Source organism: Euprymna scolopes, chromosome 42 (genome assembly GCF_053919585.1).
Source record: "Euprymna scolopes isolate OS-2025 chromosome 42, ASM5391958v1, whole genome shotgun sequence".
NCBI classification, from domain to species: domain Eukaryota; kingdom Metazoa; phylum Mollusca; class Cephalopoda; order Sepiida; family Sepiolidae; genus Euprymna; species Euprymna scolopes.
Genome location: NC_136523.1, coordinates 33,910,949 through 33,983,037, shown reverse-complemented (window position 1 = coordinate 33,983,037; position 72,089 = coordinate 33,910,949). Strand labels below are relative to the sequence as shown.

General features: G+C 31.0%; 1 protein-coding gene across 1 annotated transcript; it reads left to right on the top strand.

The window, feature by feature from the left end:
• Positions 1-16,138: 16,138 nt before the first annotated feature.
• Positions 16,139-56,085, top strand: LOC145267009 (WD40 repeat-containing protein SMU1). The gene is made up of 13 exons (XM_080122909.1): positions 16,139-16,184; positions 19,047-19,113; positions 22,121-22,264; positions 25,916-26,068; positions 29,976-30,126; positions 35,993-36,081; positions 38,284-38,424; positions 38,942-39,037; positions 39,748-39,875; positions 43,892-43,993; positions 46,501-46,693; positions 50,414-50,566; positions 55,752-56,085. Exons 1-13 carry the CDS (start codon positions 16,159-16,161, stop codon positions 55,848-55,850), a joined length of 1,542 nt encoding a protein of 513 aa, XP_079979035.1. The 5' UTR covers positions 16,139-16,158; the 3' UTR covers positions 55,851-56,085.
• The last annotated feature ends 16,004 nt before the right edge of the window (positions 56,086-72,089 follow it).

Genomic DNA, 72,089 nt, shown 5'->3' with positions numbered 1-72,089 from the left:
TCTGGCGATTTTCCTGATAGCGTTGGTAATGTTTTCCTTTAGTTGGTCTAGATTGTGAGGATTATTTGCATAAACATTTTTTGTTTTAAAATCCCCCAAAGATAAAAATCACACGATGACAAGTTCGGGGAACGTGGTGGCCATAACCCTTTGCTTATTGTTCTCTCTTAAACATGTCATGAACTCATGTCAGTGGTCTGATAGACGTGTGGCATGTATCGCCATCTTGTTGGAAAAAAGAATTGCATTTTGCCTTGTCATGTCAGTTGGTCTTTATGAAAAAGATTAGAGAGATCGGGCTACTTTTAAGTGGGCCACTTAATCTGAAAAAATTGATTAGCGAAAGATTAGATAATTCGGGCTACTTTTAAGTGGGACCCTGTATATATATATATATATATATATATATATATATATATATATATATATATATATATATATATGAGCAAACAGTTAATAAAATATGTAAAATAAACACTTTGAAATGAGTTAAAAACATATTTAATCTGAAAAGGAAACGCTAGATAAATGGATAGTCCTTAATCCGTGGAGTTTTGAAGAAATACTTTCCTTCTCATCAGAGGGTAGGAATTAGCAAAATGCAGGATCGGATTTCATCAAATACTTCTGCATGCAAAATCCGATCCTGCATTTTGCTAATTCCTACCCTCTGATGAGAAGGAAAGTATTTCTTCGAAACTCCGCGGATTAAGGACTATCCATTTATCTAGTGTTTCCTTTTCAGATTAAATATGTTTTTAACTCATTTCAAAGTGTTTTTTTTACATATTTTATTAACTGTTTGCTCATATTATAAGCTCTATCTCCTATTTGGTTTTATCGAGCTTTTACATCTGGCCGAGATAATTTTATAGATATTAATTCTTTAATATTTATCATATACTTTAATTTTACCATCTTGGATCATTTTGGTAAATTTAATTGTAATTTTTATTTTATTTTTTATTTTATATATATATATATATATATATATATATATATATATATATATATATATATATATATATATATATATATATATATAAAGGTTATGAGGGGCTTTTGAAGCATGAAAAACGATGTTACTTTTTGTATTTAATATTTTTATTGTTATTTTTTTATATTTCAAGCGGACCTCCGCTCTTGGTCACAAAAAAGTATCAAGATGAAAAAGAAAAAGAAAACCGTTGAAAGAACTGGAGATTTGTAGTGTGGACAGCGTTCATTCCTAGCAATCATGTTCGAAAAAGTTTACGTGAATCATTTTAACCGTTTGTGGAAGAAGATTGTGTTTTTTAAATATATTTTTTTAATGTTGCGAAGTAAAAGCGTTTAATTGAAATGGCAAAAATGAGACGCAATTGATTTCAATATGTATAATGAAATAGAAATGAAATTGTTAAACGGTAAAAATAATGTAATTATTAGTTATGAATAATAATAATAATAATAATAATAATAATAATAATAATAATAATAATAATAATAATAATAATAATAATAAAACTACTGAAGAGGGCAGAGTTAGAGACAATGTCGGCTTTTTTAATGGTGAGTAAATTCCGTCTCTCCCTCAATAAAGATGGGACGAACATAGATAAAAAATAAATAAATAAGTGAATAATAATAATAATAATAATAATAATAATAATAATAATAATAATAATAATAATAATATTAAAATCAATAAAATTAATATTAGTTAATAATTAAATGAGAATACAAATAGTCTCGGTCCTGATATATATATATATATATATATATATATATATATATATATATATATATATATATATATATATATATATATATATATATATATATATAATATCAGGACTGAGACTATTTTTATTCTCATTTAATGAACCCTTTTTCGGGGTCAACGGCCAACTAGCACCATGTGCGTTTGTGTGTATGTGTGTGTTGGGGTGGAGAGGACTCCTGTAAGCTGTGGTGAAGGCAACCTTTCTAGGAGAAACAAATCTTTGATTTAAAAAACCATAAAGCAGGAGACCAGTACCCGCATTAAGTTGGTCTGCAGTTTAACTTGTTGCTGGCTATCTTGCTCTTGCTTGTTGCTCGATCTCAACATTTTGAACCGAGAGAGAGACTTAGCTGTCGTACAAAGCTAAGACTCTGTAACATCATCTGTGTATAGATACTCCCTCAGGCATTTGTCTATAAAAGTGGTCCTGTGGCGATGGAAAAGTTGTGACGTGTGGAGGTTTGAAATGCTGGAAGCGTGTAATAATTGATCTCAATGACCGTCTTCAGTGTCATGCCTGCTTGAGCGTGTGAATTCATCGGTAGGACTAAAAAAAAAGTCATTTTTTGGCTCATGGACTTTAAGTGTCTGAGGGAGTGGCACTCGTCTGACAAGACGTTGCAATCATCATCATCATATATATATATATAAGTTTCGTGGTTAAATTTTAAATTGTGAAAAAACAACATATAGAGACATGTATTCGATTTAAGAATTTATTGCATTAGTATAACGATGCGTATGTATATAAGTCTGTATTTATGTAAGCATGGTATGGATCAGTCTTTGTGCGTAAGTGTATACTATCTATATGTATATGTGTATGTCTATATGTGTATATGTACGTATGTATACGTGTCTGTGGGTATATATGTGCTGATATTTGTACTTATGTTTAGGTTTGACAGGTGGATATACAAGTAATCATTATATAAATAGTTAAAATTAACCACGCTTGGGCGACCACATACCCAGCCCCACATTTAAATCAACTCTCCCCTTTATAAAAACATAAAAAATATATAATTAATCACAGTATATAAAGCACTCACTCAAACATCAATTCCAACTCAACGAACAACAAAACAAACTCATCCATAGATCGCCTCCAAACAGAAACATATGTATTTTAAATAAAATTTAAACAAATATAATTAAACTAGATCAAGCTACGATAACAAATGCATTTAACTGACTTATCTCAACTAACCAAGTCACCTTTAAAATATACACTCAAAATTAAAAGAACCCAACCTTAAACTCACTTAATTAAGTAACCCTCCAAACATTCCATATTTTCACAGCATGACTCGTCTCTATCTCCACCTCATCAGTTCACCCATCCCCACAGCAAAAACAGCACACCCACCCCCTATCACGCAACCCCCCATTGAAAATCACAAGAATGTCCATTTCCCACTTGAACTTAAAATCAAGAGGTCAACCCTTTTAATGAATACTAAAACACAATTACCCCCTCCCCGCCGAAAAAATTCCATTAAGAACCTGTATGCTCGCCCAACTTTAACCCCCCTCTCTCTTTACCCTCTCTACTTCACCCCACTCTCCTCTTTCCCTCATCTAAAAGGCTTCCCTCACCCACTATAAACAAGAACTATCTTTCTACAGAGACTCACACCTCAAGCAAGCCATTCCAACGCACCGTTCCGAATATCATCTCCAGGATTATTTTGCTATCTTTGCTATTTTGATAACTACACTATTGATTCCGAGGTCCATTGCATACTTAACTGAATGCTCAATTTCTATTATTCACGGGGGGGGGGTAATTACAATGGAATGGTATATCCACCCAATTTCGAATATACTTTGTCAACACCGAGAAAGCATTTGGACTACAGAAACCAACACACAATCAACGCAACAACGAATAAGGCTGCCCGGTATACTTTTTGAAAAATCAATAAGGAGCAGTACGCTTTCGCTATATGGGAATATCACTTTCTCCCATGGGCCTATTTTCTGGCCACCTGGATTTATAATCCCGAACGACATTGGACTCTTTCCGATAATGGATTACCCAGATTGTATCAACTTCTCTTTTCGTATAATTTTCTCCATATAATTATCCACAACCACTGAAAAAACTATTTTCAATAATTATGCTGAAAAGCAAAATAGCGTCCATTCGCAGCTGAACATTTTGCTAACTGCTTTTCATTTCCTCTGATTATATGACCCATTGTTGAAAATCCATGAATTAAGGAAATTAAAATAACCCTTTCTATATATTCCTTTGTCAAGCAATAAATTCTTAAATCGAATATATGTCTCTATATGTTGTTTTTTTCAGAATTTAAAATTTAACCACGAAACTTATATATTGCTCTATTCTTAAATGTTGAGCTTTTCCTTTTTGGTTAGGATCTCCTTGAAAGTATTACTATAAGTAATATCTATCAGGATTTTCATCTGAATTCTATCAGTGTCTTATCTCGCTTATATATATATATATATATATATATATATATATATATATATATATATATATATATATATTTCTGTAGAAATATATTTTCCAATAATATATATCAATCCTTATTTAAGAAGCTCAATGTAATTACAGAGCAATATAGAGAATAAATGACAAAAAAGTTATATTCCAACATTTATGATGTTGACCATCTTATAATTTATTCCTTTAATTCAGTTGACATATACAATTCTTGACAGTATGTGTTTCATAGGGCAAAAGCAATCACTTAATTATTATATCAATCAGTGAATCTATTATGCCCTTAACTCATCAGAAGAAATAGCAACAATTAATCTGACAAAAGGAATTGAAGTTTGATTTGACATGATTAAAATCTGGAAGGGAAGCCAAGTACACCAAGGATGGAGTACTGCTACCACATCTGTGTAGGAGCTGCTAAAAACAGCCTATCCTGCCGTGACAGAGTAAAAAATAGACTTTGTGGCTTAGTGGGGGATGCCCTTTTCTCTTCCCTGCAACCTCTCTCCCACAGAAGAGATGTTGCAAGCTTATTTTTGTTTTATCGTTATTTCCATGGCAAGTGCTCGCCTGAGCTCCAATCTCTAGTCCCCCCTTGCCAATCTTTCACGGAAAACACCTGTCTAGCTGAAACCACTGTCAATAATCTTCCCCACTCCTTATCTGTGCCTAAATCAAAACGTAGATTCCATGAACAAAGCTTCTTTCTTAGAACTGCACGCCTGTGGAACTCTCTGCCGCTTGCCCGTTTCTCTCCCGACTTCAACTTGGATGTCTTCAAGTCCAACATAAACAAATTCCTGACACTTTAGCAAATCTGCAATACTAACGAATAACACAACACTACCTCATTGATCACTGTACACGCAATAACCCTTATCCCTGAGTGGCTTCTGGGCCTTGATAAGTGGTGACCTAGATGTAAAAAAAAAAAAGCTGCAAATACCTTTTTATTTTATTTATTTATTTATTTTTTTCATTTTTGTTTCCATTACGCCATATTGAATTTTTTTAAATAAAAATAATAAGGCAGGCTTAAGCCTGTACTGCTTAGAGGAAAATGACGTGAAAGAAGTGTGCGCCGTGGCCACCATGACATATGACATCGGTGCCTCGGTGCCATTCAAATTAAGCTTAGTCATTGCAGGTGTATGATGATTTCGCAGAAATGTCGACGAAAAAGTGACTACCTCCTTGTAAAAAACGGCCCAGTTGACTGTGAAACAATAAATGTTTTTGGCCAATTTTTGGATATTTGTCGGCCAAGAGACTGAGTTTTCAATATATACCAATTTTTTCAGTGTTGGTCACGTTTGTCAAAAGTTTTAGCAAGACACACAAACATGCACACACGCTAATACATATTTGAGATTTATGTTATAGACTAGCGGGAGTACTCGGCGTTGCCCGGGTGTTTAGAGGTGTATGTGTTTGGGGGGTGGGGTGGGTGGGGAGGAATCAAAACAAAAGAATAAGCGAAGTAATTACCCTGTTTAAATATTACATAAAAGAACAATGTTAAAACTTTTTTAAAAAATTGGAAAAAAAAAACCCCAAAAACGGACGTGATGCAAACAAACGATGTAAGAATTTCTTAAAATCGGAAAAAAAAAAAAAAAAAAATGCGAACGTGATGGAAAAACAAAAACAAAACAAAAAAAACGAACGTGATGCCAAAATGAACGATGTTAAAACTTCTTAAAAAAATCTGAAAAATAAAAGCAAAAAAAAACCAGCAAACGTGATGGAAAAATAAAAGCAAAAAAAAAAAAAAAAAAAAACGGACGAAAAAAATGGCATAAATAACAATATTAAAACTTTAAAAATCGAAAAAAAAATATATTTACCTGATACCTCGGATCGAACCTGCAATCTAAAGGTAACAATGCTACTACTTTAACCATTGTGCCATGACAGCTCGAGCAAATCGGGGGGGGGTCACCTTTTATATTTAAACTAATTCAAGGACCGGCATCTTTTGCGCATGCGTATTTGCCTTAGATTGCCATGAAGGAACGACTTTTTGCTACCCTCCTTGTAGAAAAGTGTCCCATTGAGGGTGAAGGAATTAATGTTTTTAGCCAATTTTTCAATATTTGTCATCCGAAGGTTCGAGCGTCAAAATGATAGCCATCTGGTGAAAATCTGTTGCCTGTGTCGAAAGTTTTTGCTACACACACACACACACACACACACACACACACACACACACACACACACACACACACACACACACACACACATATTTGCCTTTTATATATATAGAAGGATTTAAGTATTCGTCCAGTGATACCATATGATGTGATTTTCCTGAGAAGACCATCGTGCCATACCCTGTCAAAAGCCTTAGATATATCAAGAGCTATTGCTCTACCCTTCCCTGCTTTGTTCAGTGTATGTTATATACGTACAGAGACTAGAGCTAGAATATCTGCTGTAGAACGGGCTTGCCTAAATCCGTATTGTTGGTCGGTCAGAAGTTTAGCAACTGGAAGGTGATGGACTAGAGTTTGTTTAATGATGGACTCAAATATTTTGGTGAAAAGAAGGAGGAGACTAATGGGGCGATAAATAATTATTGTACTGGACCACCACCACCGAGAGAGTAGGCCGGTGAACATGACAGCATAACGTCACTTCCTGCTCAACTTGTAGGTATAGAAAGTTTCCGGTATTCAACCACGTGGTCATGCTAATGGCATAAAAAATATGGCTACCGATTGTGTTACCAATTGTCCATGTATGTTCTAAAGAGAAAGAACAATTCTCCATTTGGATAATAATTATTATAATTGCACATTGGGATAATTTAAATCTAACAAAATATAGTAAGTAAACTCTTATTTCTGTTGGAGAAAGTCGAATATTTCATTTTATTTATTTTTTTTTACTGCAAAACAAACAATTTTCATATAATATTTTTCAGTCCGTTTTTTTTAATAATAAATAAAACTTTTCACTGAGTATTTCCAAATATTTTAAAGTTAGCATTTTTCACAGCAGTTTAAAAAAAAAATTTTTTTTTACGATCGGTGAATTTTCATTATTTTAGCACCGGGTGTAATTTATTTCTTTGAAATATATTTAAAACTTCAAGTTTTTGTTTTTTTTGAAACATTTTAACTAAATAATTTACATGACGGGTTTGTTTTACTATACACATAGATTCGAAAAAGTTGTCAAAAAACAAATATATAACAAATAAATGTTATCAAAGGTAACATAAGTTACTTTTCTACCAAACTGGATAAATTTTTAGTGTTTTTATTTAATGTAAAGCGTTTATTCGGCTCGAAAAACATACAGTGTTTACCAATGTATTTGAAAAATGCAAATGACGGCATGCTTGCTGTTGCAAACGGTAAGTTTGGGAAAAAGAGTTTAAACAAAAAACTTATACAAAAGAAGAAACTTGCTCAATATATGTTACTGTGACAGGCGGACATATATTCGATGGGTTTCTAACATCATTTTGTATAATTTGTTTGTTTGAACTCATTTTCTCAAACTTACCAAGTTCAATAGCGAGCATGCCAACATTTTTCTTTTTAAAATATATCGATAAACATTGTATGGTTTTCGAAGCGATTACACGTTTTAAAGTGAGTAAAACCACTAAAAACCTTTCCAGATAGGTAGAAGAGTAACTTGTCTCGCCTTTGATAACATTTATTTGGTATATATTTGATTCATGACAATTTTTTCGAATCTATGTATATAATAATACAAACCCCTAAAAACATATCCAGTTAGGTAGAAGAGTAACTTATCTTGCCTTTGATAACATTTATTTGTTATATATTTGTTTTTTGACAACTTTTTTGAATCTATGTGTACAGTAATACAAACCCAAGAAAACAAACCACTTGATCAATTGACCATGATTTTTAGAATATGAAATTTAATCAACTTACAGGAGTATGTGATATTGATTTAATCAACTTACAGGAGTAGGTGATAATGATTTAATCAACTTACAGGAGTAGGTGATAATGATTTAATCAACTTACAGGAGTAGGTGATAATGATTTAATCAACTTACAGGAGTAGGTGATAATGATTTAATCAACTTACAGGAGTATGTGATAATGATTTAATCAACTTACAGGAGTATGTGATAATGATTTAATCAACTTACAGGAGTAGGTGATAATGATTTAATCAACTTACAGGAGTATGTGATAATGATTTAATCAACTTACAGGAGTAGGTGATAATGATTTAATAAACTTACAGGAGTATGTGATAATGATTTAATCAACTTACAGGAGTAGGTGATAATGATTTAATCAACTTACAGGAGTATGTGATAATGATTTAATCAACTTACAGGAGTAGGTGATAATGATTTAATAAACTTACAGGAGTATGTGATATTGATTTAATCAACTTACAGGAGCATGTGATAATGATTCAATCAACTTACAGGAGTATGTGATAATGATTTAATCAATTTACAGGAGTAGGTGATAATGATTTAATCAACTTACAAGAGTATGTGATAATGATTTAATCAACTTACAAGAGTATGTGATAATGATTTAATCAACTTACAGGAGTATGTGATAATGATTTAATCAACTTACAGGAGTATGTGATAATGATTTAATCAACTTACAGGAGTATGTGATAATGATTTAATCAACTTAAAAGAGTATGTAATAATGATTTAATCAACTTACAGGAGTATGTGATAATTATTTAATCAATTTACAGGATTAGGTGATAATGATTTAATAAACTTACAGGAGTATGTGATAATGATTTAATCAACTTACAGGAGTATGTGATATTGATTTAATCAACTTACAGGAGAATGTGATATTGATTTAATCAACTTACAGGAGTATGTGATAATGATTTAATCAACTTACAGGAGTAGGTGATAATGATTTAATCAATTTACAGGAGTATGTGATAATGATTTAATCAACTTACAGGAGTAGGTGATAATGATTTAATCAACTTACAGGAGTAGGTGATAATGATTTAATCAACTTACAGGAGTATGTGATAATGATTTAATCAACTTACAGGAGTAGGTGATAATGATTTAATCAATTTACAGGAGTATGTGATATTGATTTAATCAATTTACAGGAGTATGTGATAATGATTTAATCAACTTACAGAAGTATGTGATAATGATTTAATAAACTTACAAGAGTATGTGATAATGATTTAATCAACTTACAGGAGTATGTGATAATGATTTAATAAACTTACAAGAGTATGTGATAATGATTTAATCAACTTACAGGAGTATGTGATATTGATTTAATCAATTTACAGGAGTATGTGATAATGATTTAATCAACTTACAGGAGTATGTGATATTGATTTAATCAATTTACAGGAGTATGTGATAATGATTTAATCAACTTACAGGAGTATGTGATATTGATTTAATCAACTTACAAGAGTATGTGATAATGATTTAATCAACTTACAGGAGTATGTGATAATGATTTAATCAATTTACAGGAGTATGTGATAATGATTTAATCAACTTATATGAGTATGTGATAATGATTTAATCAACTTACAGGAGTATGTGATAATGATTTAATCAACTTACAGGAGTATGTGATATTGATTTAATCAACTTACAGGAGTATGTGATAATGATTTAATCAACTTACAGGAGTATGTGATATTGATTTAATCAATTTACAGGAGTATGTGATAATGATTTAATCAACTTACAGGAGTATGTGATAATGATTTAATCAATTTACAGGAGTAGGTGATAATGATTTAATCAACTTACAGGAGTATGTGATAATGATTTAATCAATTTACAGGAGTAGGTGATAATGATTTAATCAACTTACAGGAGTATGTGATAATGATTTAATCAACTTACAGGAGTATGTGATAATGATTTAATCAATTTACAGGAGTATGTGATAATGATTTAATCAATTTACAGGAGTATGTGATAATGATTTAATCAACTTATATGAGTATGTGATAATGATTTAATCAACTTACAGGAGTATGTGATAATGATTTAATCAACTTACAGGAGTATGTGATATTGATTTAATCAACTTACAGGAGTATGTGATAATGATTTAATCAACTTACAGGAGTATGTGATATTGATTTAATCAATTTACAGGAGTATGTGATAATGATTTAATCAACTTACAGGAGTATGTGATAATGATTTAATCAATTTACAGGAGTATGTGATATTGATTTAATCAACTTACAGGAGTATGTGATATTGATGTAATCAATTTACAGGAGTATGTGATATTGATTTAATCAACTTACAGGAGTATGTGATAATGATTTAATCAACTTACAGGAGTATGTGATATTGATTTAATCAACTTACAGGAGTATGTGATAATGATTTAATCAACTTACAGGAGTATGTGATATTGATTTAATCAACTTACAGGAGTATGTGATATTGATTTAATCAACTTACAGGAGTATGTGATATTGATTTAATCAATTTACAGGAGTAGCTGATAATGATTTAATCAATTTACAGGAGTATGTAATAATGATTTAATCAACTCACTGGAGTATGTGATATTGATTTAATCAACTTACAGGAGTATGTGATAATGATTTAATCAACTTACAGGAGTATGTGATAATGATTTAATCAATTTACAGGAGTAGGTGATATTGATTTAATCAACTCACAGGAGTATGTGATATTGATTTAATCAACTTACAGGAGTATGTGATATTGATTTAATCAATTTACAGGAGTATGTGATATTGATTTAATCAATTTACAGGAGTAGGTGATATTGATTTAATCAACTCACAGGAGTATGTGATATTGATTTAATCAACTTACAGGAGTAGGTGATATTGATTTAATCAACTCACAGGAGTATGTGATATTGATTTAATCAACTTACAGGAGTATGTGATATTGATTTAATCAACTTACAGGAGTATGTGATATTGATTTAATCAATTTACAGTAGTAGCTGATAATGATATAATCAATTTACAGGAGTATGTAATAATGATTTAATCAACTCACAGGAGTATGTGATATTGATTTAATCAACTTACAGGAGTATGTGATAATGATTTAATCAACTTACAGGAGTATGTGATAATGATTTAATCAATTTACAGGTGTAGGTGATATTGATTTAATCAACTTACAGGAGTATGTGATAATGATTTAATCAACTTACAGGAGTATGTGATAATGATTTAATCAATTTACAGGAGTAGGTGATAATGATTTAATCAACTTACAGGAGTATGTGATAATTATTTAATCAACTTACAGGAGTATGTGATAATGATTTAATCAATTTACAGGAGTAGGTGATAATGATTTAATCAACTTACAGGAGTATGTGATAATGATTTAATCAACTTACAGGAGTATGTGATAATGATTTAATCAACTTACAGGAGTAGGTGATAATGATTTAATCAATTTATAGGAGTATGTGATAATGATTTAATCAACTTATAGGAGTATGTGATAATGATTTAATCAACTTACAGGAGTATGTGATATTGATTTAATCAACTTATAGGAGTATGTGATATTGATTTAATCAACTTATAGGAGTATGTGATAATGATTTAATCAATGTATAGGAGTATGTGATATTGATTTAATCAATGTATAGGAGTAGGTGATAATGATTTAATCAATTTACAGGAGTATGTGATATTGATTTAATCAACTTACAGGAGTATGTGATAATGATTTAATCAACTTACAGGAGTATGTGATAATGATTTAATCAATGTATAGGAGTAGGTGATAATGATTTAATCAATTTACAGGAGTATGTGATATTGATTTAATCAACTTACAGGAGTATGTGATATTGATTTAATCAACTTATAGGAGTATGTGATAATGATTTAATCAACTTACAGGAGTATGTGATAATGATTTAATCAATGTATAGGAGTAGGTGATAATGATTTAATCAATTTACAGGAGTATGTGATAATGATTTAATCAATTTACAGGAGTATGTGATAATGATTTAATCAATGTATAGGAGTATGTGATAATGATTTAATCAATGTATAGGAGTAGGTGATAATGATTTAATCAATTTACAGGAGTATGTGATAATGATTTAATCAACTTACAGGAGTATGTGATAATGATTTAATCAATGTATAGGAGTAGGTGATAATGATTTAATCAACTTACAGGAGTATGTGATAATGATTTAATCAATTTACAGGAGTATGTGATAATGACTTAATCAACTTACAGGAGTATGTGATATTGATTTAATCAATTTACAGGAGTAGGTGATAATGATTTAATCAACTTACAGGAGTATGTGATAATGATTTAATCAATGTATAGGAGTAGGTGATAATGATGTAATCAATTTACAGGAGTATGTGATAATGATTTAATCAATTTACAGGAGTATGTGATAATGATTTAATCAATGTATAGGAGTAGGTGATAATGATTTAATCAACTTACAGGAGTATGTGATAATGATTTAATCAATTTACAGGAGTATGTGATAATGATTTAATCAACTTATAGGAGTATGTGATAATGATTTAATCAATGTATAGGAGTAGGTGATAATGATTTAATCAATTTACAGGAGTATGTGATATTGATTTAATCAACTTACAGGAGTATGTGATAATGATTTAATCAACTTACAGGAGTATGTGATAATGATTTAATCAATTTACAGGAGTATGTGATAATGATTTAATCAACTTACAGGAGTATGTGATAATGATTTAATCAACTTACAGGAGTATGTGATAATGATTTAATCAATGTATAGGAGTAGGTGATAATGATTTAATCAATTTACAGGAGTATGTGATAATGATTTAATCAATGTATAGGAGTAGGTGATAATGATTTAATTCATTTACAGGAGTATGTGATATTGATTTAATCAACTTACAGGAGTATGTGATAATGATTTAATCAACTTACAGGAGTATGTGATAATGATTTAATCAATTTACAGGAGTATGTGATAATGATTTAATCAACTTACAGGAGTATGTGATAATGATTTAATCAACTTACAGGAGTATGTGATAATGATTTAATCAATTTACAGGAGTATGTGATAATGATTTAATCAACTTATAGGAGTATGTGATAATGATTTAATCAACTTATAGGAGTATGTGATAATGATTTAATCAATGTATAGGAGTAGGTGATAATGATTTAATCAACTTACAGGAGTATGTGATAATGATTTAATCAATTTACAGGAGTATGTGATAATGATTTTATCAACTTACAGGAGTATGTGATAATGATTTAATCAATGTATAGGAGTAGGTGATAATGATTTAATCAACTTACAGGAGTATGTGATAATGATTTAATCAATTTACAGGAGTATGTGATAATGATTTAATCAACTTACAGGAGTATGTGATATTGATTTAATCAATTTACAGGAGTAGGTGATAATGATTTAATCAACTTACAGGAGTATGTGATAATGATTTAATCAATGTATAGGAGTAGGTGATAATGATGTAATCAATTTACAGGAGTATGTGATAATGATTTAATCAATTTACAGGAGTATGTGATAATGATTTAATCAATGTATAGGAGTAGGTGATAATGATTTAATCAACTTACAGGAGTATGTGATATTGATTTAATCAATTTACAGGAGTATGTGATAATGATTTAATCAACTTATAGGAGTATGTGATATTGATTTAATCAATGTATAGGAGTAGGTGATAATGATTTAATCAATTTACAGGAGTATGTGATATTGATTTAATCAACTTACAGGAGTATGTGATAATGATTTAATCAACTTACAGGAGTATGTGATAATGATTTAATCAATTTACAGGAGTATGTGATAATGATTTAATCAACTTACAGGAGTATGTGATAATGATTTAATCAACTTACAGGAGTATGTGATAATGATTTAATCAATGTATAGGAGTAGGTGATAATGATTTAATCAATTTACAGGAGTATGTGATAATGATTTAATCAACTTATAGGAGTATGTGATAATGATTTAATCAATGTATAGGAGTAGGTGATAATGATTTAATTCATTTACAGGAGTATGTGATATTGATTTAATCAACTTACAGGAGTATGTGATAATGATTTAATCAACTTACAGGAGTATGTGATAATGATTTAATCAATTTACAGGAGTATGTGATAATGATTTAATCAACTTACAGGAGTATGTGATAATGATTTAATCAACTTACAGGAGTATGTGATAATGATTTAATCAATGTATAGGAGTAGGTGATAATGATTTAATCAATTTACAGGAGTATGTGATAATGATTTAATCAACTTATAGGAGTATGTGATAATGATTTAATCAATGTATAGGAGTAGGTGATAATGATTTAATTCATTTACAGGAGTATGTGATATTGATTTAATCAACTTACAGGAGTATGTGATAATGATTTAATCAACTTACAGGAGTATGTGATAATGATTTAATCAACTTACAGGAGTATGTGATAATGATTTAATCAATTTACAGGAGTAGGTGATAATGATTTAATCAACTTACAGGAGTATGTGATAATGATTTAATCAATTTATAGGAGTATGTGATAATGATTTAATCAACTTACAGGAGTATGTGATAATGATTTAATCAACTCACAGGAGTATGTGATATTGATTTAATCAACTTACAGGAGTATGTGATAATGATTTAATCAATTTACAGGAGTATGTGATAATGATTTAATCAATTTACAGGAGTATGTGATAATGATTTAATCAATTTACAGGAGTATGTGATATTGATTTAATCAACTTACAGGAGTATGTGATAATGATTTAATCAACTTACAGGAGTATGTGATAATGATTTAATCAACTTACAGGAGTAGATGATAATGATTTAATCAACTTACAGGAGTATGTTGACTAAACCTGTTACTTCTGCACATGCACAAATATACAGTTATAAGTTACTTTTTACCGTCTCCTCGTCCATTTGTCGATAGCTAAAACGGTAACGGTTTAGTCTGGAGTGCTAAATGCTTTGGTTTCTAGTCTAGCTGATTGGCACCAAAGTCATTTTAATATTATTAATATTGATTTCAAATGTAATGATTTCAAAAGCTACTAAAAAGATTTTTAAACTTTTGAAACCATTATTATATATTGGGTACAATATAATAAACAGTAGAGGATTGGCTCTACAAAAATATATACGAAATCTGCCTAAATCAAAATATCATATTTAAACTTATTGTATGACGGCATTTCAAGGGAGAGAATTCTTCAAATTTTCTTTAGCATTTGTTTCCCTTGGAATATAAATACAGTTTTAAAATTTTCAAATGATTGTATCATTATTCAAACGAATATACCATCGAAAAAATGCGAGAAAAAATTATGCTTCATCAGTGTACGCATTAATATTCATATAAAATAATAAATTTACAGAAAGAAAGTATTATTTCTGATGGTCCAACGAAAGTAAATGCAAATTTGTAGATTAAAATTCCGTTTAACTCCCCCCCTGCAAAACTGATATTCTACTTTTTTACACACACACACACACACACACACACACACACACACACACACACAACTTATGCAGATAGGCAGAAACGTAACTTTTCTTGCCTTTGGTAACATTTTTTGTCATATATTTATAATATTTGGACCATTTTTTATTTTGGTTTGTCATCTAAACCGCCCTAGATATTTAGCAAATCAATGTTAATGCAGACATGTTGATTTTTTTTTCTTTGTTTTTGCAATGTTAAGATCCTAAAATAAATATTTAGCATTTTTTTAAAAAAGCATTTCGTTTAGTGTGGCATTTCGTTTAAAAAAAAATTTTTTTTATTTCTTGTTTCAGTTTCGGATTTTTTATTTGTTCTCTCCGTTTCGGATTTTTGTATCTACTTCCGGTTTAAGTCGAAAAACATGGCGGTCGAAATCGAATCAGCCGAGTAAGTTTTTTTTTTTTTCTATTCGTTTTTATTTTTTAAACATAAAACTATGTAAAAAAAAAGTTATTTTTCGATGGATACCAACAACTTTATTAAATTTAGTTTTTATTTATTTCTGCATTTGATTTCGTTTTCTTTTCTCCCATCGACGAATACGCCTTGTTCGACAACATTCACAAAGCAATATTTTCACGTTTATTTATTTATTTATTTTGGTGTTTTTTGTTTAAAAAAAATGAACATATGTCCATAGTTTTCTAGTTAAATGACAACGTTATGAACTTGGGTTATTGTTCTTCCCTGTCTGGCCGCTTTCTCGACTTATTTATAAAGATGGCGACTATATTTTTCGGCATAATTTTCATTTCGACGTTTCGCGCATACCATTCAACTTGCGACGAGTTACCATTATTTTTTAAAAAGTATTATTTATTTTTTGGGGGAGGGGTAGTGTACTTGTAATCTTTTTATGAAGTCAGTTTCGAGTATTGACGGATCAGCCCCGAAAATGTCTGAAGCAATTTGCGATTTTGAACGCTACCTTTTATGTTGAGGACTTCTTTTCAACATTATCATTATTATTTTTTTTGTATTTTAACCTTAATTTTAATCTAACCATTCGCACGGGTAAATCAGAAGAACAGGCGACTCGAACTCCGCAGCAAATTGCGTCAAATAAAAAAAAAAGTCCTATTTTTCTAAAAAAAAAAAAAAAAAAAAAAAAAAAATTTTTAATCGATAAATGTTTCATTAACGTGCTGACTGCTGAACGTGATTAGGGTTTGTATTACTGTACACATAGATTCGAAAAAGTTGTCAAAAAACAAATATATAACAAATAAATGTTATCAAAGGCAAGATAAGTTACTTTTCTACCAAACTGGATATATTTTTCGTGTTTTTATTCAATGTAACATGTTTATTCAGCTCGAAAACCATACAGTGTTTACCGATGTATTGGAAAATTCAAGATGGCGTCTGACTCCCTCTTTAACACGATAAGTTTGGGAAAAGGTGTTATAAATAAAAAAACTGAATAAAATACTGTTAAAAACTCGCTCAATATATGTTACCGTGACATAGATTGACATATATTCGGCGGGTTTTTAATAGTATTTTTTCTAGTTTTTTATTTATAACACCTTTTCCCAAACTTACCGTGTTAAAGAGGGAGTGAGGCTGAGGCGCTATCTTGAATTTTCCAATACATTGGTAAACACTGTATGTTTTTCGAGCTGAATAAACATGTTACATTGAATAAAAACACAAAAAATATATCCAGTTATGTAGAAAAGTAACTTATCTTGCCTTTGATAACATTTATTTGTTATATATTTGTTTTTTGACAACTTTTTCAAATCTATGTGTACAGTAATACAAACCCCGTGATTATTTAGAAAGCCATTCTTAACATGGTGTGGGTGTTTTGTAACTATTTTATACTTAACGATTTAATATGGAAAAATATCTTAAAAATTGAATTTAACTCGAAAATAGTATTAAAAAAAAATAGCGCAGTAACATAGATGCATAAAGACACATAATTTTTATAATATTAAAAACAAATTCCAAACCGGTTACAATATGAATATGATATATATGGTTGTCTTCAAGTCCAACGTAAACAAATTCTTGATGGGGCGTTCCCCTTAAATAATCCAATTTACCATATTTACACTACTAGCGATTACTATGATATTGTCCCATTGACTAATGTACATTCTTTAACCCTTACCCTCGAGTGGCCTCTAGGCCTTGATAAGTGGTGACTCCTATGTAAAAAAAAAAATTAAAAAAAAATATGAGATTGCAAGAATGGCGGTATTACTTACTAATATGCAATAACCTGATGACAAATTGCTAAAAACTAGTAATGTTGTGTATGTTTTCAAATATCTTATAGGAGATTGTTTCAAAAAACAACACGTACATCGGGATGAGGTGTACCAGTTATAAGCTTGGAAAGACGGGGTGGAATTATTCAATATTTTTTCCGAAATTACTGACACACCTACAGGATGACTAGGACCAGTATTTCTCGATGGTTTACATGTCACCTGTCTTCCCCTAACAGCTCAAACTACCAACACCTTGTAGAACATGACCCCCCCCCCAAAAAAAAAAAACGAATTTAGAAACATATTAACAAGAAACCACCATTTTAGCTGTCTTATATTGCAACCTGTGCCCCCCAATCATTGAAGCCCTACTCATTCGCATAAATAAACCGATCATCAGTCAGGCTCAATATGAGGAGGAGGGCACGCTTAAGTGCTTTCAACGATTTTAATCGGCTTTTTCAATAAATTCACTAAACACAATTTTTAATTCATCACTCGCCTTAAGATGAGTCATGAAAGTCGAAAACGTTCGTAACTATGGCAAATTTCTTTTTACACTCAAACAGAACCTTTGAACATCGGCCTGCCAAATAGAAAAGATGGATTGCAAGAGGAACGAACCAGAATTATTTCTGCTGTTCAATGAAACTTGATAACATTAACAGATGTGAACTCGATAACATTAACAGATGTAAACTCAATAACATTAACAGATGTAAACATGATAACATTAACAGATGTGAACTCGATAACATTAACAGATGTAAACAACAGCATAATAATTATGAGTTGTTGAAATTGGTTAGAATTTGATTATTTAAGGGGACAGCTTAACAAGAATTTGTTTACATTGAACTTAAATAAAAGGTTCTGTTTAAAATTCTGTGCAGATTTCCGAGTTTGACAGGATGTATCTGAAAAAGGTTGAAGCTTACATCAGCCGAAACATGAGAATAAAACTCAGGATAAAAACAATAGGCGGAAGAATTCAAATAATACATATATATCTTTTGTATTTCAGTGTCGTCAGACTGATAGAGCAGTACTTGAAGGAAAATAATTTACTGCGGACATTGACAGTATTACAGGTAAGCAATTATTAACTACATAATGAAAAACTAAATTAAGTGACAGTATTACTGGTAAGTAATTATTAATTAAATAATAAAAAATTAAACTAAAAGCTAAAAATAGGAAAAAAAACAAACATGTTAAAATAAGGTCACCTACACTTTGCTCCTTGTTCCAAACAAAATGGCCGTATCAGTCCAGAGAAGCTTTGAATTGTAAAAGTTTGCAGAGGAAGAATAAAATTTCCGGCATTCAACCAATCTGAAGAAGTCCCCAGATGAATTGCAGAGTTCCTTCTCGTTTCCAGACGAAAAGTTATGTACACAAATTCTAAGAATATTGTATGGAATGATAACAACTTCTGATTGGTTGGTAGCAGAGTATGGTTCCTTCTGATTGGTCAGTTTTTATCCTTCCAATCAAAGTTTCTGGCCACACTTATGGTCTTTGGTGTGGTTTCAGCTGATGGCCACATTATGCCATCTCATATCTTTGAAGTCGGCTTGAAAGTCAACACCAAAGTGTACTCTTTTTTTTTTCATTTTTCTTAGACTTTTTCTTCTAGGGGATGGGACATCCAACCAGATGTCTGACATTTACCCCTATTTTAGTGAGTCCAACCAAGAGATCTTTTCAGGATTTTAGCCGTCCCTTTCAGTGCAATCGTTTGTATTTCACTTGCACTTGGTTCACCGGGTATGCTTGCTATGTACTTTTTAAAGTTCTTTTTCATAAGCCCAGTTGCTCCTATGATGACTGGTATAATTGAAACGTCTTTTAATTTCCAATTTCGTTTCATATCATACATAAGTCCTTGATACTTTGTTATCTTTTCCCTCTCAGCTCTGTTAAGTCCTGTATCATTGGGTACACTTGCCTCTAATACGGTCGCTTTTTTGTTTGCTCTGTCCCAAATAACTATATCTGGTTTAACAGCTGCGTTTTCTAGATATGTAGCAGTAGGGATTATGTAGTCATAGTGAATAGTGTAGTTGTCATTCCCAATTGTTCGTTCGGGTATATGTACTCTCTATTTTTTCATTTTTCTTATCATTTTGTTTAAGCCAGGGATGGGGCATCCTACCAGATGCCAAACATACACCTGCTATTTTAGACACTCCAACCGAGAGATCTTTTTAAGATTCTAACCGTCCCTTTAAGTGCAATTGTTTGAATCTCCTTTGCCTAGTATATTTGTAAGATAGTTTGTAAAATTCTTTTTCATAAGTCCGGTTGCTCTTATAATTACTGGAATGATAGAGATCTTCTTAAGGTTCCAGTTTCTTTTCATGTCATGTACCTGGATGTGCTGAAGAATGTGCAATCAGGTGGCCGCTGCCGACCCACAAGTCCAAGGTGACCCAGACTTGGCTTCAGAAGGAGTGCTACGACTTTGTACCCTTCTCTCACTCGTCTGAACCTTCTGGACTACTTTGTTTGGTTATGCGTTGAGAACATCACCAACATGATCTCCTACAACACCAAAGCGAGCCTGTTCGCCGCCATCTGCTATGTATTTTCCAAGCTCCCATGAGCACTTGTGGAAAAGGCATGCTCTTAATTCCAGACCTGTATAGAGGCAGTGGTTGAGACTGAAGACGGCTACATTGAATAGATGTCAGTTCTACTACGTAATCAAGTTACCTGAATCAATTATTTTCATTAAAAGTTTTAGAATAAAGCTGTAATATTGTTTTCTTTAGGGCAACAAATTTATCGTTCCACCGCATATAAACAATAAATAAAAAAAGTATAATGCTATCAAAACCCTTAATAAACTATTCTGCGATATGTCAGCATATAAACTTATGTAGGTAAAAAAGATGCACCGAAAAGCTTATGTACTTTGCGTGAAAAATTAAAAAAAACAAAAAACAAAACTAATATATATATATATATATATATATATATATATATATATATATATATATATATATATATATATATATGAATAAGTAAATAAGAAAAAAAGTTAGCAGGACCCGCGAAAATTCCACGGAATGAAAAATATGTTTAATCAATAAATATGGTTTGATAAAACTGATGTTTTTTTTTCTGGATAACACAAAAAATTAGTTTTTTTTGGGCAGAAAAACACATGACATGCAGCGTATATGAGTTTATTAACATTTTCTATGAAAATAGTGTCCATTGTATTTTAAATATACGATTGAGCCAAATGAGATAAATAAATAAATACTAATAAATACTCAGAAAGTAATATTGTGCTACATAGTTCAATACAAATAATAAAATCACATTGTAACAGACAATCTTTAATTCACTCCTCCAGTCTAGTACCTCTTGTCAGACAATGTTCTTTGTTTTTATGCCCTGTTCCTTTTGAATGTTCCTTTTTTATGTAACGTTTTGCTAACTTCTTTCTCCGGGGAAGAACTACTGCATGTCGAAATTACTATGAGTTCCTTTCTCACACAATTACAACAATGCTCATATATAATTATAATGATAGTCGAAAATGAGGCTACGTCAAAGGGACGTTACTCTCATATTCTTGTCAAAAGTTGACAAATTGGCTTTTTTAAAGCCAAATTCGTCAAATTTGGCCCTTTTTTTTTTTTTTTTTTTTAGCAGTTTGGCCTTCAAAAACTGTATTTGACCTTTTTGAAAGCGTAACGTATCGACTAAGGTAGAAACAAACAGAATATTATATAAATAGTAAAAATTATAAACTGCACCATTAACACAATATTTTATTACAAGAATATGAGAGTGACCTCCCTTTAATGTAGCCTCATTTTTGAATATCTTCTTTTGAAAAAGAAAAAAAAAAGAATTTAGGCATGATTACATAAGTCCAATATATATATATATATATATATATATATATATATATATATATATATATAAGAATCTGTCTTTCTTGATCCCCCATGTATTTTTTAAATGTTAACAATTTTTTTTTTTACTCTTATTTGATGATTTTATAGCCGTGCTTTTATTTTAAAATAAATATTTTTTTCATCCTTCATTAAAAATTTTTTCCACATTACTGTCTTTCAGGAAGAGAGTTGCATCTCTTTAAATACGGTCGACTCTGTTGACAGTTTTGTAGCCGACATTAACAGCGGACATTGGGATACCGTCTTGCAGGCCATCCAGTCTCTCAAGTTGCCTGACCAGAAACTCATCGACCTTTATGAACAAGTAAGTCATGGATGGAGTCACAGTACTACAAGTTGACCATTAATTAAATGTTTGATGTTTGTGTCGAATAATATGATTTGAAAAAAATGCTAATATCTTTTTTGTAAAAAATCGTTCTAGCAGATCTGTGTGAGCATTGTTCATAGTTTTTTTTAATTGTTTTTTTTCATTTAAATTCAAATCCTGCAAACAAAAAGAGATAACTGTTTACTGAGCTGAGCTGGCATAAGACCAACTCGTTTCTGTGAGATCAAAAGCCCATTGTTGCGGAAGATCCAGGAAGAGTTTGAGGGGGATTTATTGCTTCTTTCTTTAGACGCACCCATCATGTCCTTATAACCGACTTTGTTACAAGTTGATTTTTATAAATATTTATTTTGTACTAGTGTATGCTGTTAAAAATGATGGAAACAAAAGATTATGGTTTGCCGATGTTTGCACTAATATCTTATCTATATAAAAATGTTTCAATTGTGATAAAGATGGAATTGGTTATAACGGAAATGTCTAAAGGAAGAGTCCTTGGAAACCATTCCTGTAATGATCCGGTTCCTGTTGATTTTGTGTTGGGAGTTAGTTTGTGCAGTTCTAGTAGGTCCACCCTCCCAGGCCTTGCCTTCTCTCTTTGAGAAGGGGGTTGGTTTATTGCTAATCGCCTGAGGCACCCTCACTAAGGAATGCTGACGGGGCTGCCCAGGCACTTTTTGAAGGTCAGAGTGCCCCTTCCTTTGGGGCTCTGCTTTCTCAATCCCACTTTTTGACCCTGGTGTCTAAGTTCTTGCAGTGGGAGAGAACTAAATACCCTAATGAAAGGAAACAATAAATCCTCCCACCCGTTCACTCATGTATGGAGTATTGTTGCCATGTTTAATTTGAAATAGATACATATTCAGAGATAATGTTTATTTCTTTTATTTGGGGTTCATTCGTAGTTCAGTTCACTTTATTATTTTATTGCTTTTAAAGAATTTTTCTAAATTTGACCACGTTTTAGAAAAAAAAAACAATTTCTTATATATATAGTAGTCTACCCATCGGCCCTTAAAGGGAAAGATAAAATAATTCATTCACTATATTGCTCTGTAATTACATTGAGCTTCTTAAATAAGTATTGGTATGTATTATAAGAAAATAAGATATATTTTCATAGAAATATTAGTCTACCCATTGGCTGTTAAAGGGTAAGATAAAATGTTCAAAATAAAAAGTGTTTTGAGAGATTATATTGTGATTTATTGTCTTGAGAAAACATTTTTTTTTTTTTAGTTAAGAGGGGAAAATAAAACCTAGGAAGCCTCCAGAGCACTACTGCAAGCACTAATTAAAATTAAGGAGGCCCTACAAAAAGCACTACTAAAACCAAGTTTCTATCCCTCCCCCACTCCTTGAAGAAAAAAAAATTGTCAGAATCCACAGGAGTGCTATTAAAAGCAGTAAATATGATTATAGTTATATATTGTATATTTATATATATTTTTTAACTCAACAGGTTTAAATTACATTTTTTTGTAAGGGAAACATGTTAAAATAAGTTTGTGTATGCTTTGAATAGCAGCAGTGGCTTTTAATATTGGACTTAAGACGGAGCGGCCATGAAATAGGTAAGAAGACAAATTTTTTGAACGCGGAAATCACAAACCGGATAAACGGTTTAAATGCCCAAGCAAGCTGATCTGAGTTTTATAATATATATATATATATATATATATATATATATATATATATATATATATATAAACCATAAACCAATTGACGTCATTGACCCATATTTTGACCAGCCCGGCGTTTGCTTTTGATCTTACCTGCGACCGAATTGCGTCATCTCCAGGTCATCCCATTCCCGGGTTTAACTTTTGTCGGCCAGGATTTAAGTTCATTCGAACCTTGCTCCATACAACGGCCTGACCCATAAAACGACTTGCGTCATAGGACCAGGTCATCCAATTCCCAGGTTCCATTTTTGTTGGCCTGGATTTTGAGTTCATTCGCACCTTGCCTCTCCATAACACAATCATCAGTGTAGGAAGTGATGATTATTATCAGTTAAAGATAGTAATCATTACTTCATGGTCCAAAAAAAGAATCGCCAGTCTAATAGGTCCCATACCATCGTCCAAGTTCCAACCTCTGTCCCATCGCCACAATTTTATAACCCTGTGCTTGTTTTACACATATTTTAATGAAATGTGCTCTGAGGAATTCGTTGCACTTGTACCCCCCTCAATGTACATACTCTCGACTGATCCGACAAGCAACAAAATCCCACCCCTTCATTGTTGAAGTCCCTGGATACTGGAATACTTTCTATACAAATAGTTTCTTCACTCGGATGTCTAGACTTTAGGGTTAATTCCCTGTTTCCTGCTTCCCTGACTGTAGCAACCTGCTGAAGTTTAAATGTAATGCGGACAGGCATCTCGCTGCTCAACCTCCCACAGTTCCCTGTTAGACATAGTCTTAATTAGTGGCCCCCTTACTTTCCAAGTGGCAATATACTTTGTTTGAGGCGAAAAAAAAAAAGGATCAAATGAATCATTGTTTGTTAACTATCCGAATAAATGACCCCCCCCCCTCAAAATAGGGTTCTTATTTAAAATCCAAACTGATGACAAAAATACAGAAAAAAATCTTTAAGCGCTTCTACACTATTGGGACGAGATTTTGTAGTCGATAAATGGGAATTTTCAGATAAAAAAAAAAAAACAAAGGTTTTTACTGATTTTTTTTGTCAATTCTGATAAACTAACCTGGGTGCCCGGCGTTGCCCGGGTGTTTGGAGGTGTATGTTGAGCAAAATCAAAAAAAGAAAAAAAAAAGTGGTAGTAGGCAGGCAGGCTTGAACCCGTGACGCGAAGGTGTAAAAGAAAGTGAAAGAAAATAGTACGTCTTACCACTACTCCAGGACGCGACCGGAAGTGTAAAAAAAGTTAAAATCAAAGTCAAGCAAAAGATAATGCTGTTGCTTTCAAATCTCCTACGAAAGCAAATTAGACACAAGGTCGTTTTTATTGTAGAGGGGTGGTGAACCAGCTCCCCCAAAAAGGGAGCACTCTGGCAGTATCCAAATAAATAGTGTCTCAATATGAAGGTTTTTCCTACATTGACTAAGGTTCAATTACAGAACAGATACTACCTGGCTGGAATACCAAGCACCAGGCATTTGCGTTTGATTAGTTTTGACGGTTATACAAAAAAGTCAAACAGCCGACACCATATTTAAACAAGAATTTAGAATTACTTCCCCTTAATCAGAAAATCTATAGATAAGTAAAAAAAAAAAAAAAATAGATTTACCTTGCCTTAACAGTTAACGTAATTAATTTAAACTTTAGAGCATTTGAATTTTAAAAAATTTCAACACAGCAGCCACTTTACAATTGTTTCTCCACTGAAGATGAGTTATACACGTGGAAGGACCTATGGAATAAATACAATCCATGTTAACAAAAACAAAAAAAAAAAACAAACCAATCAGGTAAAAAAAAAATTATTGAATTATTTATCTGCTAACAACGACTGTACATTCCTGCATTGTAAGCCTCCAAAAACACCTTTTATTTATTAAACAATGCTTGAAGCAAACCACGCCATATTTTTTACAATTTATTTTTACTTTATTAAAATAAAAAAATATATTCTTGTCTTTTCCAGATTGTTCTTGAATTGATTGAGTTGCGAGAATTGGGAGCTGCTCGTTCGTTACTCCGCCAAACTGACCCAATGATTATGTTGAAGCAGACGCAGCCAGATCGCTATGTCCATCTGGAAAACATGTTGGCACGCTCCTATTTTGATCCACGTGAGGTAAGTTTAATCACTTGATTTGGTTTTCGTCGTTGCAGGCCGGTAACAAATTAAGCCAAAATTCAATTATACCAGGTGCCTTCAATAAGTTTCCAGACTTTTTAAAAATTGTCGTAGACTTTTGAAAATTCAATGTTATTGAAGAAAAAATAGTAAGAGGAGGAGGGGAAGAAACAGAAGAATGAAGAAAAAGAAGAACGTTAGATGGATGAATGGAGAGATTAATGAACAAATATAGGTTCTTGTCTATAACGGGGCAAAATAAAACTTTTTTATAAGAAACATTTCGAAAAAATCTTTATAATGTACATACTTGTCACTGCATGAAAATGTCATATTCCAAAAATGACGTAAATCGATCAAGTAGTTTTTTTTTATTTAAGAAAATCTAATATTATCAGATGTTTTATCGAAGCTTCGCTACACGCCATCTTGTTTGAGAGCTAATGGCACGAACGACCCCTGGCGGAAATATGGTGGAAGTATGGGTCAACAACGGCAGACCATCGACTATTTTTAGGGTTTTTTTTTCTTAATAAATTAACTTATTTAATAAATAAATAGACTTCTTTTAATAAAGAGACTGTGGCAAACACTGTTTTTTTTTTTATTTGTTCGTCTGAAAACAGACTTTAATTCCAAAAATGTTTCATTATGTTAATTTATTATTTTTTATTTGTATTATAAAAAAGTGTTTTCGACATTTAAGAAAAAAAAAAACTTAAAATAGTCGATGGTCCAATGCTCGCTTAATAAAGTCTATTTAAAAAAAAACTGTTTTAGACATTCTCGTTATGTTAATTTCTCATTTTGTATTTTTTTGAATTCCAAAAATGTTTCATTATGTTAATTTATTTTTTATTTGTATTATAAAAAAGTGTTTCTGACATTTAAAAAACAAAACAAAAATAGTCGATGGTCTGCCCTTGTTGACCCATACTTCTACCATTTTTCCGCCAGGGGTTGTTAGCGCCATTAACTCTCAAACAAGATGGCATGTAGCGAAGCTTCGATAAAACGTCTGATATTAGATTTTCTTAAATAAAAAAAAAAAAAACTACTTGATCGATTTACGTGATTTTTGGAATATAACATCTTCATGTATTTTTTTTTTTTACATAGGCATCACCACTTATCAAGGCCAAGAAGCCACTCGAGGATTAGGGCTAAAGAGTGTACAGCAGAAATTGGACAATATAGTAATCGTTAGTAATGGAGATTCGGTAAATTTGTTAACTTATATGGAATGGTTCATCAAAAACTTGTTTATGTTAGACTTGAAGACAACCATATTGTAGTCAGCGGGAAAGCAGGAAAATGGAAGACAATTCTACAGGCATGCAGTTCTAAGAATCTACATTTAGGTTTAGGCACAGATAAAGAGTGGGGGAAACTAGTGATAGTGTTTTCTGCTAGACGGGTGTTTCTTGTGAAAGTTTGACGAGGGGGGACCATAGAATGGAGCTCAGCCGAGCACCTGCCATGAAAATAACGATAAAGCAGAGACAAACTCGCAACATCTCTTCTGTGAGAGGGGAAGAATAAGAAATAGTAAGGGGAGGAGGAGGGGAAGAAGAAGAAATAGTAAGAGGAGGAGGGGATGAAGAAGAAGAAATAGTAAGGGGAGGGGGAGAAGAAGAAATAGTAAGGGGAGGAGGGGAGAAGAAGAAATAGTAAGAGGAGGAGGAGGGGAGAAGAAGAAATAGTAAGAGGAGGAGGGGAAGAAGAAGAAATAGTAAGAGGAGGAGGAGGGGGAGAAGAAGAAGAAAGAGGTTAGAAAAATGAATGGGGAGATTAATGAACAAACACAAGGTGCCTTCAATAAGTTTCCAGACTTTTTTGTTCATGCATTTAAAATCCTCGTAGACTCTTGAAAATTCAGTATGTTATTGCTATCCATCTTATGAGACGACTGACCAATTTTTTTTGATTTCACGTTCAAATGAACAGGTACAGCAGGAATTGGAATGCACCCTACTAAAGCCTGATTGTCACAGCCGGTGAATTTCAAAAATGCAATCTGGACATTGAGGACACTTTAGAAAAATGATATGCAATAAAATTCTGTTTTAAACTTGGGAAAAAATACCACAAAAACATATAGAATTCTTCAGACTGCTTTTGGACCATCTTACATGAATCGGGCATCAGTTTTTGAGTAGCATAAGAGATTCAAGGAGGGCAGGGAGTCTGTGAGAGATGATGCGAGGTGTGGGAGGAGTACGGAAGTCAGAACACCAGAGTTGATTGGCCAAATAAAGAATTTCATGGATAAGGACCATCGTGTGTCTTTAGAGACAAGAAGTGCACAGTTTGATGGTTGTGTGAGAACTGTATACATAATTATTCGCAAGGAACTGAAGATGCAAAAGATTTGCACAAAGTTTGTCCCAAGGGTGCTCAGAGAAAATCAGAAAGACATCATGACTAAGATGGGCATCAAGATAGTTCCTCACCCTCTCTAGTCCAGACCTTGTTCCTTGTGACTTTTTGTTATTCCCTAAGCTCAAGGAAAACCTTAGAGGCTGTCATTATGAGATAACTGAGGAGATGAAAGAGGCTGTGACGAGGGTCATTGACACGCTCACACAAGGTCTTTTATGGGGCCTTCCAGAAGTTGTTGGAATGGTACAACAAGGGCATTGCAGCCGGAGGAGATTACTTTAAAAGGGACTAGAGTTTCATATGCTATCTCGCTTATTTTTGGAGCGGTTTGATAAAATTTTGATGCAGTTAATATTTTCGATGCTTGTTCGTTATAAAAGCGAAATTCAAAACTCGAAAAATTGAATTTTAAGTAAAACCGATGGTATCTACTGAATTGTCGGTGCTAGTGCAAAGAGTGATCCGTGCTATTTTTTTTTTTTTTAAATCGTATTTCCAAGTTTAATTAAAGTTTTATGATATGTTTTTTTTATTCAGTTGTAAGGTTAAAGTATAGAATAAGCATACAAAACGCCCTCCCCTCCCCATGTTAAGAATGGCTTTTTAAATAATAACATTATTTATGTCTGGATCACTCTCTGCACTAGTACCGAATTGTCATGTTGCAGTAATTAAAATATCCCAAAATTACGAAAAACGATATGGCAGATAATTAATTATTAATGAAAACAATTTTTTAAAAAACGTAGCGAAAATTGAGTTTTGCTAAATTGACCTAAGATTTTCAGTTTTCAGAAAATATTTACCTCCCCTGCTACGATTTCCATTTTTCTGCTTATGTTTTAGTATTAATATATTTTTATTAATTAAGAATTTAAGAAGTCTTTTATTTCTGAAATTTTCGACAAAATTTTTTTTTCAAAGATGACTTTTATTTATTTATCAATTCACTAGCAGGGGAGGGGCGCCTGGCTTTGCCCGGTTATAAAATACGCTTAAATATGATATTTTAATTTGTCCAGATTTCATATATATTATTATAGAATCGTGATTTCAAAAGTGAAAAAAAAAGTATTTGGTTGCCATCAGCTAGAATTGAACCAAAAGCAAAATTGTAGCATTCAAAGCTGGTGACGTTACCACACTACCAACGTGACATGCTTATGAACTGATTAAAAATAAACTAAGATGAATGTACAAAATGTTTAACGATTTTTTCAATTTTGACCCCGCAAAAACTGTTTTAACCTGTTAAAGACCCATAAAAGAATGGTTCATAAAAAATCCAATCATTTGAGGCCCCTAGTACCGCTTTGCGACTTTTAGTTTTGGAAGAGATAGAGTTTGAAAATATGGAGACAGGCAAACATACAGACATTTACCCTTTTATATATTAGTGGCCCACTCATCGGTACAGGAAATAGATGTCCGATGTTGTTGACGAGTTGCGAAAATTAAAGCCTGAATCCGATGTGTTTTGCGTCGGGTTAGATTTTGTGAAGCATTATTTCTTTTGTTTTAGGCATACTTAGAAGGGCAGACAAAGGAGAAGAAACGTTCCGCCATTGCCCAAGCATTGTCTGGAGAAGTGAACGTTGTGCCACCATCGCGTCTGTTGGCTTTGCTCGGTCAAGCATTGAAATGGCAACAACACCAAGGACTTTTGCCACCAGGTAATATTTCTTTCTTTATCGACCGTTATTTTTAAAGATGAAAGTTAAGCTAGACACGTTTGATAGGCATGATGACTTTTGAGTGTATAAAAAAGATGGACAATAAATAGCACGGTCCATGTGAATTGTTTTCTCTGAACTCGGCAGACTATATAAAAAAAATTTGGAGACTATATAAAAAAAATTTGCAGACTATATAAAAAAAATTTGCAGACTATATAAAAAAAATTTGAACCATAAATTATTTTGCCTCCATTTTTAGATTCTTCTTTTTTTTTTTTTTTTTGTGCTAGTCCATACCCCCCTCTCCTTTAACCCTTTATGACGTGAATTATGATGTAGATAATTAAAAAAAAAAAAAAAAAAAATGCTACTTGTACAGCTTAATCAAGACATTAAAAAATGAAAATATCGAAAAAAAAAGTTTAAATTGTACGTATCCGTTATGGAATGAAGTTCTCTGCAAAAAAAAAATTCACTTAATTTCATCAAGTAGTTTTTTTTTTTTTTCTAACAGCAAAAAAACAATTTATGATACCAAGACGAAAGTTTGATTTTTAGGAAGAAAAGCTAGTATTAAAGATGGGGAGGGAGTGTTGGCGCTTTACAATGAGTTATCTCCCCATGGCGTGTTAAAAAAAATTCCAAGATATCTATCTTCAACGCGCTGTCATAAAAATGTGTTTTTCCGCTGTGAAAAAAAAACTACTCGATCAAATTAAGTGAAATTTTTTTTTTTCTGAGATCTTCAGTCCAAAACGGATACGTACAATATAACCTTTTTTTTTTTTCTTTTTTCTTGATATTTTCATTTTTTGATGTCTTGATTAAACTGTACAAGTGGCAAAAAATATTTGTTAATTTTAGTTAGTTTAAATGGTAATGGTACTATGATTGTCTTCAAACTGGAAAAAAGTTTTTTTCAATAAAAAAATACTGAACTAATATGTATAAGGCGTGCTTGAATACATTTCCCCACTTTATTTATGCTGTTATATTCAATTATTTAACACTGAACAGATTAGTTCGGTCAGGTCATAAAAGGTTAAGACAAAAATAAAAAAAAAAGTTTTTATGATGTACATATCTGTGATGGAAAGAAAATATCATACACCAAAAATCACGTAAATTGATCAAGTAGTTGTATTGCTATAAGAAAATCACTTTTAAACAAATTTGAGTTTTGTCAAGACTCTGTGCTCCTCATGTTAGAAATGGCTCCCTAAAATTTTGTTTGAATTATTTTGAATTATCTCCCTGGTTCTGCAAACTTTTTACAAAATGGCATTGAGTGGCTGACAATCAACCATAAAAAAAAAAACTTCCTGATCAAGTTATATGATCTTTTGTTGTACAAGATTTTCTGTCACGTGATACATACACCATAAAGATTTTTTTTTTTTTAAATGCTGGGAAGTTATAGACTTGCAACGCTTGTTTTTGTTTGAAGCTGACAAAGGGAGATAACTAATCTCGATTTTATGCTTGCAGAATCATCAAAAGTTTGTTAAATAATTTATAAATATGCTTATTGTTTAGATTAATTGGACAATTGTTTCTCATCTTGAGTGTTATCTGAACAACATTTCAGTCTATGTAACCTCTAACCGTCATCAGGAAAAAAAGGGAGTAGCTCTGCATCTAAGATTTCGAATTTTTCGATCTGGTTGGAAGTAAGTTTACGCAAATTATAAAGATAATTTAATTATGAGGGAACCTTATAATTTGTTAACTTATTATGATTAAATTTTTTATTAAATCCATAAACCAATTGTAAGTTCTTAGAAATATAATATTTACGAAACTAAGAAGTTGCTGGTTTCAGTATTGTTAATCGTGTGTTATCCGTTTTTTAATCAGGTGTATTTTTTTTTTTTTTTTTACAAATAACAAATGGTGGCTTTACAGAGATATATGATACTATGCATATGCTTTGAATGCATTTATAACTTAAAGTATTGCAGCATTAAGAATTGATTATATAATGTTATAAATTGAATTAAGAAAAAAATTTGCATATGCTTTGAATGCATTTAATAACATGTCCTTTTTGGTATTATTTAGATTAATCAAAATCAACGCTGAGGCAGCTTAAAAGATTAAGATTTTAAAACGCATCGGTGTTAATTTGTGTAAACTTACTTCCAACTAGATCCAAAACTTCAAAACCTTAGAGTGTAGAACTATTCCCCCTTTTATTTTTGACAAGCTTCTGGGCTTGACCTTTACTCCTGATATGAAATGGAACACGTACATAAAGTCTGTTACTAGGGTCGCTGGAAAGATGGTGGGTTCCTTCTACCGCTCCAGAAGATATCTCACTACTAATGCAATTCTCTATCTATATAAAAGCCAAGTACGTCCAAGGATGGAATACTGCTGCCATATCTGGGCAGGAGCTGCTAAAAATAGCCTATCCTGCCTTGACAGAGTACAAAATAGACTTCATGGCTTAGTGGGGGGGATGGCCATTTCTCTTTCCTGCAACCTCTCTCCCACAGAAGAGACGCTGCGAGCCTGTCTTTGTTTTACCGTTATTTCCATGGCAAGTGCTCGTCTGAGCTCCAATCTCGGGTCCCCCCCCTCGCCAATCTTTTACGAAAAACACCCGTCTAGCTGAAGCCACTGTCAAAAATTTTCCCCACTCTCTATCTGTGCCTAAATCAAAATGTAGATTCCATGAACACTGCTTCTTTCTTAGAACAGCACACCAGTGGAACTCTGTTCTGTCTGCCTGTTTCCCACCTGACTACAACTTGAATGTCTTCAAATCCAACGTAAACAAATTCCTGATGAACCGCCCCCTTTAGTAGACACTTTATGAAATCTCAACACTAACGTATAACGTACTGTACATGCAATAACCCTTATCCCTGAGTGGCTTCCGGGCCTTGATAAGTGGTGACCTCCTTGTAAAAAAAAAAAAAAAATATTTCCTGCCAAAACATGGTGACTTTCACACCTGGCGAAGTTCAGAGGTTACATCGACCGAAATGTTGTGCAGATAACACTCAAGATGAGAACAATTATCCGATTAATCTAAACAATACAAACATTAATACCTCATCGCAAAAAACATTCAAAACTGTAAATGTTTTTTATTTTTCAATATTAGGTATGGTAAAAAAAATTTCAGAATTTTTGTATCCGTGCTTTCTTTTGAAAAAACTAAAAATAATTAAAATCGAAACTTGTTACTTCTTAACTTGCCTAAATACATTTAAAATATAAACGAGGGATTTTTATTAAACAGTGCTCTACGGACAAATTTATCTTTAGTTGACCTCTGACAACTAAATATTTTCGTTTACTAGCCAAATAAAAAAAGTTACTAGCCAAACCCACATGATTTTTAGAATATGACATCTTCATTCTGTGATGAGTATGTACATCATAAAGATTTTTCTGTGATTTTTTAAAAATATTTTTAAAAATATTTTTAAATAAGTGTAATTCTAAATATACAACAAATTTTATGTTGATGCTTGAATGTATAAACATTCTGATTTCTTCAGATGTTTTTTTTAAATAACCTTTGAAAAAAAAAAAAGAGGTATATTGTTCTATTAAACTTTTATTGTTTAAATAATCTAACTTTGTTCGTTTTATTAAAAAAAAAAGTTGAAAAGATATTTTTCACTCAGTAGTGAGCTTTGGAAGATTGTCAGTGAGAGAAACACAATCGCCAAAAGATAAGCGTTTCATTATTTCTAGTCACCACTTTGAAAAATCACTCGCAAATGGGACTGTTTCACTCACAATGTAAAGCCCTGTTAAAGGAAAATGACTGTTTTTCAATTTTCAATGAAAGTTTGTAGTCAAACAGAAAGAGAAATAGATAGAGAAACCTGACAGAACATGTTTTCTGTCACATTTGGTTGCATTTAAATTAATTAAATACAGATGCTTCTTTGTTATAAAATATTGAAAATCAGAATATATTGAATTTCAAATAAAAACAATTGTATCTACTTAATTTTCATGCCGCAGTAATAGTTTTCGAAGACAGTGAAAATTGAATTTCGCTAAAAATTGGAGAGTTTGAATTGTAACAAGGGCAAAAAATATTTTCTGAAAACTGAAAAACTTAAGCTAGGAGATGTAATTTTTAACTTATTATGATTAAATTTTTAATGAATCCCATCAACCAATTGTAAGTTCTTAGAAATATAATGATTACGAAACTAAGAAGTTGCTGGTTTCAGTATGGTTAATTGTGTGGTATCCATTTTTTTAACCCGATATAGTTTTTTAAAAATTTTTGATATGTTATCATTATGACTGATAGGAAATAAAAAAAGTGAGGAAAGGAAGGAAGGATAGAAAAACATGGCAACTTTTACGTCTGATGAAGGTCAGCGGTTACATTGACTGAAACGTTGTGCAGATTAGAATAAATATTTCACACACACACACACATATATATATATATATATATATATATAAAATAAAAATTACAATTAAATTTACCAAAATGATCCAATATGATATTTTGTTCTCGGCAGCAGTGAGAAAAGCATATCTTATTTATCTTTTAATATTATTGGAATTTTCCCCCCTTGTACATATTTGTGAATTATTCCATAGATTTCGGCCTTTGGATTATTTTGGACCATCTTCCAATTACGGGATTTCCTTGGATTTTACTTGTGCAAATGGAAATTCAATTAACTTTCTCGAAGTTATATTTTTGGATTTTACCGTCACTGGATTATTTATCTTCCACCAGACCATCTATTCACGTGTAATCACCTTTTTCTTCACCATATTCCCTCTGCTTCACTTTTTTTGTTTTCAAATAAGATCTTTGACTTACTTGTTGTTTCATCAAATACTTTTGCATGCAAAATCCGATCCCGCATTTTGCTAATTCCTACCCTCTGATGAGAAGGAAAGTATTTCTTCTAAACTCCACGGATTAAGGATTATACTTATCAAGTGTTTCCTTTTCAGATTAAATATGTTTTTAACTCATTTTAAAGTGCTTTTTTAACATGTTTTATGAACTGTTTGCTTGTATATATATATATATATATATATATATATATGGGGGAGTTAAAAGAATAAGATTGATTCTTTAAGAGAAGTCTTATTGGAATAATGTAAAGCTCAACAAATTGTTTTGGAACTTATATAGAGTATCAGTAAAATAAGAAAAGGACAATATAAATATATTGCACCTTCATTACATAATAAAACTATACTCTTCCTATATCACAGAGATCAGATGCTTCTTTGTTATATATCGAAAATTTAAATATTGAATTTCAGATAAAAGCAATGATCTCTACTTGTCATGTTGCAGTAATAGTTTTCGAAGACAATTAACAAAAATTGAATTTTGCTAAAAGAGTTTTGCAAAAAGAAACCAGAAAGTTTGAATGTTAAAACTGCAAAATCTTGGGCCAATTTAACAAAACTCAGTTTTCCCTAATTGTCTTCAAAAACTATTTTCAATAATTTTTCTACCTCATCATTTTTCATGATTTTTGGATATGTTCATTACTGTGACATTGAAATTCCGTATTATATCTGTTCGAAATTCCATCAAATTCCCAAGTTGGACACCTGAAGAAGTTCGGAGGTTATATCAACCGAAACGTTGTGAAAATGACACTCAAGATGAGAACAGTAGTCCGAAGAATCCAAATAATCAACCCTCATCTCGAAAATTCAGAAATCATTGGATTACTTGTAAAATTTTACTTGATCTTTGTATAGGGCTTTGCTTTCAATTTCATCCCCTGGACAGACAAGCAGATACGGATGACTGACACTATTATATTCTAGATATATAAATGTAATTACAATAAAGTTTTCCTTTTTATATAATGTTTCTAACTTATGCTTTTATAAAAATTTCTAGGTACAACTATTGATGTCTTCCGTGGTAAGGCAGCCGTCCGAGAACAAGAAGAAGAGAAATATCCAACACAGCTTAGCAAGACAATCAAGGTAATTGCGAAGAACATATGCAATTAATATTATTTATAGTAAAGACTGAGACTAGCAACTTCACGTATGTGTGAGAGAGGTTGCAGAGGAGAAGAAAGGGTGTGGGGGGTCCCAATGAAATTCCAGATGCGTTTCTATACTTTATCAAGCACCCTCAAATGAAACAGGTTGATCAGCCCAAATATGACAACAGTACTCCAAACATGGTCTGATAGTAAATTTGTCGAGATAGAGAATAGGCTCATGTGTGAGGAAGTGTTTAGAACGATAGAGAGAACCGATTTTACGAGAAGCAGAGAGAGAGAGAGAGAGAGAGAGAGCAGTGGAGGTTATGTTTCTATAATGGCTTTTAATAAACTTAAAGCTGCAAAAGTCAAGTATTATGGTTCAGTTGTGCTCTAAACAGAAGCATTCATTTTGAACGCGCCTCTGTCTTATCAAAGAATGTATTGCTGATTATTTTATGCTGGGCCTTTCACTTTTTTTTCATTTTTCTTAAACTTTTTCTTCTAGGGGATGGGACATCCAACCAGATGTCTGACATTTACCCCTATTTTAGTGAGTCCAACCAAGAGATCTTTTCAGGATTCTAGCTGTCCCTTTCAGTGCAATCGTTTGTATTTCACTTGCACTTGGTTCACCGGGTATGCTTGCTATGTACTTTTTAAAGTTCTTTTTCATAATCCCAGTTGCTCCTATAATGACTGGTATAATTGAAACGTCTTTTAATTTCCAATTTCGTTTCATATCATACATAAGTCCTTGATACTTTGTTATCTTTTCCCTCTGGGCCTTTCTGACTGTGCGGTGATAAAACTTCTCGAATGGACTTCTGATGTTAGGCTTTATGATGGAACAGGTTGACCAGCCTGAATATGACAACGGTACTCCATACATGGTTTGATAGTAGATTTGTAGAGATAAAGAATAGCCTCACGTGTTTCATTATGTTAATTTATTTTTTATTTGTATTATAAAAATGTGTTTCCGACATTTAAGAAAAAAAAAAAAAACTAAAAATAGTCGATGGTATGCCGTTGTTGACCCATACTTCCACCATTTTTTCCGCCAGGGGTCGTTAAGTGCCGTTAGCTCCCAAACAAGATGGCGTGTAGCGAAGCTTCGATAAAACATCTGATAATATTAGATTTTCTTAAATAAAAAAAAAACTACTTGATCGATTTATGTGATTTTTGGAATATGACATTTTCATGCAGTGACAAGTACGTACATTATAAAGATTTTTTCCAAATGTTTCTTAAGAAAAAGTTTCTTTTGGCACCGTTATAGACAAGAACCCAAATATATATAAAGAAGGATGGAAGGATGTATAGGGAGATGAAGGAATATGAAGAAAGGAGAGTGAGAGAGAGAGTGTGAGTGAAAGAGTGAGAGAGACAAAATAAAAAATAAAAATTTTAAAATAAAAAAAATAAAAATAAATAAAAATTTTAAAATAAAAAATAAAAAATAAAAATTTTAAAATAAAAAAATAAAAATTTTTAAATAAAAAAAAATAAAATTTTTTAAATAAAAAAAATAAAATTTAAAAAAAAAAAAAAAATTTTTTAAAATAAAAAGAATAAAATTTTAAAATAAAGAAAAATTAATTTTTTAAAATAAAAAAAATGAAAATTTTAAAATAATAAAATAAAAAATAAATTTTTTAAAATAAAAAAATGAAAATTTAAAAAAAAAAGATAAAAAATAAAAAATTTTTTAAGATAAAAAAAATTTTTAAATAAAAAAAATAAAATTTTTTCAATAAAAAAAATAAAATTTTTAAAATAAAAAAAATAAATTTTAAAATAAAAAAAAATAAAAATTTTAAAATAAAAAAAAATAAAAATTTTAAAATAAAAAAAAAAAAAATTGTAAAATAAAAAAAATAAAAATTTTAAAATAAAAAAAATAAAAATTTAAAAAAAATAAAAATTTTAAAATAAAGCTGTAATGTTGTTTTCGTTAGGGCGACAATTTCATCATTCCACCTTGTCATCAATAAAGTATTGTCTGTATGATAATAAATATAAAATCGGCATAAATTAAAATTTTATGACCGGGCAACACCGGGCATCCGGCTAGTAAAATGTAAAAACGATTTTCAAAAAAAAAAAAAAAAATTCCAATAAAGACCTGTTTTTTAAAAATGATTTTAACATTTCCATTTTGTCTTTTTCGTTTTTTTTTTACTCATTTTAGTTTGGGCAAAAAGCTCACGTGGAATGTTCCCGTTTCTCCCCCGATGGTCAGTTCTTGGTCACTGGATCCGTGGATGGGTTTATTGAAGTCTGGAATTTCTCTACTGGCAAAATCCGTAAAGATTTGCGCTATCAAGCACAGGTAAGAATTGATGATTAATATTGTTATTAACAGTAGTGTTATGCTTTTGAACTTCTATAAAAAAAAATGCGATTTATGCAAGATTTGGTGGAAATCTGAGCTTTAGTTTTGCAAGCTTTTTTACTCTATTTCACTCCAAATAAGGCATGTTGCCACTTGCATGTAAGGGGCTATTATTTTGGATCATGTCTAACAGGGGATTGTGGGGAGTTGAGCAGTGAGATGTCCAAAGAAACTATGTTAGTACAGTCAGGGAAGTAGGAACCGAGACAAAATTCCAAAGTCTTGCAATCTGCTAGAAGAAACTGTCAGAGTAGATGGCCTTTCAGTATCTAGGGATCTTAACAGTGAAGGGGTGGGATTTTGTTGCTTATCAGGTTAATCGGGAGTTTGTGCGTCTTTCTGGTAAATGTTCCCAGGATTTGCTGGTACAATCTAATATTACAGTTTTTACGGAATTTGACGGTTCTGTATATTTGATTTGCCTTAAAAAAAAAATTTGCTTTTTCTCTTTCAGGATAATTTCATGATGATGGATGATGCCGTGTTATGTATGTGTTTCAGTCGTGATTCCGAAATGCTGGCCACGGGTTCCCAGGATGGCAAGATCAAGGTACCGTGTTACTTCATATTTCCAGCATCATTTCGTACAACTATTAAAAATAGCTGATGAGAACTTGAATGGCTATCATTAAACACTATCCTTGAGTGTCTAAGGTCTTTCTATGTGTGTGTGTGTGTGTGTGTGTATATATATATATATATATATATATATAATTTACACATACACACATATATATTACAGACACATGAATTTTACACACACACACACACATATATTGTGTATGCAGTCAGCACCAACCCTATTCAGGGTTTAACTGGCTTCCTCTGAAGGAGGAAGTTTCATGGGAGTATGAAATTCACAAGCGGTCCCCAGTCGCATGTATATCCTCGTTAGGTTTTTGCAACTTTTTGCAGGGAGGTGTAGACGTCCTCCTACATACAGCACCTGGTCTTCCCAAATTGGTCACCCATTTTAGTAATGACCAGGCTCAACGTTGCTTAACTTCAGTGATCTGACGGGAACCGGTGACATAATATATTACAGACACATGAATAATTTCTGCACACACGCACACAAATAATTTACACACACACACACATGCACACATATATAAATAAATTTCATATACCGGCTCTGTTTACTCATTGAGCACTTTTTGATAGACACATGTTGTTTCATTGGATGTACTTCTAGGAAACTAAAATCTACTGTCTAAAAATATATATATATATATTATTCATTTTAATATTTTATTTTAGGTTTGGAAGCTCCTGACTGGTCAATGCCTGAGGAAATTCGAACGAGCCCATGCCAAAGGTGTAACTTGTGTCACTTTCTCTCGGGACAATGGTCAATTGTTAAGTGCATCATTTGACCAAAGCATCAGGTAAGTTTTGCCTGTTGCTCTTTTAGTGACCCACAAATTCAGATGATTTATTGATGAATCGATGAAACTGACCTCCATCATCATCGGAGGTGGCAGTGCTGAAGTGGATACCTACATCATGTTATAAATTGGCACTTCCACACTTGGGTTATTGTACGACTTGGGTAAAATACGACCCAGTCTTTTTAAACTTCAGTTGCATCTTATGTATTTTTTTTTTCTCTTTCTTTTGCATTTGTTGCAGTGATCATCTCTCTTTTTTTCTTTTTTTCTTTCTCCTTTTCTCTTTTTTTTCTCTTTTTTTCTCTTTTTCTTTTTCTCTCTTTCCTTTTTCTCTTTTCCTTTTTCTTTTGTTTTCTTTCTTTTTCCTTTTTCTGGTTTTTCTTTTTCTTTCTCTTTTCTCCTTCTTTCTCTTTTATTCTCTGTTTTCTTTTTCTTTTTCTCTTTCCACCATTATCTCTTTTTCTTTTTTTCTATTGTTTTTCTCTGTCTCTTTTTTCTTTCTTATTCTCTTTTCCCTTCTCTTACTCTTCTTTTTTTTTTTTCTCCTGCTCTCTCTTTCTCTTTTCTCTTCTTTTCTATCAAAAGTCAAAAATTAAATACATGGATTCTCAAAAATGGCGCAAATTTCAATCCCATAAAGACTTTCTAAAAAATTCTAAAAAATAACTGAATTGTTTTTAATAAAAACAACATCTACACAAAATAAACTTCAGTCTATGCCTGACTTGTCCACCAAACAATTTTTGATTTTAAGTTGATTTGACCAAATTAGGCCCCTATACCTGAATGGCCTCGAGTTCTATTGAAATTATATGAGAGACAAAATACTGCAAACATGTGGGGCATTCCAAAAGTAATGTTTCCTGGGTTTTTTATTCTGCTTGAATGGATCAGAAGGAAATTGCAAATTGCATTGTTTTTAAATTTTCTTACTTTGAAGATTGTAACGCTGGGTATGCGGCAGCCAAACCAGCTGCCAACATTGCCCTGCTTTTTATTGAAACCAACCGAGAGCTCTTTTTAGTATCCTCGTTGTTCCCTTAAGTGCAATTGTCTGGATCTCTTTTGCACTTGGTTCACCAGGAATATTAGTTAGGTAGGACTTCAGGTTCGTCTTCATAAGCCCTGTGGCACCTACAATAACTAGTATGATTGATATCTGCCTAAGATTCCAATTTCTTTTCATATCATACATGAGACTTTGATATCTGGTTTGTTTCTCTCTTTCAGCTCTTTTCAGACCTCCATCATTAGAGATACTCATTTCAACCAAGGTTGCCACTCTTTCTCTGACTTATTCCATATAACTATGTCAGGTTTGACAGCAGCATTGTTAAGATGACTGAACTTATGTATTCAAGATATGAAAGTTTAATCTCTCTGTTGCAGATATTAACGATGTGAGACTCTAAGAAAGCAATTCTTGTCATGGATGTGTGTCAGAAGCAGAGATATGTCATTGAATTCCTCCATGCAGAAAAATTTAAATCGATCAACATTCGCCAGCATTTGTTAGACGTTTATGAAGCCAATGAAGTTAATGCCAGCACAGTTAGGAGATGGGTCCGTCGATTTCGGTGACTATGTAGAAAAATAAATTCTGAAGCATAAACAGGTCACTCGTTTTAATGGTACCACTCCTGTTTTTATAGCTCTTCAACATTTTAGTTTTTGAGTTAAAAAAATAGGAGGCTTTACTTTTTGGAACAACCCTCTTAAAATCAAGAATGAGAAATTCTTTCACGACGTAAAATTAATTTATTATGTATGATGAGTAAAAAAAAATAAATTTATGGAAGTCGTTCCAGACAAGGCGTGAAACCATTTGATGTAATGAGCTAACAAGAACGAAAGATGATTATCACAAAAGAGAGGATATGCTTATTAACCTTAGTGTTAAAAACACCAAGGTTGTGAGTAGAAGGAAAACAGTGAGCAGGAAGAGACTTCCATACATTTGAAGGTCTTGGAAAGAAGCTACTGGAATAGGAAGCTGTTTTACAATGACTTATCAAAACAGTTGAATGAAGACCACTAGACCAATGAGTCAAACGAGCTGGAACAAAGGAAGCAGGAAATCGATCAATTCTGAGCAACACATGACATAATAGTATTTATAGAAAAGACTGTGACTAGCAACATCCCGTCTGTGAGAGGGAAGTTGCAGAGAAGAAGAAAGGGTTGGGCCAATCAAATCACACATACGTTTTTGCACCTTATCAAAAACCCTTAAATTTGCTAGAGATTAACCAACTTTAGTTAATATATATATATATATATATATATATATATATATATATAAGCGAGAAAAGACACTGATAGAATTCAGATGAAAAATCCTGATAGATATTACTTGAAGTAATACTTTCAAGGTGATCCTGGCCAAAAAGGAAAAGCTCAATATTTAAGAATAGAGCAATATATAAGTTTCGTGGTTCAATGTTAAATTTCTGAAAAAAAAACATATGGAGACATATTTGATTTAAGAATTTATTGCTTGACAAAGGAATATATAGAAGGGGTTATTTTAATTTCCTTAATCCATGGATTTTCAACAATGGCTCATATCACCATTGGCAGCTGAACATTTTTCTAACTGCATTTCATTTCCTCTGATGATATGAACCATTGTTGAAAATCCATGGATTAAGGAAATTAAAATAACCTCTTCTATATATTCCTTTGTCAAGCAATAAATTTTTAAATCGAATATATGTCTCTATATGTTGTTTTTTCAGAATTTAAAATTAAACCACGAAACATATATATATATATATATATATATATATATATATAGTCATCCACATACAGTACTGTTTCGCTGTTTCACAGCTCATCAGTGCGGCTAGACAGGCAACCACCTCAAGCCAGGATTGAAACTCGACTATCTGTATGGCAGTCAAGGCTCCTAACCATTACGCTATTGTCGGCCGCTGAACGAGTAGTGAATTTAACGATGTTTTGACATCGTCCGAAATACCGCCGCTCGATTTGTTTACACAAAGAGCGTCGCTTATACGCTAATGGTAATTCGTGTATCACTTCTCAATATGCTCAACTCAAGGTGAGGAGCATTATAGTCATCCACATACAGTACTGTTTCGCTGTTTCACAGCTCATCAGTGCGGCTAGACAGGCATATATATATATATATATATATATGGTGTCCAAAAAATCACTGGAGGGTTTTGGACTTGATTGAATTCTTTATTTTTTTTTGATATCTTTCTGTAATTTTAACACAATCTGACTAAGACATTAGGAAATTTAAAAAAATGCAAAATTCAAACAATTTTTATTTATGAAAAATGTTTTTAAAATTTTGCCCATTTTCAGCTTCGCATATTTGCACTCTTTCCAAAAAACATTATTCATGACAGATTGCAGAATCTCTGGATTACGATTTAACTCGCTTATTTCGTTCCTGATATTTTTCTTTAATTCTTGCAGGGTTTGGGGTTTGTTAACATAGACTCTTTAAGATATCCCTACAATAAAAAGTTGGGGCTGGTCAAGTCTGGGGAATATGGTGGCCATTTGACATTGCCATAGCGAAAGATAATGTTGTCACCAGAATAATTTCACAACTTGCTTATGTTATCCTTATAACTATACTCGTCCATCATTAATTTCCAAAATATTATCTGTAAAATATCCGAAATAGAGAAAAAAATTAATCATTAATTGTAAAATGACAAAAATTTTCAACCCTTCAGTGATTTTTTTTTGAACACGCATTATATGCATATTTTTAAAAATAATATTTAAATACAATAAATATTTGGATATTTAAAAGATTTTTAAGTAAAATAAATATTTGGATATTTAAAAAATATAAAAATGAAAAAAAAACAAAAACTATTTGAATAAAATAAATAATTGAATATATAATGAAACAGCAAAATCAACGCTACCCCTCCCTCCTCCTCTATCCCCCAAATATTGTTTGAAAAGTGGATATTTTTTTCGTGTTTAATAATAAATGTGAATCCTTTTATGTATTTTTATTATAGAGTTCATGGTTTGAAATCTGGTAAAACTCTGAAAGAATTCCACGGCCATTCGTCTTTTGTAAATGATGCTGTCTTCACACAAGATGGACATCACATCATCAGGTAAGTCATGTTTCATAGAACATGCAAACGGTGATGCATATGTGTCAGGTTGGTGCATATATGTCAGTTTGATGGTTTGTAGAAAGGGGATGTTTTAAACATTTGTAATTTATTTTATGAATTTTGTATAAACATATAAACAACATTTCTTGTTCTTTCACATTATTGAAGCATCATTCATAGTTTTCTGCCGAAATTATATGTAAAAATTCTTCTTTTTTTTATACCTACAGACACTAGTGTTTCATTTTTTTGGGAATCATCAATGCAGGAAGTCATGATTACCACTGGCTGGCAGATTTGAACCCGGCCACGAAACCATCTCTGACTCCATTAGCAGGGAAAAAACTGCTCGGCCAACGTAAAAAAAAAATATAGTTGAAATTACATATAAAAGAAAAAATGGGCGCGCGCGTTTGTGTATTTCTATGAAGGTTTTTTTTGCGTTGGGGTTCTTGCGTCAGTTAGATTCCGCGAAAAGTTTTCTTATACTTCCTAGATTGTAATATCTCAGATTCGCAAACGGACATCGTCTTTATCTTTTTTTTTTTTTGATCGAGTTTAAAAAAATTCCCGCCGTGCTGTTTTCTCGAGTGTTTGTCTTTTTTGTAAAATAAAGCGAAACTATTCAAATGTAAATGACAGAAAGTGGGAAGCCTAACCCCCCCCCCCATGCTGTTCTGATGCTTCACTTAAGTAATTGGTCATTGGTCAATGTAAGGGGAACTCTTCATACTGAGACAATTACTATTTATTTGGAGACTGCCAGAGTGCCCCCTTTTTTGGGGGAGCTGCTCTCCCTCACATTAAAAACGACCTTGTGTCTAATTTGCTTTCATGGGGAAGCAAATAAATACCTTACCTGATCCCCGCCCAGGTTTAAAAGCAACGTTCATTTCTGCGCATGCGTGGCGACTCCTATGATTCTTAAGTTAATTACCAACTCATTGAGTTCACTATCCTCTTTGGCCTAATGGTTAGCAAGGAAGACTAATTACCCTATGTTTTCAAGTTCGATCCCACCTCTTTCTTAATTTATTTTTTCATTTTTTTATTTTTTTTATTTCGTCCTTATGCTAATATCCTCGACCCGGGCAAAAGTTAATTACCAACTCATTGAATTCACTATCCTCTTTGGCTTAATGGTTAGCAACGAAGACTAATTAGCCTATATTTTCGGCAAACTAGTCCTCTGGCCTTCGTGATCTGACAATGGAAGATCAAATAACAAAAAAAAAAAAATTGGATTTATAACTTTTTTTTTTTAAACGAAACAGGTGTACTTTTTTTTTGGGTATTTTTTAACAAAATTTTTTTATATTCAAAGAAAAATCTGGGGCAGCCGACAACAGCCATTTTTATTTTTTTAAATTTTTTTTTTTTTTAAATTTTTTTTTTCATGCATTTTTCTGCCCCCAAATTTTTTTCCTGGAATCTGAAGGAAATAGTCTTGGCAAATGTCCCTCAAGAAGTTTTTCCAGCCGATGAGTGTGATCCGACCCGATATTGCACTCTCGCCGTAGGTTTTTTGTGTATAGCCGTTTCGTACGCCCACAAATATATTTATCTTACAATTATAGGTAACCCGAGATAGGACCTCTGGAAAAAGGTGCCATGGTGCAAGGAGGTCCAGTATTTGCACTGGCCATTACTGCACCTCCAGCCGAAACCCTTGGTTACGTTTCGTTATTTTAAGGTACACGTTTGATGACATTTTGTGCACCTCCTCTCTGTTGCCAATAGCCGGTTTTCCTGACAAAACGCGAGGACCATTTCTGGAGATTTACAAATAAATTCCAGACTGGAATTGTTCGTTTTCCTTCGTTGTCACAAAATTAAAGACTCGTTGCTCGAAGAAACGCAATGATACTTTGTCCTTTTCTTTTTCTTTGAAACTTTCTTCCTTTTTTTTCTTCCAATTTTTTGCCGTCTGCTCGCTTGCATCTTTTTTTGCTCACTCGGTGTAATCTGGCAGTTTTTGTTGTTCACCGGGCATTGGCGAGTAAGATTCACGGAAAAATGGGATTTAAACTGCAGAAATATCAATATTATTCTCTATCTTAGCAGAAAATATTTTTCAAATCAATAAAAACAGTTTTTGAAATGGATTTAAAAAATTGTACTGTATTATTATATAGGTTTATCTTGTCTATTTTATTGTTTTTTTATATATATTAATTTATTATTTTTTTTATATATATTAATTTATTGTTTTTTTTATATATATTAATTTATTGTTTTTTATATATATTAATTTATTATTTTTTTATATATATTAATTTATTATTTTTTTATATATATTAATTTATTATTTTTTTTATATATATTAATTTATTGTTTTTTATATATATTAATTTATTGTTTTTTATATATATTAATTTATTATTTTTTTATATATATTAATTTATTATTTTTTTTATATATATTAATTTATTGTTTTTTATATATATTAATTTATTGTTTTTTTTTATATATATTAATTTATTGTTTTTTTTATATATTTCTAGTGCAAGTTCCGATGGTACAATAAAAATTTGGAATGTGAAAAGCACAGAATGTCAAAACACATTCAAATCCCTAGGTGGCTCGACTGGTACTGACATTACAGTGCATAGTGTGCACCCGTTACTGCGGAACATGGAACAGTTTGTGGTGTGCAATCGGTCTAATACCGTGGCCATCATGAACATGTCAGGACAGGTAATTAAGAATGATTTTCTGTCTCTTTTTTATTTTATTTATTTATTTTTAATTTTATTAATTTTTATTTTATTTATTTTATTCATTTGTTTTATTTATTTATTTTATTTATTTATTTATTTATTATTTTATTTATTTTCTTTTTATTTTATTTATTTTAATTTTATTAATTTTTATTTTATTTATTTGTTTTATTTATTTATTTTATTCATTTATTTATTTATTATTTTATTTATTTTCTTTTTATTTTATTTATTTATTTTTTTATTTTATTTTTATTTTTTATTTATTTTATTCATTTATTTTTTTATTTTATTTATTTTATTTATTTTATTTTTTATTTTACTCATTTTATTTTTTCTTTTATTTATTTATTTTATTTATTTTTAATTTTATTTATTTATTTTATTTTTTATTTTATTCATTCATTTATTTATTTTATTTATTTTTTATTTTATTTATTTTTTATTTTATTTATTTTTTATTTATTTTATTTATTTATTTTATTTATTTATTTATTTATTTTTTTTATAGATGTACATGCATGAATTGTTATGCTATTCCAATTTTAGGTGCTTATACAGAATAATTTTTATATTTGTTTAATATAAAAATCTTATGTAACAACCATGCTATCATTAAACTTTTCCGGACAATTTCTGTAAACTGCTGGAAAGTGTCGGACAAAAGCTTCATGATATTTTTTTTGCGAACGCTAGCCAATGTTTTTAATGAAAACATTTCTGTTCTACACGAAAATAATTTATTAAAAAATTAATTGCAAAAAATAAAAACAATATTTTTTTTTTTTTTTTCTGTAACAAAGAAAATACAATGAATAATTATTGGTCACTTTTTATGAAACTTTAAGAAACTTAAAATTCAAATAAAAAAACATTCATTCTAAGGTAAGTTTCATAAATTTTTTTTTTTTTTGAAGAAACAAATAAATGATAGTAAACAAAAAAGAAATAATCTTTAATAATTTTTTTTGTTCAAATCAACATAAATATTTCTTTTATACACTAAACCAGAGTTTCCTAAAGGGGGGGGGGGGGTCTAAGTAGCCCTGGAGCTTCATGAGTGAAGCCGAGAGGCCGCGGAAGCCCTTTTTGAAAGCGGATCAAATGCTTTACATAGAAAACATTAAACGGCTGCAGACATTAAATTATTGATCTTTTTTACTGGAAAGAGATGCGATAAGTACAGGTGTAAAGAATTCCAGGATGGCTGGTCCTGGATATGACCTTAAACTATATCCAGTGGTGAGGCCCCAGCTTGCGGTATTTGGGGAGTGTGGAGCTGCCCTTCAATTGCCATTGCTCCCAGGTCCACTCTGACCCAGAGTTAGGGTCCCAACTATGGGTTAAATAGAAACCGACTTGAAAACAACAAATATATTCTGTTAAAAGATTTTTTTTTCAAAATCAGTGTATTCAGCATTAAATAACCCGAAAAGGGTTGATATGCAGTAAAACAAAAACAACCAAATCCAGGATGGCTAATGAAAAAATAAATAAAAAATTCAAATTTTTTATTAAAAAAAAACAAAAAATGGTTGTAAACACAAAAATATAGTAAAATCACGAAAAGGAACAACGAACAAACAAGTATAAGTTAAAATTTGAAATTAATGTTCTTCATATTTATTTTAGAAATTATCTTTTTAGTGCTCCGTGAAAAACCTTTGCCCTGTTCAGGGGCTCCATGGTGTTCTGAAGTTTGGGAAACCCTGTACTAAACCGATGATAGCCAATAAATGTTTTTTTTTTCTTTTTAAATGAGGTTGGATATTGCGATTTCATTGGCTCAGCGTTTTGGCACCTTTTAATGTTTTATGTAAATCGCCAGGAAAATCCCGACAATAACACGATCCTTATTTTCCAAAAGAACAAATTTTTAACTTTAATATTAAAAAGAAGAGAATGAAGAACCAAAGATGTGAAAGTGGAATGAAAGTGGAATGAATTACCAGATTGGTTAGAAGAAAACAAATTTAGTGTTTGGGGCTGTTTTTTATAGGTCAGTGTGGCCTTTCTACTTGTGTGATTATAAAACTTCTAAAATGTATTTGTGATGTTAGGCTGTATCAGAGTGTTAACTTTGTTCAAAATAGGACTGTTCCTCCTTTGATTGGACTTTTTGAATTTCATATTGCCTGTGAACTTCCTCCTTTGGAGGAAGCTGGCATAATTTGCGAGGGACTAATTTATACAACACTAGGTATTACTGGTATGCTGTTTTTTTTTTTTTTTTTTTTTTTTTTTTTTGCGTTTTTTTTTCTTTAAAAATAAGAGACTTATCGTAGACTAGCCTGGGTGCCTGGCGTTGCCCGGGTGTTTATAGGTGTGTGTTGAGCAAAAAAAAAAAAAAAAAAAGTTGTAGTAGGCAGGCAGGTTCGAACCTGTGATGCGAAGGCGGGAAAAAAAGTGGAGGTGTGTGTAAGGGTGTTGGTTGAGCCAAAAAAAAATTTGGAGCACAAAAAAAAAAAATAAATAAAAATAGGAGTAGCAATCAGGCTCGAACCTGTAAAGCGCCAGAGGAAAAAGAGGTGAAAAAAAAACGGTCTTATCGATGCGTCTACCATGGTTGTGACGTGACGGGCGGTCAAAATAACGTCTTTTATGCGACGCCGTTGACGCAAGGTTTGAATGACTTGCAAAAATATCAGTGAAAAAACTGACCGTCCTTGTAGAAAAGTGCCCCAGTTGAGGGTGAAAGAATTTGTTTTTGACCAATTTTTTGATATTTGTTGTCTGAAGGGTCGAGCTTCAAAAGGATACCGATCTCGTGAAAATCCGTCACCTCTGTAGAAAGTTTTAGACATACATACATACATACATTTAAACAGACAGGTGAGATTTATATAATAGACTGGAGGGGGTGCCCGGCATTGTCCGGGTGTTTGGAGGTGTGTATATTGGAGGGGGGGGTAGATCAAAATAAAATGGAAACTAAGGAACAAGTGAAGTAATAATCCTGTTAAAATATTATAAAATCGATGTTAGACTTCTTAAAAAAATCGCAAAAACAAAAAAAAAACAAAAGAAAAAAAAGTTTTGGGAGGGAGGTAGACTCAAACCCGAAGCCTTGAGGTTAATAGTCCGATGATATAGCATGACGCCACGAAGGCAGGGACTTGAGAACAGCTGAAAATAAACATTTAAAAACCCAGTACGGTTGAATGTCAACGTACGGTTTTCTTGGTCAAACATCACGCAGTAGTAGTAGTAGTAGTAGTAGTAGTAGAGAAATGAATTCACAGCGCAAATTTTATAAGATAAAAGTTGCTGAAATAAAAGATATTTACGACATTGTTTCGTAAATCGTAGATATTATAATCTAAGGAGTATATAAAAAAGTTCTAAGACATAGTACCCCCCCCCCCCCCCCCCCCCAAAAAAAAAAACTCGCTCCAAAAAAAGCCTTTGCCGGACAACATACAGAAAAAATGCACACACACACATACACACATTTTGCCTTTTATATATCTAGATAACAATACTCCATGCATAGGTGAATGGTGGCTTTGTAAAGATATAGAATACTCTGCAGTATGAGTAATTTTCTAGCATGGTAAAGGGAGCCCACTTTTTTTGCATTATTATGTTTGTGCATTGTGTGGTGATCCCATTCTTGTCTGCACGCAGCACATGAATATTAAGCTTTAGTCTTTCAGCTGGTCAAATCATTTTTTTTTGTTTTTTGTTTTATGTCCAGATTGTTCGTAGTTTTTCCAGTGGTAAACGTGAAGGCGGTGACTTTGTGTGCTGCACGTTGTCGCCCCGGGGTGAGTGGATCTACTGCGTGGGGGAGGACCAGGTGCTCTACTGTTTCAGTATCAACACTGGTAAACTGGAACGAACACTTACGGTAAGTAAAAATGTTTTAATTTAAAAGAAAAAAATTTTTTCATGGAAGTCGCTCCAGACAAGGCATGAAGCCACTTGATGTAAGGAGCTACAGAGAGATGAAAGGTGGTCAAGTTGCGCATGCTTGAATGTGGAGACATTCTTGTAAAAGTTATTTTTTTTTTCCTTTTCTTTTTTCCTGTTTTTTTCCTCTTTTTTTTTTCCTTTTTTTTCCTTTTTTCCCTTTTTTTCCTTTTTTTTCCTTTTTTCTTCTTTTTTTTCCTTTTTTTGCTTTTTTTTTCCTTTTTTTCCTTTTTTTCCTTTTTTCCCTTTTTTTCCTTTTTTCCCTTTTTTCCTTTTTTTCCTTTTTTTTTCCTTTTTTTTCCTTTTTTTCCTTTTCTTTTTCTCTTTTTTTTCCTTTTTTTTTCCCTTTTTTTTCCTTTTTTTTTCCTTTTTTTTTCCTTTTTTTTTTCCTTTTTTTTCCTTTTTTTTTCCTTTTTTTTTCCTTTTTTTTTCCTTTTCTTTTTCTCTTTTTTTTCCTTTTTTTTTCCTTTTTTTTTCCCTTTTTTCCTTTTTTTTTCCCTTTTTTCCTTTTTTTTCCCTTTTTTTTCCCTTTTTTTCCCCTTTTTTTTCCTTTTTTTTCCCTTTTTTTTCCTTTTTTTTTTTCCTTTTTTTTCCCTTTTTTTTCCTTTTTTTTTTCCTTTTTTTTTCCTTTTTTTTTTCCTTTTTTTTTCCTTTTTTTTTCCTTTTTTTTTCCTTTTCTTTTTCTCTTTTTTTTCCTTTTTTTTTTCCTTTTTTTTTCCTTTTTTTTTTCCTTTTTTTTTCCTTTTTTTTTCCCTTTTTTTTTCCTTTTTTTTCCTTTTTTTTTTCCTTTTCTTTTTCTCTTTTTTTTCCTTTTTTTTCCCTTTTTTTTTCCCTTTTTTTTTTCCTTTTTTTTCCTTTTTTTTTTTTTCCTTTTTTTTCCCTTTTTTTTCCCTTTTTTTTCCTTTTTTTTCCCTTTTTTTCCTTTTTTTTTTTCCTTTTTTTTCCCTTTTTTTTCCTTTTTTTTCCCTTTTTTTTCCTTTTTTTTCCCTTTTTTTTCCTTTTTTTTTCCTTTTTTTTTCCTTTTTTTTTCCTTTTCTTTTTCCTTTTCTTTTTCTCTTTTTTTCCCTTTTTTTTTCCTTTTTTTTTCCTTTTTTTTTCCTTTTTTTTTCCCTTTTTTTTTCCTTTTTTTTTTCCTTTTTTTTTTCCTTTTCTTTTTCTCTTTTTTTTCCTTTTTTTTTCCCTTTTTTTTCCCTTTTTTTTTCCTTTTTTTTTCCCTTTTTTCCTTTTTTTTCCCTTTTTTTTTCCTTTTTTTCCCTTTTTTTTCCTTTTTTTTTTTCCTTTTTTTTTCCCTTTTTTTTCCCTTTTTTTTCCCTTTTTTTTCCTTTTTTTTTTCCTTTTTTAACAGGTGGTGAACTGTAAATCCAAAATAAATCACAGAAAAATATTCTTTTTTATACAAATTTGTGAATTATTCCAAAGATTAATTTTTTGCATCACAGAAAATAATCAAGATTATCTTGCCTTAATCGATCAGACCCCTTTGACAGAAATCTTCTTGATTAATAACTAGCAATATTCACTCAGTGTTGTCCGTGTCGAGATATATTGCTTGTTAAACATAATTTCAAATATAGTCATATTTACTATATATATATATATATACTAGCAAAAGTACCCGTCGTTGACTGGGTTCGAAAACAGCCTACAGAAAATGGACTGATTTATGAAAGTATGATAGGTCATGAAAAGGAAGGCTTGTAAAGAGATAGCTTCGAATTTGGGGGTATCAAAACCAAAGCAAAATATGATGAAAGTAAAAATAAAATAGATAAACCCCATAATTTATTATACCATACCTGTTCACACTGAAACACTTATCACAATATTCTGTGGATCTATATTAAAAAATCTTGTTAAACTTTGTGACATATTTCCATTTTATGGAGGTCAGGTGCGGATGAACACCCCATAATTTTATATCATATTTCTTCAAACTGAAACATAATTATCAAAGTATACTTACGCAGATAGATATGAAAAGTCTTTATTAAAGTTTGTGCCTATTTCCATTCTATGGAAACCAGGCGCGAACGCAGACCCCACAATTTTATTATACCTTCCCTATTTAAGTTAAAACATACTTATTAAAGTATTATTATGTACATCTATATCAAAAACACTTGTAAACGTTTTTTTTTTTTTAATTTTTAAATTTTTTATTTCCATACTTTGTGGACCAGGCGCGAACGCAGACCCCACAATTTTAATGAACCACCGTTCTGCCAGATGAAGCATACCCATTCCTGTGTCTCGATACATCATCTATCATTATATGTGATCAGTTTTTTAAAATAGTCAAGGAGCTTATTCGTGACCAGACACATAGACATTCAGCTTTTTATATATATATATATATATATATATATATATATTTTTTTAATACTTACATATTTCTATTATTTTAATACTTACATATTTCTATTACCATGCTGAAATAATATTTCGAAAGCCATTCTTAACATGGAAAGGGGAAGGTGTTTTGTAATTATTTTGTAAAAATTACAATTTAATAATAGAAAAAAGATATTGTGAAACTTGAATGTAACCTGAAAAAACTATTTAAAAATAACGCTGTACCGAAAATATAGAAGCACTTTTTATTTGCATAAACATGTCGCTACACATTCATGAGCCTGGTGCTGCCAGATCAGACTGTCTGAAGATATTGACTTCCCAGTTCAAATGCATCAAAGTTTTTGTCACTTTATCCCTTTTGCAAAACTTAATCAGGTTCTGCAAAGCAAAAAAAAACACATTTCCTCTATCCCTACCCCCCTCCTTTCTTTCTTTTATCCCCCCTTTCTTTCTTCACCTCCCTTCTTTTACCCCCTTTCTTTCTTTTATCCCCCCTCCCTTTTTTTACCCCCTCTTTCTTTCTTTCTTTTACCCCCCCCCATTCTTTTACCCCCTTTCTTTCTTTTATCCCCCCTTCTTTTACCCCCCTCTTTTACCCCCTTTCTTTCTTTTACCCCCCCATTCTTTTACCCCCCCTTTCTTTCTTTTACCCCCTTTCTTTCTTTTACCCTCCTTCTTTTACCCCCTTTCTTTCTTTTACCCCCCCTTTCTTTCTTTTACCCCCTTTCTTTCTTTTACCCCCTTTCTTTCTTTTACCCCCCCTTTCTTTTACCCCCTTTCTTTCTTTTACCCCCCCTTTCTTTTACCCCCTTTCTTTCTTTTATCCCCTTTCTTTCTTTTACCCCCCCCCCATTCTTTAACCCCTCCTTTCTTTCTTTTACCCCCCTTCTTTTACCCCCCCTTTCTTTTACCCCCCCCTTTCTTTCTTTTACCCCCCCTTTCTTTCTTTTACCCCCCCTTTCTTTCTTTTACCCCCTTTCTTTCTTTTACCCCCCCTTTCTTTCTTTTACCCCCCCTTTCTTTCTTTTACCCCCCCATTCTTTTACCCCCCTTTCTTTTACCCCCCTTTCTTTCTTTTACCCCCTTTCTTTCTTTTACCCCCCCTTCTTTTACCCCCCCTTTCTTTCTTTTACGCTCTCCTTTTCTAATCCAATCAGTAGGGCATCAGAATATGCTGACTGTCCCTCTACAGAGAGTAAAAGTCCCTCAATGGGGCCACCTAGTGACCCGTTATGTTTTGGAATGGGATCTTGGTGGTTAAGCAGACCTTGACTTAGGTCTTTGTTCGTGGAATCTACATTTAGGTTTAGGCACAAATAAAGAGTGGGGGAAATTATTGATAGTGGTTTCAGCTAGACGAATGTTTTTCGTGAAAGTCAGGGAAGGGGTGACCATAGATTGGAGCTCAGACTAGCACTTGCCATGAAAATAACAATAAAGCAATCTTGCAATATCGGAATAAATATTAAATTATTTTTTAAGTATTGAAAATAAAATTGAAATACATTGTTCTGAAATTACATAGTAGTGTTGTAGGATACAAGAGTTATGTCCCTTTATTATTTTGTACACATTTTGATTCTTCGTATTAATGTTCACTGTTATCTATACGTTGTGCTGATGTAACCTCCGACCTTCTTCATGTGATTTGTTTTCTTATTTGCCCTTAAACACTTAAAATTGTTTCATCCAGGAGTTTTTCTTTTTTTTATCTGCACTATCTTTTGTGTGAAAGGATGGATATTTATTTATTTAAAAATATGTAAATAAATACACATTGTCCTTTATTATAGAGTGGAGGATAAATGAATATTAGCATAAGGTATTTGTTTAATTTGAAAAAAAATCATAGATTTTTAGAAAACTTAGATTACATTAAACCCGACCCACCTGCTGTTTTCATTTCAAAGCCAGAATACGTATTATAATGCACATAGTCGAACCTCAGTGACAAAACTACTATCGGTAGAAAATCTGAAATTTAAGTCTAAAATAAACAAAATTGAAAATTATTTCAATTCTTTCTAATATTATCGTTATTCTAACTTGTGTCCATGGTGTTTCCCATGAACTGTATTAATATAGCCTTCAAACACATTTTGAATTGTTTGAAAAAAAAAAAGATATGATAATTCATAATTTGTTTTTCTATCATAATTTCTGAATTTAATTTCTCTCATTTTAAAATATTCTACACTATTGATCTTCTTAGTCTTATCTAATTTGAGAAATTATTTTTTTTTAACTATTGTTCACCCCGTACAAAGCATATCCCCACTTGGACATAAGGGGCTACTATTTGGGGCCATGTCTAGGAAAGATTAACAAGATATTTGTTTATATTACATTTAAACTTCTGCATGTCAGTACAGTGTGATTTGGTGCTAAGCGGGTTTGTCGGGAATATGTACGTCGAGGGGGCACAGGTGGAATGGGTTCTTTAGAACACATTCCATTAAAATATTTGTGAAACGTGCACAAAGATGCAACGTTGCGGCGATGGGGTAGGGGTTGGAGCTTAGTTGACAAAGTGGGACATATATTACACAGTGACAACCTTTGCAAAAACAACTGTCGGTAGAAAATCTGAAATTCAAGTCTAAAATAAACAAAATTGAAAATAATTTCAATTCTTTCTAATATCGTCATTATTCTTTTATGTAATACTAACTCGTGTCAATGGTGTTTCCCATGAACCGCATTGACATAGCCTTCAAACACAACTCGTAACTTCCTAAACTTTTTTTTTTATTCTGTTTCCATTTCAGGTTCACGAAAAAGATGTGATTGGCGTGTGCCACCATCCACACCAGAATCTCATCGCCACCTACTCAGAAGATGGTCTTTTGAAACTATGGAAGCCTTGAGATGAGCAGAGTGAGTCAAGTCAAGGACGATGCCTTTTGTGGCCAAACATTTTGGACAGTTCTTTTTTACAGCTGTCATCGGCTGGTCCTTTTTTTTTTTTTTTTAATCACTTTTGACCTTCCATACATCCACCTTTTTTTCTTTACAAACAAAATTTCAAACTTTTCAGTATAAAATCATTACTAGAAATCATTGAAAACTTTGCGAAATAAATTTTAATTTCTTTTGTTTAAATTGTTTTTTGTTTTAACTTAAAAAAGAAACTTTTTATTAAAAAAAAAATTGTTTTTAAATTTATTTAAAAAAATTTTAGGTACTCCTGTATTTACTGTCCCGTATTTCTGTGATGTTGTCTCGGCATATCCCGGCAGCTTATATAAATTGATAGATTATGCCATACACTGATCGAATTTTAAATCCATAAAAAAAAAATGCAGCAGGGTTCGCACAGGCTTGAAAAGGCCTTATTTCTACTGCACTACCTGCATTATTATGAGGGCTGTGACAACAGCATATTATTTTCATTGTTATGACTCTCTAGTATATATCCGACACAGTTAGACACAGTTAATCAACCAAGAACCACATCAGTCTATATAAAAGCATATAAGATATTATGAATAAATACTCGAGTCAAAACACTGAAAAGAATATGCTGTTGTCATAGCCTTAATTATTACCTTGGAAATATCTGAAATGTCCTGAAAATCATATTTTTTTATATTTAGTCAAAACATTTGTGTTAGAATATTGAAAATAAGACCAAAATACTATTATAATTTTTTTTTTTTTTTTTTTTTTTTTTTACACAGTGATCAAGGCCCGGAAGCCACTCAGGGATAAGGGTTATTGCAAGTACATTACGTTAGTGTGGAGATTTGATGAAGTGTTTAATTAAGGGGGCGGTTCATTAGGAATTTGTTAACATTGGACTTGAAGACATCCAAGTTGTAGTCCGGTGGGAAGCAGGCAGACGGAACAGAGTTCCACAGGCGTGCAGTTCTAAGAAAGAACTTTTATATTGAAAAGTCGAAATACTATTAAAATAATAACAAAATATTAAATCGTTCTTAAAATATTTTTTAAATATTCCAAATAAAATCGAAATACATTTTTCTAAAATTACCTATGATTTCCAGTATTTTTTTCTTTTTTTTATAGACGTAACCAGTATTTTTTTTTTTTTTTATAGATGTCACCAGTATTTTTTTTTTTTTTTTTTATATAGATGTCACCAGTATTTTTTTTTTTTTTTTTTTTTATATAGACGTCACCAGTATTTTTTTTTTTTTTATAGATGTCACCAGTATTTTTTTTTTTTTTTTTTTTTATATAGACGTCACCAGTATTTTTTTTTTTTATAGATGTCACCAGTATTTTTTTTTTTTTTATAGATGTCACCAGTATTTTTTTTTTTTTTTTTTTTTTTTTTTATATAGATGTCACCAGTATTTTTTTTTTTTTTTTTTATATAGACGTCACCAGTATTTTTTTTTTTTATAGATGTCACCAGTATTTTTTTTTTTATATATAGACGTCACCAGTATTTTTTTTTTTTTATAGACGTCACCAGTATTTTTTTTTTTTTATAGACGTCACCAGTATTTTTTTTTTTTTATAGACGTCACCAGTATTTTTTTTTTATATAGACGTCACCAGTATTTTTTTTTTATATAGACGTCACCAGTATTTTTTTTTTTTTTATAGACGTCACCAGTATTTTTTTTTTTTTTATAGATGTCACCAGTATTTTTTTTTTTTATATAGACGTCACCAGTATTTTTTTTTTTTATATATAGACGTCACCAGTATTTTTTTTTTTATAGATGTCACCAGTATTTTTTTTTTTTTTTTTTTTATATAGACGTCACCAGTATTTTTTTTTTTTATAGATGTCACCAGTATTTTTTTTTTTTTATAGATGTCACCAGTATTTTTTTTTTTATATAGACGTCACCAGTATTTTTTTTTTTATATAGACGTCACCAGTATTTTTTTTTTTTTATATATAGACGTCACCAGTATTTTTTTTTTTTATAGATGTCACCAGTATTTTTTTTATTTTTTTTTTTTTATATAGACGTCACCAGTATTTTTTTTTTTTTATAGATGTCACCAGTATTTTTTTTTTATATAGATGTCACCAGTATTTTTTTTTTATATAGACGTCACCAGTATTTTTTTTTTATATAGACGTCACCAGTATTTTTTTTTTTTATATAGACGTCACCAGTATTTTTTTTTTTTATATAGACGTCACCAGTATTTTTTTTTTATATAGACGTCACCAGTATTTTTTTTTTATATAGACGTCACCAGTATTTTTTTTTTATATAGACGTCACCAGTATTTTTTTTTTTATATATAGACGTCACCAGTATTTTTTTTTTTTTTATAGATGTCACCAGTATTTTTTTTTTTTATATAGACGTCACCAGTATTTTTTTTTTTTTATAGACGTCACCAGTATTTTTTTTTTTTATATATAGACGTCACCAGTATTTTTTTTTTTTATAGATGTCACCAGTATTTTTTTTTTTTTTTTTTATATAGACGTCACCAGTATTTTTTTTTTTTATATAGACGTCACCAGTATTTTTTTTTTATAGATGTCACCAGTATTTTTTTTTTTTTTATAGATGTCACCAGTATTTTTTTTTATATAGACGTCACCAGTATTTTTTTTTTTATATAGACGTCACCAGTATTTTTTTTTTATATAGACGTCACCAGTATTTTTTTTTTTTTATAGACGTCACCAGTATTTTTTTTTTTATATAGACGTCACCAGTATTTTTTTTTTTTATATAGACGTCACCAGTATTTTTTTTTTATATAGACGTCACCAGTATTTTTTTTTTATATAGACGTCACCAGTATTTTTTTTTTATATAGACGTCACCAGTATTTTTTTTTTTATATATAGACGTCACCAGTATTTTTTTTTTTTTTATAGATGTCACCAGTATTTTTTTTTTTTATATAGACGTCACCAGTATTTTTATTTTTATAGACGTCACCAGTATTTTTTTTTTTATATATAGACGTCACCAGTATTTTTTTTTTTTATAGATGTCACCAGTATTTTTTTTTTTTTTTTTTATATAGACGTCACCAGTATTTTTTTTTTTATATAGACGTCACCAGTATTTTTTTTTTATAGATGTCACCAGTATTTTTTTTTTTATAGATGTCACCAGTATTTTTTTTTTTATAGATGTCACCAGTATGTTTTTTTTTATATAGACGTCACCAGTATTTTTTTTTTTATATAGACGTCACCAGTATTTTTTTTTTATATAGACGTCACCAGTATTTTTTTTTTTTATAGATGTCACCAGTATTTTTTTTTTTTATAGATGTCACTAGTATTTTTTTTTTTATAGATGTCACCAGTATTTTTTTTTTTTTATAGATGTCACCAGTATTTTGTTTTTTTTTTATAGATGTCACCAGTATTTTTTTTTTTTTATAGACGTCACCAGTATTTTTTTTTTTTTATAGACGTCACCAGTTTTTTTTTTTTTATAGACGTCACCAGTATTTTTTTTTTTAAAGATGTCACCAGTATTTTTTTTTTTTATAGATGTCACCAGTATTTTTTTTTTTATAGATGTCACCAGTATTTTTTTTTTTTTATAGATGTCACCAGTATTTTTTTTTTTTTTATAGATGTCACCAGTATTTTTTTTTTTTATAGATGTCACCAGTATTTTTTTTTTTTTTTATAGATGTCACCAGTATTTTTTTTTTTTTTATAGATGTCACCAGTATTTTTTTTTTTTAGATGTCACCAGTATTTTTTTTTTTTATAGATGTCACCAGTATTTTTTTTTATTTTATAGATGTCACCAGTATTTTTTTTTTTTATAGATGTCACCAGTATTTTTTTTTTTTTATAGATGTCACAAGTATTTTTTTTTTTTTATAGATGTCACCAGTATTTTTTTTTTTTATAGATGTCACCAGTATTTTTTTTTTTATAGACGTCACCAGTATTTTTTTTTTTTATAGACGTCACCAGTATTTTTTTTTTTTATAGATGTCACCAGTATTTTTTTTTTTTATAGATGTCACCAGTATTTTTTTTTTATATAGATGTCACCAGTATTTTTTTTTTTTTTATAGATGTCACCAGTATTTTTTTTTTTTTATAGATGTCACCAGTATTTTTTTTTTATATAGACGTCACCAGTATTTTTTTTTTTTTATATAGACGTCACCAGTATTTTTTTTTTTATAGATGTCACCAGTATTTTTTTTTTATAGATGTCACCAGTATTTTTTTTTTTGATATAGACGTCACCAGTATTTTTTTTTTTTATAGATGTCACCAGTATTTTTTTTTTATATAGACGTCACCAGTATTTTTTTTTTTATATAGACGTCACCAGTATTTTTTTTTTTTTTTTTATATAGACGTCACCAGTATTTTTTTTTTTTATAGATGTCACCAGTATTTTTTTTTTTATATATAGACGTTACCAGTATTTTTTTTTTTTTATAGACGTCACCAGTATTTTTTTTTTTTTATAGACGTCACCAGTATTTTTTTTTTTTTATAGACGTCACCAGTATTTTTTTTTTTTATATAGACGTCACCAGTATTTTTTTTTTTATATAGACGTCACCAGTATTTTTTTTTTTTTACATATAGACGTCACCAGTATTTTTTTTTTTTTTTATATAGACGTCACCAGTATTTTTTTTTTTTATAGATGTCACCAGTATTTTTTTTTTTATAGATGTCACTAGTATTTTTTTTTTTTATATATAGACGTCACCAGTATTTTTTTTTTTTATAGACGTCACCAGTATTTTTTTTTTTTATAGACGTCACCAGTATTTTTTTTTTTTATAGACGTCACCAGTATTTTTTTTTTTATATAGACGTCACCAGTATTTTTTTTTTTTATATAGACGTCACCAGTATTTTTTTTTTTTATAGATGTCACCAGTATTTTTTTTTTTTTATAGATGTCACCAGTATTTTTTTTTTATATAGACGTCACCAGTATTTTTTTTTTTTTATAGACGTCACCAGTATTTTTTTTTTATATATAGACGTCACCAGTATTTTTTTTTTTTTTATAGATGTCACCAGTATTTTTTTTTTTTTATAGATGTCACCAGTATTTTTTTTTTATATAGACGTCACCAGTATTTTTTTTTTTATATAGACGTCACCAGTATTTTTTTTTTATATAGACGTCACCAGTATTTTTTTTTTTTATATAGACGTCACCAGTATTTTTTTTTTTTTATATAGACGTCACCAGTATTTTTTTTTTTTATAGACGTCACCAGTATTTTTTTTATTTTTTATAGATGTCACCAGTATTTTTTTTTTTTTTATAGATGTCACCAGTATTTTTTTTTTTTATATAGACGTCACCAGTATTTTTTTTTTATAGATGTCACCAGTATTTTTTTTTATATAGACGTCACCAGTATTTTTTTTTTATATAGACGTCACCAGTATTTTTTTTTTTATATAGATGTCACCAGTATTTTTTTTTTTATAGATGTCACCAGTATTTTTTTTTTTATAGATGTCACCAGTATTTTTTTTTTTATAGATGTCACCAGTATTTTTTTTTTTATAGATGTCACCAGTATTTTTTTTTTATAGATGTCACTAGTATTTTTTTTTTTATAGATGTCACTAGTATTTTTTTTTTTTATAGATGTCACCAGTATTTTTTTTTTTTTATAGATGTCACCAGTATTTTTTTTTTTTTATAGATGTCACCAGTATTTTTTTTTTTTATAGACGTCACCAGTATTTTTTTTTTTTTATAGACGTCACCAGTTTTTTTTTTTATAGACGTCACCAGTATTTTTTTTTTTTATAGATGTCACCAGTATTTTTTTTTTTTTATAGATGTCACCAGTATTTTTTTTTTTATATAGACGTCACCAGTATTTTTTTTTTTATATAGACGTCACCAGTATTTTTTTTTTTTTATATATAGACGTCACCAGTATTTTTTTTTTTATAGATGTCACCAGTATTTTTTTTATTTTTTTTTTTTTATATAGACGTCACCAGTATTTTTTTTTTTTTATAGATGTCACCAGTATTTTTTTTTTATATAGATGTCACCAGTATTTTTTTTTTTATATAGACGTCACCAGTATTTTTTTTTCATATAGACGTCACCAGTATTTTTTTTTTTTATATAGACGTCACCAGTATTTTTTTTTTTTATATAGACGTCACCAGTATTTTTTTTTTATATAGACGTCACCAGTATTTTTTTTTATATAGACGTCACCAGTATTTTTTTTTTTATATATAGACGTCACCAGTATTTTTTTTTTTTTTATAGATGTCACCAGTATTTTTTTTTTTTATATAGACGTCACCAGTATTTTTTTTTTTTTATAGACGTCACCAGTATTTTTTTTTTTTTATATATAGACGTCACCAGTATTTTTTTTTTTTATAGATGTCACCAGTATTTTTTTTTTTTTTTTTTATATAGACGTCACCAGTATTTTTTTTTTTTATATAGACGTCACCAGTATTTTTTTTTTATAGATGTCACCAGTATTTTTTTTTTTTTTATAGATGTCACCAGTATTTTTTTTTATATAGACGTCACCAGTATTTTTTTTTTTATATAGACGTCACCAGTATTTTTTTTTTATATAGACGTCACCAGTATTTTTTTTTTTTTATAGACGTCACCAGTATTTTTTTTTTTATATAGACGTCACCAGTATTTTTTTTTTTTATATAGACGTCACCAGTATTTTTTTTTTATATAGACGTCACCAGTATTTTTTTTTTATATAGACGTCACCAGTATTTTTTTTTTATATAGACGTCACCAGTATTTTTTTTTTATATAGACGTCACCAGTATTTTTTTTTTTATATATAGACGTCACCAGTATTTTTTTTTTTTTTATAGATGTCACCAGTATTTTTTTTTTTTATATAGACGTCACCAGTATTTTTATTTTTATAGACGTCACCAGTATTTTTTTTTTTATATATAGACGTCACCAGTATTTTTTTTTTTATAGATGTCACCAGTATTTTTTTTTTTTTTTTTTATATAGACGTCACCAGTATTTTTTTTTTTATATAGACGTCACCAGTATTTTTTTTTTATAGATGTCACCAGTATTTTTTTTTTTATAGATGTCACCAGTATTTTTTTTTTTATAGATGTCACCAGTATGTTTTTTTTTATATAGACGTCACCAGTATTTTTTTTTTTATATAGACGTCACCAGTATTTTTTTTTTATATAGACGTCACCAGTATTTTTTTTTTTTATAGATGTCACCAGTATTTTTTTTTTTTATAGATGTCACTAGTATTTTTTTTTTTATAGATGTCACCAGTATTTTTTTTTTTTTATAGATGTCACCAGTATTTTGTTTTTTTTTTATAGATGTCACCAGTATTTTTTTTTTTTTATAGACGTCACCAGTATTTTTTTTTTTTTATAGACGTCACCAGTTTTTTTTTTTTTTATAGACGTCACCAGTATTTTTTTTTTTAAAGATGTCACCAGTATTTTTTTTTTTTATAGATGTCACCAGTATTTTTTTTTTTATAGATGTCACCAGTATTTTTTTTTTTTTATAGATGTCACCAGTATTTTTTTTTTTTTTATAGATGTCACCAGTATTTTTTTTTTTTATAGATGTCACCAGTATTTTTTTTTTTTTTATAGATGTCACCAGTATTTTTTTTTTTTTTTATAGATGTCACCAGTATTTTTTTTTTTTAGATGTCACCAGTATTTTTTTTTTTTATAGATGTCACCAGTATTTTTTTTTATTTTATAGATGTCACCAGTATTTTTTTTTTTTATAGATGTCACCAGTATTTTTTTTTTTTTATAGATGTCACAAGTATTTTTTTTTTTTTATAGATGTCACCAGTATTTTTTTTTTTTATAGATGTCACCAGTATTTTTTTTTTTTATAGACGTCACCAGTATTTTTTTTTTTTATAGACGTCACCAGTATTTTTTTTTTTTATAGATGTCACCAGTATTTTTTTTTTTTATAGATGTCACCAGTATTTTTTTTTTATATAGATGTCACCAGTATTTTTTTTTTTTTTATAGATGTCACCAGTATTTTTTTTTTTTTATAGATGTCACCAGTATTTTTTTTTTATATAGACGTCACCAGTATTTTTTTTTTTTTATATAGACGTCACCAGTATTTTTTTTTTTATAGATGTCACCAGTATTTTTTTTTTATAGATGTCACCAGTATTTTTTTTTTTGATATAGACGTCACCAGTATTTTTTTTTTTTATAGATGTCACCAGTATTTTTTTTTTATATAGACGTCACCAGTATTTTTTTTTTTATATAGACGTCACCAGTATTTTTTTTTTTTTTTTTATATAGACGTCACCAGTATTTTTTTTTTTTATAGATGTCACCAGTATTTTTTTTTTTATATATAGACGTTACCAGTATTTTTTTTTTTTTATAGACGTCACCAGTATTTTTTTTTTTTTATAGACGTCACCAGTATTTTTTTTTTTTATAGACGTCACCAGTATTTTTTTTTTTTATATAGACGTCACCAGTATTTTTTTTTTTTATATAGACGTCACCAGTATTTTTTTTTTTTTACATATAGACGTCACCAGTATTTTTTTTTTTTTTTATATAGACGTCACCAGTATTTTTTTTTTTTATAGATGTCACCAGTATTTTTTTTTTTATAGATGTCACTAGTATTTTTTTTTTTTATATATAGACGTCACCAGTATTTTTTTTTTTTATAGACGTCACCAGTATTTTTTTTTTTTATAGACGTCACCAGTATTTTTTTTTTTTATAGACGTCACCAGTATTTTTTTTTTTATATAGACGTCACCAGTATTTTTTTTTTTTATATAGACGTCACCAGTATTTTTTTTTTTTATATAGACGTCACCAGTATTTTTTTTTTTTATAGATGTCACCAGTATTTTTTTTTTTTTATAGATGTCACCAGTATTTTTTTTTTATATAGACGTCACCAGTATTTTTTTTTTTTTTATAGACGTCACCAGTATTTTTTTTTTATATATAGACGTCACCAGTATTTTTTTTTTTTTTATAGATGTCACCAGTATTTTTTTTTTTTTATAGATGTCACCAGTATTTTTTTTTTATATAGACGTCACCAGTATTTTTTTTTTTATATAGACGTCACCAGTATTTTTTTTTTATATAGACGTCACCAGTATTTTTTTTTTTTATATAGACGTCACCAGTATTTTTTTTTTTTTATATAGACGTCACCAGTATTTTTTTTTTTTATAGACGTCACCAGTATTTTTTTTATTTTTTATAGATGTCACCAGTATTTTTTTTTTTTTTATAGATGTCACCAGTATTTTTTTTTTTATAGATGTCACCAGTATTTTTTTTTTTATAGATGTCACCAGTATTTTTTTTTTTATAGATGTCACCAGTATTTTTTTTTTATAGATGTCACCAGTATTTTTTTTTTTTTATAGATGTCACCAGTATTTTTTTTTTTATATAGACGTCACCAGTATTTTTTTTTTATATAGACGTCACCAGTATTTTTTTTTTATATAGACGTCACCAGTATTTTTTTTTTATATAGACGTCACCAGTATTTTTTTTTTATATAGACGTCACCAGTATTTTTTTTTTATATAGACGTCACCAGTTTTTTTTTTTTATATAGACGTCACCAGTATTTTTTTTTTTATAGATGTCACCAGTATTTTTTTTTTTTATATAGACGTCACCAGTATTTTTTTTTTATAGATGTCACCAGTATTTTTTTTTATATAGACGTCACCAGTATTTTTTTTTTATATAGACGTCACCAGTATTTTTTTTTTTATATAGATGTCACCAGTATTTTTTTTTTTATAGATGTCACCAGTATTTTTTTTTTTATAGATGTCACCAGTATTTTTTTTTTTATAGATGTCACCAGTATTTTTTTTTTTATAGATGTCACCAGTATTTTTTTTTTATAGATGTCACTAGTATTTTTTTTTTTATAGATGTCACTAGTATTTTTTTTTTTTATAGATGTCACCAGTATTTTTTTTTTTTTATAGATGTCACCAGTATTTTTTTTTTTTTATAGATGTCACCAGTATTTTTTTTTTTTATAGACGTCACCAGTATTTTTTTTTTTTTATAGACGTCACCAGTTTTTTTTTTTATAGACGTCACCAGTATTTTTTTTTTTTATAGATGTCACCAGTATTTTTTTTTTTTTTATAGATGTCACCAGTATTTTTTTTTTTTTTATAGATGTCACCAGTATTTTTTTTTTTTTATAGATGTCACCAGTATTTTTTTTTTTTATAGATGTCACCAGTATTTTTTTTTTTTTATAGATGTCACCAGTATTTTTTTTTTTTTTATAGATGTCACCAGTATTTTTTTTTTTTTTATAGATGTCACCAGTATTTTTTTTTTTTTATAGATGTCACCAGTATTTTTTTTTTATAGATGTCACCAGTATTTTTTTTTTTATAGATGTCACCAGTATTTTTTTTTTATAGATGTCACCAGTATTTTTTTTTTTTATAGATGTCACCAGTATTTTTTTTTTTATAGATGTCACCAGTATTTTTTTTTTTTATAGATGTCACCAGTATTTTTTTTTTTTTTATAGATGTCACCAGTATTTTTTTTTATATAGATGTCACCAGTATTTCTTTTTTTTTTATAGATGTCACCAGTATTTTTTTTTTTTTTTATAGATGTCACCAGTATTTTTTTTTTTTTTTATAGATGTCACCAGTATTTTTTTTTTATAGATGTCACCAGTATTTTTTTTTTTTTTATAGATGTCACCAGTATTTTTTTTTTTATAGATGTCACCAGTATTTTTTTTTTTATAGATGTCACCAGTATTTTTTTTTTTTTTATAGATGTCACCAGTATTTTTTTTTTTTTATAGATGTCACCAGTATTTGTTTTTTTATAGATGTCACCAGTATTTTTTTTTTTATAGATGTCACCAGTATTTTTTTTTTTTTATAGATGTCACCAGTATTTTTTTTTTTTATAGACGTCACCAGTATTTTTTTTTTTTTTATAGACGTCACCAGTATTTTTTTTTTTTTTATAGACGTCACCAGTATTTTTTTTTTTTTTATAGACGTCACCAGTATTTTTTTTTTTTATAGACGTCACCAGTATTTTTTTTTTTTTATAGACGTCACCAGTATTTTTTTTTTTTATAGACGTCACCAGTATTTTTTTTTTTTTTTATAGATGTCACCAGTATTTTTTTTTTTATAGACGTCACCAGTATTTTTTTTTTTTTTATAGATGTCACCAGTATTTTTTTTTTTTTTATATAGACGTCACCAGTATTTGTTGATATGAGTTATGTCTCTTTATCAAAAAAAAAAAATCTATCCATTGTTCGTATTTACTTGCCTCTCCACCAGGGCAGAGTTAGACACAAGGTCGGTTTTTAATGTAGGAAAAATTTAGCTCCCCAAAAAGGGATACTCTGGTTAGGAACAAAAATAAAAATTGGCTCAGTCTTGAAGGATTTCTCCCCCACTGACCGAGGACAGAAAAAGTGAAGTGTAGCGTCAGAACAGATACTACACTGTGATCTTGGCCTGAAGGTCAAGGAAATTTTACGGGTGTAGCTGAAGTGAAATTCCAAAATTGAAATAAACGCTATTGGAAAATTTTTTTTAAATATTGATTAAAATATTAATTTTTTGGTTTATTATGTCATTGTTTATATATCAAATTTTGTTTATAAAACTTGAATTTTGTCTGGAGAAAGCCTTAAAAAAAAGTCTTAGAAAATTTCTTGAAAATGGACATTGAAAAGCTGCACAAACGCTGACGTAGTCGTGAAGGCTACAAAAAAATTCTGAGTCACTTTTGAATTTATCCTTCATCCCATTTTTTACTAAATTTATTTCCAGATCTATTTGTTGGTTATTTCTTTTAAAGATTGGGTCATCGCTATCCCACAATGCCTTTTTTTGTCTCTACTTTACATAGTGATTGACCCACAAAATGCCTGCAACCACTCTTTATCTATGCCTAAATCAAAACGTAGATTCTATGAACAAAGCTTCTTTCTTAGAACTGCACGCCTGTGAAACTCTGTTCCGTCTGCCTGCTTCCCCACCTGACTACAACGGATGTCTTCAAGTCCAACGTAAACAAATTCCTGATGAACCGCCCCTTTAAGTAGACACTTTATTAAATAGCCACACTAACGTACTGTACTTACAATAGCCCTTATCCCTGAGTGGTGACTACTTTGTATAAAAAAAAACCAAAAAAAAAAAACCTCTGCAATGGTTCTCAACCGGTGTTCATGTGGACCCCCATGGTACATGTAACGTTAATATTGGTTCAGTCTTCCTTCAAGATAAACTGTTGATACATGTTCTTCGGTTTTCTTTACATTACTGAAAAATAAAATACGGTATAAGGGTTCACCAAAATACATTAAAAAGAAAAGAAAGTCTTGATTAAAAAAAGGTTAAGAACCGTTGGTCTATAGAGTCATAGTGGATTCTTCCCTCCATTCTCACAACATTGTTTTGACTGGTATTTTACCCTTTTCCCCCTCATTTGATGGATACTTCCAATGACACTGATCATGCTCTGCTTTTATTTTTAGTCACGTGCAAGCGACTATAAGTCACTCAGTTGGTCGGTCTGTCCGTAACACTTTTGTGCTCGGCCTTTTTGGTTAAGATCAAAAGTCTGTTGTTAATATATGCTGTTCTTAGCTTTTTAAACTTTTCTTGGCCTTTTCGCCAAGAAATGTCCCCTCTAATTTCCCGGACGCCCCACGGCTAACAACTTTTGTCAGGCTTCCTGAGGCCTGCAAGACCAACGTGTGGACAATGCTGGAGGCCGCTGAAGGGGCTGGTCCGGGAATAGAACTGATTAGGAAAAATGACCCTTCCCTTGAGGAACTCGCAAAACAATGCAAGGGAAGGGTCCCAGTGTTGGTCCATCTGTCACTCTATAGGGCCCTTAAATTGACTTATCCTTTGGATGTCGGCGGCATTGTGAGAGAAGGTCAGGATATGAAAAACCTGACTACCTTGAGCATTGCACACAACGTCGGTGTCCTTTCCCCGGCTGACTTCGGAGCTGAGTGTAACACACCTTAAGGTAGGTACCATGGCTTTGAATTTGGCTAGTCTGAATGCGAGGGGCTTGAGATCATCGGTCTGGGCGGTTCACCTCCGGCACGAACTCTTGTCTCTGGGAGTGGATGTGGCTGCGATTCAGGAGACGTATTTTATTTCTTCTGTGGACTGTCAGGTGCTGGCCCGAGACTTTGAGGTTTTCTCAGCATATGGCAGCCCGCGGGGGAAGGAAGTCTCCTTGCTAGTTAAACGTACCCTTTCAGTGACGGTTGACGTTGTCCATAGGGATGCGGAGGGCAGGCTGGTCGTGGCAGATGTTGCCGTAAAAGATTCTGTGTTTCGGGTGATTGCATTTCATGCGCCCAGCACCGCTCGTGAGAGGGTCTCATTCTTCAGTCAGCTCGACGCGTTTGTAGATTGTCGGAAGCGGGTAGTGCTAATGGGGGATTGGAATGCCATCTTAGACACCGACATAGATAAGGTAGGAGGCGGAGCTAGAGGGTTGGAGAGGTATGAGTTCAGCCTGGCTGATCTGATGGCTAGATGCGGACTGGTCGACAGGTTTCGGGTCGAGCATCCAGGGCGGGACATGTGGACGTGGACCAATAGCGTTTCCTCCTATCCAAATACCTATTTGGACAGGATGTTAGTTAGGAGAGGCGAAGTAAACTTCCTATCCTGTCCCACGTTCACTTGACTAGGCCAGACGGACCATAAATTAGTTATGGCCCGGCTGAAGCTAGGAAATAGGCCTAAGTTAGCGGGGTACTGGAAGTTAAACACCTCCCTTCTGGAGATACAAGATTTCCGAGATCAGTTAAGAGAATTGATTAAAAAGGCACTAGTGGGGGCGGTTACCGGGAGTAAGTGGTGGTTAGGTCTCAAAGCCAAGATCAGAAGCTTCTCCATCAAGTATGCCCAGCGCCTCGCACTAGATAAGGCCAAGACGAAGAAGCAGCTAGAGCAGAAACTAGCCCAGGCTACGGGGGAGGGTGATAGGGTTAGTCAGGAACTAGCTAAGCAGGACCTTCTACGCGAGACTAGCGAGCGTTACGAAGGCCAAGTAGTTAGAGCTAGGCTTAGAAAGATAGGCAACGAAGCAGTCAATTCTAATGCAGACGTGTGCCGTGAGGTTTCTAGGCGTGGCTCGGACAAATACATTGCGAAAGTCAGACATCCGGATGGATGCACCTGGAATCAACTCGGGAGATCTGCAAGGGGTTTCGAGAACATTTTGAGGAGCGTTTTACGCAGCAGCCCGATCTTCCGGTCCTTGAGTTTAGCGACTATTTGGCCGACTCTCCCCGCCTCGAGGCGGCTAGTTGCGAGGGCTGGGTGATGGAGCGGGAGGTCTTTACTACGCTGAAGCAGGTCAGCTGTGACAGATCACCAGGACTTGATGGTCTGCCATACGAACTGTACTTGTGGCTCTCGCCCATGTTTCTGCCTCTTCTGACGGATATGTTCAACCATTGGTTTGCTCAGGGATCCATCCCAGGGCAGGTGACCAAGGGAGTGATCACATTGCTGAAGAAAGGTGACGGGCATGGAGGGGAAGAGTTAGACGACTACAGGCCCATAACTCTGCTAAACACAGAGTTGAAGATTTTGGCCAAGGTCCTGTCGAATCGGCTGCAGGTTGTTATCGACGAGTTGGTGGAACCAGAACAGAACTACGCTGTGAAGGGAGAGATCGATTCAGAACAACTTGCATCTGATCTGCACAATCTTAGAGGGAGGGATAGATGACGACACGGAAGCCGCGCTGATCAACTTAGATTAGTCCAAAGCTTTTGATAGGGTCGACCATCATTTCCTGGCATCTGTCTTAGAGGCCGCCGGTTTTAAATCGGACTTTTGCAAGTGGATCTCCATAATGTATCGACAGTCCATGGTTGTCATGCAAGCCAGGTTGAAATGCTAGTATATAAATGAAAGTGACTTTTTCTGTTATCAATGACAAGTTTTTTGGTTGATTTTATTCATTGTTTATGTATTAAATCTTTTTTTGAAAACGTTCAAAAGTCCTTGAAAAATGGACATTAACGATCTGTATGAACCGTGAACAAGATTTATCTTATACTAATTACAATGAAGAAAAAATATAAAATCAACCGTAAGTTTCATGAATAAATATTTTTGCAGGTTTGTATTACTGTACACATAGATTCGAAAAAGTTGTCAAAAAACAAATATATAACAAATAAATGTTATCAAAGGCAAGATAAGTTACTTTTCTACCAAACTGGATATAATTTTCGTGTTTTTATTCAATTTAACATGTTTATTCAGCTCGAAAAGCATACAGTGTTTACCGATGTATTGGAAAATTCAAAATGGCGCCCGACTCTCACTTTAACACGGTAAGTTCGGGAAAAGGTGTTATAAATAATAAACTAGACAAAATACTATTAAAAAAACACCGAATATATGTCAAGTTATGTCACGGTAACATATATTGAGCGAATTTCTAACAGTATTTTGTCTAGTTTATTATTTATTACACCTTTTTCCGAACTTATCGTGTTAAAGAGAGAGTCGGCCGCCATTTTGAATTTTCCAATATATCGGTAAACACTGTATGTTTTTCGAGCTGAATAAACATATTAAATTGAATAAAAACACGAAAATTATATCCAGTTTGGTAGAAAAGTAATTTATCTTGCCTTTGATAACATTTATTTGTTATATATTTGTTTTTTGACAACTTTTTCGAATCTGTGTGTACAGTAATACAAACCCATTTTTGCTTTTAAATACAAACATCTTTTTTTGTAAGGATTTTTTTTTTATATTGGCTAAACACACACACAGTGCATTTTTAATGTCGTATGGTCATTAACCATATTGTGTTTTGGTGAACTGCTGGGATATGCTGAGGCAACTTTTGCAAAAATGCGGGTCAGTAAATACAAAAACATAAAACTTTTTGTTAAAAATTTTATTTAAAAAAATATTTTTTCCTTAATTCAATTTTTTAGCTTCAGTCAAAATTATCTGTTTTTTTTTTTACTTTTGGTTAATTAGAAAACTACTGACACCTGAAAGTATCCTGTACCTCTATAAGGCCACTATTCGCCCATGTATGGAGTATTGCTGTCATATTTGGGCCGGTGCATCGGCTACTA

Excerpts from the sequence above, each read along its gene's own strand:
- LOC145267009 (XM_080122909.1), top strand. The coding sequence starts at position 16,159 with ATGGCGGTCGAAATCGAATCAGCCGA. Across the intron at positions 46,694-50,413 it reads TCATGAACATGTCAGGACAG|ATTGTTCGTAGTTTTTCCAG; the intron begins GTAATTAAGAAT and ends TTTTATGTCCAG. Across the intron at positions 50,567-55,751 it reads AACTGGAACGAACACTTACG|GTTCACGAAAAAGATGTGAT; the intron begins GTAAGTAAAAAT and ends TTTCCATTTCAG.